This window comes from Pempheris klunzingeri, chromosome 13 (assembly GCF_042242105.1).
Source record: "Pempheris klunzingeri isolate RE-2024b chromosome 13, fPemKlu1.hap1, whole genome shotgun sequence".
NCBI lineage: Eukaryota > Metazoa > Chordata > Actinopteri > Acropomatiformes > Pempheridae > Pempheris > Pempheris klunzingeri.
The window spans coordinates 23,760,194-23,830,594 of NC_092024.1; the positions used below are offsets into that span (position 1 = coordinate 23,760,194).

A 70,401-nucleotide genomic window follows, 5' to 3' on the forward strand; every position below is an offset into this window, starting at 1 on the left:
GTGGGAAAATCTGCATGAATTACATTTAACTTTAAGGGAATTTTAACCTGCAACTAAACGAACAGAATCTCTCTTTTAGTCGACATGTTATCGACTAAAATACCAACTTTTCATCAGCTCAAGAGCAGCCTTGTGTTTGGCTTTGGAACACATGATGCTTTGATTTACCTGAAAAATTCAACACCATCATATTTAGAGTAATGAGATTTTCCCCAGACAGCCATGAGTTTGTATTTTCATTCATTTTATTGTAGTTTAATTAGATTTTACTCTGCTTTTTTTTAATGCTTTATTTATTTAATAATAAATAAAACTTAAAAATAAAAAACAGCACAATAAATGTGCCGTGAACGCCTCTTACCTTTGAATAATTGCGTCCTGCAGCCGCTCGGTAAATCCCAGTTAAAGCCTCTCTCTCCGTGGATGTCCTCCGCTCCTTGGCGCGACATCTACCGTCCGCACACCGGATCAGCGACGCTGCAGCTCGGTCAGAAGTCGGAGCGTCCCTCGGTTCCTGCAGACGGACGCACGGACAGCCTCCAGATCCTCCAGATCCTCCAGATCCTCCGGGGTGAGACGCTCGCTGCTCTCACAGCCTCCTGAAATATCTCGTTCACGGCAACAAGGGACAACACACACTCCGATCCCCGCGCGCCCCCATTGGTCCTCGCGGAGGCTGATGCTTCCTGTTGCTAGGAGACTGAGTGAGCGCGGCGGTGACGCTCCGGCAGCATCCTCATCTTCATCCTCATCCTCCAGCGCTGCAACACACACACTGTTTTTTTTTTTTTAAATGTATTTTTCTACCAACACAGCGAAAAGACTGAGGCAACTCTCAGCCTCCACAAGCTCTGAACTATGCTGTTTTGTTTTCTCTCTCATGTGAAGCTGTTCTAGTGAAGAAGTCCAGCTGAGCAGTTTTTCAGACTGATGACTTCATTTATTGGCACAACTTTTAGACATTGATACTTTTTTTTAAACCTCATTATCCTGTTTACCAGAAGAAAGCACTGTTGTTTATATTCATTTAGCTTTATTTTTGTTGCAATCATCAAATTATCTTTACTTTTTTCTCCAACTACGAAATATAGAGAGGAACTTATTTACCTTTTTGTTATAAACATACATACATACATTAGCTTCTATTGCTATTTATCATTTTTATGCTGCTCAATTTAAATCATTCTATTGTTTTTATTACTTCCTCATTTATCTTGCGCTAACTGTCCTGTGAAGCACTTTGTAACATCTGTTTTGAACTGTGCTTCATCAATGAAATGTTAAAATGTATTATTACTATCATTATTAAATAAGGTTAGTCTGTTCATAGTATATTATAATAATAAAAAACGTGTGTGCGTTTGGTTTTCATATATTAATACAAATACATTTGTATTAATATATGTATTATATAATTAATACAAATTTATATAATTTATATTATATTTTGTATTTCCATCATTATGTTTGATGGAAAGAGGAATTATTAAATATCTGACAGCGACAAATACAAGAAAATAGGAACTAAAAACTAGACAATCAAATCATATTGATACAGCTTCTAACCAACATGACGCAGACTCTCTAAAAGTATCATAGACGCCTACAGAATGATGATAATGACACCATAATCTGTTCAAGATGCAAATACAAATCACTTGTTTTTTTCGCCTTTTTCTTAAAACCCAGGAGGATTTAACTCCTTAATCTAAAGAGTTTGTTTATTCCCTCCAAGGTATCCAACATGAAGCTATTCTTACCTATTTACACTTAAATCTAGAAGGATTTAAGCTTCCTACACCGACTATTGTGTTAGAACAAATAATATAAGAAAAAAAAAACAACAAAGAAAGGAAGATTAAAAGAGAGAAAGAAGAAATACTGCCACTGTATCATGCTAAAACACCTTAAAGCTCTGTAGAAATACTATTGGAACAACTCAAGAGATTAAAGACATAATCTAAAGCAGCAACATCACTATTTCTTAGCTATTAATTGCTATTTAGATGTTAATAAATAGCAGGTAAGTGTCAAAGAACATAATAAACAGCAACATAAACGAGCTGCAAATCCCTGTTTGTGGGTTAAAAACCCAAAAAATTGAAAGCATCTGCTGCCAAAGATCAGGCTCAAACTCTCCCGCAACACAAACCAGGAAATACTTTCCCTAATCTCTAAATCCACCGTGTGGTTTCCGGTGTGAAACTGGAAATCTGCACCACCAATCACGGGGGGGACGGGCAGCGTCGTTGTGTTTGTTGTTCACCGTGGCCTCGTTCTCAGAATTAAGACGTCCGAGCAGAGCTCAGGCCGGAGAGACAAACCCAAGAAAACAGATGGCAGACAGACGTTCCCTCAGCAGGGATCTTCTGGGTTTTATTGGCAACAACAAAACTTGGTACAAAAAGTGCTTTCTGGGTGCCGCGGGGGCTCAGCATGCACGGCCCGGACCGGGGCTGCAGGACTACAGTCTCCACAGGCTGGAGGGTCTCCTCAGCCTCCACAGTGTCGGCGCCTCAGACTCATCTCAGCGTCGTCCTCTACAGGCGCCACTTTTGATGCCAAAGGGGATCAAAGACTTAATAAGGTTTTCAGAAAATTAAAAAGGGGGATTGTGCTTCAGCTGTTGTGCTTCAATCTGATTTGTTTCCTTTTGTTTTGATTATTATTTAAGAAGAAAAACAAAATAAAAGCCAATTTTCAATGTTATATTTTTTGAAAAAGCTTAATTTTCGGACTAAAGTATATATATATTTTTTTTTGTAAAAGGAAAATTCAAATACTAAAATAGACACAGACTGATTTAATCTAATTTCTGCTTGACAGGCTTTTGAAGAAATAGTCCCACAGGCTGCTAGAAGCAGGAGGCGATTAGCCTAGCATAGCATAAACACTGGCAGCAGAGGTAAACAGCTAGCCTGGCTCTGTGGAGACTTAAATAAAACACACGTACAAACACATTAAAAGCTCATTATTTAACCTGCAGTGACTCATTTGCTTACAAAGAGTGACGTCCTGTAACACAGGACACATGTTAAACGAATGAGGTGCAACATATTGATCCATGCACTTCAGAGGTATTGGTAGGTGAGTCAGGCTAGCTGTTTCCCCCTGCTTCCAGTCTGGATGCTAAGCTAGGCTAACCGCGTCCAGATTACAGCGCCATACTTCACGTACACACATGACGTTTACATCATGAGCCAATAAAAGAAGTTTGGAAAGAGGTTTCATGTTTGGCATACTAACATATTAATTTTTGGTGTGAGCCCCTGGAGACCCTGGTCCCGACCTGCCCCGTCGTCACCTGCAGTCCTACAGCAGCATCCACAGGGAGGAACAACAAGGCTTCATGCAAATGTGGAACATTTCTTCATCACGGTGGATATGTTTCATCTGGAAATGTTACAGGCACTTCATTACAACCGTATTACATGTTGCAGAACAATCTGATTGTCTCACATCTGTAATACAACATGGGATCTCAAACGGAGCATGCAGACGTGTAAATATAATAGAAATCCTGGGAAATACTTAAGAACATTAAACATTTACTATTTAAAAATATAGAATAGATATTATAGATTCTGTACAACAACTCAACATGCATAAAATAGATCAGTCTGTGCAGTAGATATAGTTCATGTCACTGTTCACACTTACATGTATGAAGCCTGTAGAATAGGAGTGCTGATATCAAACTGTCACATCTCATGACTCATCAGCCAAATGTAATATATTTATATTAAAAAAAAAAACAGTTTGTTGTGCAACCAGTTGGTTTTTAAAATGAAATTTTCTGTCTGGGGCTAATCTGTGTTTATGTTACTCACTCAAGGGATAAAATACCGTATTTACCGGACTATAAGCCGCTACTTTTTTCCCACGCTTTGAACCCTGCGGTTTATACAACGATGCGGCTAATCTATAGATTTTACTTCGCTAACGTTTCAGTGACGGTTTCAGTGCACAGGAGGAGGATGAATAAAAATATTAATGACTTTTCTGTTTTGTTCGATCAGCCGTTTTACTGCCGTGTTACAGGCACCGTTTGGAAACAATTAAGGTATGTAAATAAACATTTACAAAATCTTTCTGTGTAAATATCTCATTTCACAACATATATATCTGCGGTTTATAGTCTGGTGCGGCTAATATATGTCAAAATATTTTTTTCTTTTAAAATTTAGTGGGTGCGGCTTATATTCCGATGCGCTCTATAGTCCGGTAAATACAGTATTCTGTTTTATGGTGCAAAAAACGTTGTTAAAGTGCCCGTTCGTGTCCCCAAACCATAATTCTTTGTTGGAAATGGGCGAAATAAGCAAAGAGACTAGCTAGCTAACAGCCAAACTTCAATAACAAATACGAAATTTACATTTTGCTAAAACGGGGATTGTCACACCTTCACCTACAGCAACCTTGACAAGCTTTGAATCATTTCAGCGTTGAAAAACAATTGAATGAATACAAGAGTTGGCAAATGCTGGGAGTGATCCTGAATGCTGCAGCAATATATCATAGTTTAGGCTAACGTTAGCAGCTCTTTATTTGGTTTGGGGAGGTTTACCCTGATTACATGTGCACAATAAAGGCTGAATCTAACCTCTGTGGTGCTTGTCCAAGTAACCAAGTAAGTAATATAGCTAAATATCTCTACACTACCTTACAATTATCATACCGAGGACCTGTTAGCTTTAGCCATTTTGGCAGGTTTCAGCTTAAATGTTAAAATATACGGCAAAGTTTCCCACCAACTGGAGTTAACATTAGTTTGCTAGCTTGCTAAAGCTGACAGTTGTCATTTTAGCGTCTGAAAGTGTCTTTCTATGCCTGGAAAACAGGGTCCAATGCGTCAAAAACAACGGCAGATTTTGAGCGCTAATCTTTAGCATGCTAGGATTTTAGGCTGAGCAGAGGGTCAGTTGTTTTATCTTGGCTAAGTGCTCAAACAGAAAAAGCCAATAAGAAAACAAGCTAATGGAACAGAAGCTAAAATGGGTCTCTGTTGCTAATTTGAGGTCAAAACAACATTATTTTGTTTTTTGAGGAGTGGTTATAAAGAAAATCATATTAAACTGAAATAAAACGGACCCAACCTTTGCCGCTGCAGCACTCCCATTCTTCATCCAAGCTTCATTTATACCTGAAGTAGCCATCATCACACACCTGCAGGTTAAACTTGAGACATACAGCAGTTACAGCTTTTGTTTCCTGCTTTGAACAGATTATAAACGAGTCCATTAAACTGCGCCCTTCAACACATCATTCACGTTTGAATTAAACACCTTGTCTTTCAGTCTTTGCTGCCGGAGGCTTCATAATAAATCAGCGTGTCCTCATTGAGAGAAGTGGTTCTGATTCAATGGATCGTTTGTGTGTCTCTTGAAAAAACACTTTTATTTGTCGAACTGAGTTTAAAGTGAAGGGATGCAAACATCAGAATCACCAAAGTGAGGAACACAAAGCTGATGAAGGGTTTGGTCATGAGTCTTGTATGTTTTCTGTCGTGAATCGAACAAGGTCTAGGGTTCATCTGTATTTGTCCTTAAGCTAAGCGAACGATCAACAGCGTGTCTGCTGCTCTTGATTTACAATGTCTATTTCACAACAAATGGGATTCTATAAAAGTGAAACAAATGGTAGGTCAAGTGTTCATTTGTCTACTGGGTTCTTGAAGAATCCTCTTGAAGTACATCGTACTTGGTCTTCTTCGCTGCACACACTAGTGGGTACATCCTTTATAATGTGGCCACGCTTTAACCAAACACTTACAACCAAATGAGAACATAAAATGCTGCGTGAGGCATCGCTTTTGATGGATTTAGCGTAGCCACAAAAACCTGGTGTATGTTGGAAAGACAATGTTTTGTGTTTAATCTTCTCCTAAACTTAACCAAGTAGTTTTGGTGCCTAAACGTAACCAAACTGCACCTGAAAACTGCTAATTATAAAAACACTGTAACTAATAAGTTAACTCGTGACTCGTGGGACTAAATAAACATCTAAAAGGGTCCGAAATGGAAGTTTTCTTTCCAATAGAAGACGTGAAGAAAAGAAAATGATTTGGCCCGCAGCATCAGACAGACGGTCAGCGGCATGACGGCAAACGATATGCTGACGATGTCGTATTGTTTCCAAAGAATAAAATAAAATGTGTTAAATACTTCATGTAATTACTTAAGTAATGCTAAAAGTATTGGCTTCTCGTTGACCATTAGTCAGAGGCGGCTATGTAACATAACATCTGGTGATAAATTCTGTTGCTGAAGACGTCAAAAAGTTTAAATATTTTAACTTTTAACTGCCAATAATGTCGTCCGTTATCATTACAGCGATTCTCTGCCAGCCTGCTTTAGCCTCCTGCTCTCCTGCTGTATCGCAGAGCTGCAACTCAGAAGTTAATGTCTGAGGATTATGCAAAACATAAGGGCATTTCTTTCTGGAAAAACAAGTTTCTGTTGCTGACATTGTCACATGTAATTTGTCGGCGTTTTGGTGGCGGAGGCTGAAGTCTTTTAAAACCGCGGCACAAACAACTCTGGATGGTTGAATGCCTCAAAGGATGTGGGGGTAAAGGGTTTTTTTTCCTCTGTGTTTGGGTGAACTGACCCTTTAATTCACATGACAAACTTGAATATGAGCACGAGCCCCTCGGTTCATTTGCTGCGCTTGACTTTCCAAACATAATTACAGATCGTCGTCGCTTCATACCCATTAAATTGTGCTTGTAAAGTTGTTTTCTGAGTACGTTTTTTTCAAAACCGAGCTGCAGATTCAACATTTCCAGAGAGGTTTTGTTGTCACCTGCCCCGAACAAAACAAACGCTCAAATAAACCCATCTCTGCTCTCAGTGTGTGAACCCCACCCCCCAGAGGGTTCGGAGCTACAGTATCATCTGTCTACACAAACAAATACAATCCCCCCTCCGGGCTGAACTGGCTGCCTTATGACTCAATCATGCTCAGGCTGGAAGAGGATGAGCATTAGCGGCATTACCGTCATCGCACTGTATCTACAGCTGTAACTGCCAATTACCACAGAGAGCGTGAGGAGAAAACACACACACACACACTTCCAGGGCAATTCACTGCATGTTATTAACAGCTGCACTGAGATATTTAAAGCCTCTTTTCAGCTCAGCGTTGATGGGTGTTAGAATGAGCTTTGCCCCGTAGATCACGGAGACAGAGCCGAGGCCAAATAGCATCATTCAGCGTCGACGAGGCAGGAGGCGGCGGCGGTGGTGGTGGCGGTGGTGGTGGCGTAGGGGGGGAAGAGACGCTCTCATCCCAGCGGGGTTAAGAGTCTCCAGCTGCCGGTGTTCCTGCCTGTAGTAGCACGTGTCGGGAGAATATGAATGAGGGCTGAATATGAATGAGACGCCTTCCTGCTCCACTTGAATCATGAAATATCTTCACTCGCTGCTCTCGTGTTTGTTTCTCCACTCAAGTGTTTGATGATCACATGATGCATGACTTCACCATTAGTCAGTCCGCTAAAGTGACTTAGAGATGCTCCGATACCGTTTTTTCCCTTCGTGAAGCCGATTAAGATACCTGACGTTCTCTGGGCTGTTTGTCCCTTCTCCTCATCTACACCTGATTAGCCCCTTCGCTGCCTTTTGGGGACTTTGTCGTTGTTTTCTGTTATCTAATAAACCTCATGAATTAGGTTTTTAAAAATGGTGTTTGGGTGAAATTTGGGGTCGATGCTGGAGTATCGTTGGCCCCATAAGGCCCAGCTGGATCTGATCTACTTCCCCTTTTGTACAAAGATGTTAAGTTGGTCGACGCCACAAATTTGCTTACATCTGACTTCCAGAAACAGAAGCTGAATCTTAAATATTTCTTCTACATTACAGTACTTCTACACACATTTTTCCTCACAATTGTTTGCCAGTTCTTGCTCATGTGGGGATTCTTCTCTAAATGAAAGAGTTTGGCCTCGACCTGCTCTTCATGGAAAGTATCCTGAGATGTCGTTTGTTATAAATTGTGTTCCTAAATGTTTCTGAATCCTCAAACGTTTCCTGTATATATCATTATTATTAACACTGTGTGGATGTGATATGATTGTTATCATTATTGCCAGTAAGTCATATCTGAAAAACAACATAAATAAATCAATCTAGAAATAAATAGCAAACCAATGTGGAGAAGATTAGCACAATTAGCATAGCCACGCTAATCCCCCATCTAATAATTGCTAATACTTCTTTTTTTTTAACCTTTTGCCTGTTTTTTAACTCGACACGTCTCTTTCACTCACACTTCTCTCCTCGGTGGACATCCTGTGGGCTATTCAGCATTTTAGGCCGTATCGGAGGCACGTCTGACTCTAAACGGTGAAGACGGTGGGAAATGTTACCTGCTCACACTGATTGAATGATTATAATCCTTCGATTAATTACTGACGTTACCAGCATCATCAGAGAAAATCCACCACTCTCAGTTTGGTTGTTTTCTGGCACAAACTGTGACAAAGATCCCAAAATCTAGTTTCTGCGGAGCGTCGGAGAGAAAAAATACATACTGAGGCCACGTTTTAATGCACCGAGCACCTAAAATGCTATTGTGTGCACACAAGATACAATTCGTTTCTACATTTTGATTGACTTGTGTGCATTAAATAAATAGTCTGTCCTCAGTGGCATGAAGCAATGCTTTGAAAACAGGTTTACAGTTATTTGATGGGCGGCTGTCATGTAGACGAGCCGAGCCAGAGCCGCCAAACGTGGCCTAAATATGTGTTTATTCCTTCTGTGGCCTCTCCGGGGCTCCGTATGTTTCTGAGCAGATGTGACGATAATTTCTATATAATATTCAGGACATTGCCGCTGTTTCTTTTCTGCGTTAGTTCACAAATTAACATTCCGATGTGCAGTTTTGTTTTGGTGTTGCCGTTGATTTTCCAGCCAGTTAAAGAACAGCAAGATTTAAAAATAACAAGTCACACACAGACACACCTCTAATTTGTGTGCACTTTCTAACACAGCATTTCACTAGAAAAACAAAACCGCAGCTCCCTCGCTTCACAACAGAGCTGCTTTACCGGGAACAAACCAGGAAAAGGTGAAGGACAAATTACCAGCTCCTCTTGGAGGCTGATCAGCGCTCTACAAAGCTTTTTATTGAGGATGGGAAGAATTTCTGCGTGAAACCTTCAAATGTACAAAGATTCAACATGAGAGAGAGAAAACCTTTATCTTTATCTGCCACCTGTGAGTCCAAATTCAATGCCTTTTCATCATGTAACCTTGCTGAAGGCTTTCTTTTAATTTATTAACTTCCCCTTTCATCAATAAAAAGATTAAACTTGTGTGAGCCTCCAAAAGCAGTTAAATTTGTTCCTCGTGTCGACACAAAATAAGGGGCCAGCTTTGGACAGATGTGACAACAGTCTGAGGAAGCGAAGTCCTTGAATCCATCGCTTTTCCGAAAACCACATGCATCATCCCGTCCGCAGAACAAATCAAGGCTTTCCGTTCTGCAACACTTTCAGAATAAACTTCCTTTCACCTTTAGAGACAAAAAAAGTCCTAAATCTTGGCGGCGTTACGCCTCAAGCAGGACGTGCCAGCGGCAAACCTGCTGTCCTCGACTCTCCCTCATGTCCTGCCAGTGGAGCTGCTCCTCTTCGCCGCTGCTGTTCTGGCCCAGAGCGATCCAGCCCACCATCTCCTTGCGCTTCATGCTGCGCCGGTTGTAGATGGAGACCAGCAGCGTGACGTCCGACAGCTGGAACAGCGCCACCTGGAAGACGAAGGCCTCCTTGTAGACGGGGTTGGGCTGGCCGCGACGCACCGACGTCTTGCACCGAGAGATCTCCTGACCGACCGAGTTCAGCAGAGTCAGTCGCCCATAGGTGTCTGCGTCAGAGAGGCAGATATTGTTAACCTGTCAACCTTTGTTCTCTGTTTGATTGTCTTACTTGTTTATATACCGTATACTCTTTGTGTGCTTCTGTGGGAGGGAAAGATCATTCGTTCTAATTGGCTGGAATAAAGTTAGCAACCAAACACCACGTTCTCATGATGTGTTCACACCAAAGTCACATCAAATAAGTCATCTTGGTGTTTGAGCGGCCGTCGTGTTGGACAGGTCGCCAGTAAACTGTCATAAAAGATGCAGTCTTCACTTCAAATCGACTCTAACTCGCCTAATTCTGATCTGATTTTCATGAAAGTTGGGAAAGAAAGAGACGAAGCCCATCGTAATCACAATATTTTAGGGAAACAGAACAAGATTTGAGGTTGTGAACACCTGAAGAAGCTCTGCTGTACCATGCTAACGTTAGCTAGGTAGCTAATGAATCTTAGCTCTGTGGCGCCAAAAACTGACGTTAAATTGATGTGTGGATGTCATGACATCCATCCGTTATCTATATCGCTTATCCTTCAGGGTCGCAGGGGGGCTGGTTACATCCTGGACTGGTCACATAGAGACAGACAATCATTCACGCCGACACTCACACCTACGGGCAATAAACCTGCATGTCTTTAGACTGTGGGAGGAAGAACCGGCTGAAGCACATGTAAACTCCAGATTCATGATATTAGTCTGTTTAAGCACACATCATATTTTGAAGACATCATTCGATTTTGATATAAAAATACAACAATAGATTTTTTGTGTGCAATCTGAACGAAGATGTTTTCACTTTAAACTTCCTAAAACATTTGTTTATATCAGTGTGTTTGTGTCTCTGGGTTTGAGGCTCACTGCAGACCTGGTGGTCTGTTGATGGCCAGGTTTCTGAAGTGGCTGCCCTTGATGAGCTCCACAGACATGCGTCCCGTGGTGGCGTTGTAGGAGAGACCCACCAGCAGCTCGGGGACGCCCCCGTGGGTCAGAGACTGAGTGGACGAGGCGCTGTCGCTCTGCGACACAGCAGACAGGCTCAGCTGGGAGTCCACACTCTGACAAAACACAGAAATAAACACAGTGAGCAGCAGCAGAGACACAGAGACACAGAGATCCACACAAGGACAGAGTGCAGCGTGATCAAAACGAAGAGCAGTCACCTTGAGGTTACTGCGGGGCTCCAGAACCAGCGTCGTCTCCATCGTCCCTCCGTCCGGGTCGAGCCCGCCTAAACGCAGCACCTTCTCCCCCATCATTCGCTCGCGGGACATCCTGCCTCCGAGCGCGTAGAGCCTGAACCTGATGGCCAACATGTGCAGCTCCGACGGGTCCAGGCGCGAGAAGCGGAACGTCTCGTTGAAGTGCGGCAGGGAACCTTTCTGCACCGACGTCTTGTGGCGCTGCTTCTTGGAGGGAAGCAGGACCATGTGCACCTGCCAGGAGTCCATCCCGCTGCGGGCCTTGTCGGGGATGTCCCGGGCCGCGACCACAGACACCAGCAGCTTCTCCGTGTCGGGACGGTACTCCAGAGAGAGGATCAGGTCTCCAGATTTAGAGATGGGGGGGCGAGGGGAAGAGCTGACCGGCTGAGACGAGACCTCGTCGTGGGGAGGCTGCTCTTGCTGAGAAGGTAGGAAAAAAAACTTGTTAATTTATTTGTACTAAATAAAGTGATCAGTCATGGAGAGAAAATTAATCCTTCTTCTGTGTTTCATTTATTTGTTGGCCAGGACTTTGAGAAGTCAGTGGTCCCCATTAAAAGACAAATTGTCTTTTAATGACCAAAGGACCAGGCTGCTGTTTCCCCCTGTTTTCAATCTTTATGCTAAAATAAGCTAAACAACTGCTGGCTGAGGATTCCTACCGAAGAGACAGAGCTGTGGGAGGTGGTAAATATTCTAATAAAAAAATGAATCCAGGTGAAACTTGGATAATCTCTGAGATTAAGTGATGAGGTTGCTCCAACCTTGCAAAGTGAAGTGAGTTTTTTCCTTGTAAATTTGAGATTTTAATCCCAGAGTTTATGATTTTTTTTCTCACAAATGTAGAAATTATTTATGAGAAAGTTACAACTTGAATTTCAGAGTTTTTTATTACAATACATCATATTTTACGTTTTGATTATATTTTGTACATAAATCTGAATCTGCAAAGTAATTAAAGCTTTCCTATAAATGTAGAGGAGTAAAAAGTAGAAGTATTAGTAAGATAGTACAGTGCTGGAGTCAATGCAGCGTCACATATAGATAAATAAAGCTCACAATCACTGAATGATTCTCCAAAGCTTTTAACAAGCGTTCAGAGACAAACTGAGCAGAAATCCTGTCATAAAGGAGAAATAAACACCCCTCCTCCTCCTCCTCTTCCTCCTCTTCTTCTTCCTCTCCTCAGTGCAGCCAATCTCAGCCTCCCGAACCGTCAGCGAACACAACATCGATTGTGTCGAGTGTTGACAGAGCAGGGGCAGAGTGTCTGCGTCGACATGGCAACCGCAGGGGAGATAAGATAATGACGGGGCCGCCGCTCGAGTCTATTGAACGTGCGGGTCAGGAGGTCCGCACACGAAGTAGAAAGCACAGAGGCCGACGTTCACCTGATAAGCAACGACGAGTCTATTGGCAGGACAAGAAGTGCTAAGCATTACTTTAGTGGTGATTAAAGGACCCTTATAATGCAAAACGCCCTTTTTAATGTCTTTCTAGCATAAACACGTGTCCACAGTCTCCATCCAGCAGCTCCATCTTTCACTAAACGGCTGTGAAAACGCTCCGTTTAGATTTGGCTCACTTTATGATGTCACAAAGGGATGTATAGATCATGTGACCTCCTAACAAAAGCCCTAACAAATCATGTTAGATTCCTATAATCTTATACTTTGCTTTAAATATTTACATTATTGATATTTCAGTTCGTCTTCTTATTTTTTGTTACACATTCGAAGTGTACTGATCATCAGCTCAAGGTTTGTAGTTTGTAGTTTGTATTTCTGTATTCAGCCACATCTGTATGAGATAAATAATGTGTTTTTTAAACATTCAACCTTCGTCTAGCAGGAGCTCCAAACACCAGGATGAACCTGAAACTGAGCAGAATAACTCACCGACCTTTAGACACACACAGCGTACAATCAGATCAACTTGTTCTGGTTGTCTGAAAATGTTTTTGGGGATATTTATATATGTCGTTAGCAGAGTCCTTGACAGACCTGCTGCTGTATGATGCATCCTGGGTGATCTGATCTCAAGTGGGAAGATCAGAGTGCGTCTTTTTACACCCAAAACACTAAAATACGTGCTTCTGATTGAATCTCACCCCTTTGCAAACTAATACATACAACATACGGTTATAAAAGAAACAATTAAAGCGGCGGCTCCATTTCAAAAGTCTTATGAAAACATCACAGCATCAGTTTCCATTTAACATTATTATTGCATCTTTAATATCGAACCCAAAAATCATATTTATAATGTTAATGACTCTGAAGAAGCGCTGAGCAAAGTTTCGGTGGGCAGACAGATGTAGACGTAGCAGACGACAGCGCTGTATTTGCAGTTTTTGCAGTATTTGCTCTGGATTTTGATTATTTTTTTTGCAAAAGGATGTTTGCAATCCAAAAAACTCCAAGGATACCTCCAGTATCCAGTGTATGATATTTACGTAGTCACTTTGCAACATCATGCTAAATTAGCTTAGTGTTTGCTCTAACATCTGGTGGCGTGTTTGCAGTATTTGCTCTGGGTTTGATTATTTTTTTGCAATTTAAAAAACTCCAAGGATATTTCCAGATTATGATATTTATGTAGTCACTTTGCAGAGGTTGGATAAAACTGAAAAAGTTGTTGGCTAACAGCGTTCGCATTAGCTTTAGCATTAGCTCAGTGTTTGTTCTAATATCTGGTTACAGTAACAGTACCTGCACTTATGGCAGTACAACTCACACAGTAGTACTACTTGCCAAGGTCGTATTATTAGCCATGCAGCAGTGGCAGCGCTAGCTTTAGCATTAGCATTAGCATTAGCATTAGTATTAGCAGGGCTGTTATATAACCGTATAAATAAACTGCTACAACATAGCATCCACTCATCCAAACTCATCTGTAATTTATGAAGCATTTCGAGATGTCAGTATCACGCTGTGTCTCCATGGATGTGTGTGTGTGTGTGTGTGTGTGTGTGTGTGGGAGGTGTTTACTGCACAGATTGCTCCCAATTTCAAAGTGTGATTCTGTGACAGAGAGGTTGTTAGATTCTGCATCTTCACTCTCCTACATGCACAAACACACACCAAAAACCCCAAACACACACAGATACCTGTTAAGGAGCTGTATGCACGTATTTATGCATACTTTGTTTGCACACACACACACACAGACTCACACACACACAGTGATTATTATTCATGAGCTTCTGTTTGTTAGCCAACGCAGCGTGGAGAGCGAAGGAAATATCAACTATTTATACAAAACCTCGAGGCCTCAGTGGGCCGTGTTTGGTGTGTTTCTTCCAAAATGAACCTGAGAGGATAACATGACAGAGTGATAATCCTCTCACAGCTGAATGGCGATGATACCTCTGCCAAGCATGATGGGTAACAGCAGGGCTGCGGTCAGCTCACTGACCCCGTTAAGTAAACCCTGCCTGGCTTTTTTTTTCTCAGTTTTTGATGACTATTGCGAGCTGAGAAGTGAGAAATGTTATTTAAGTTTTTAGTTCAATGCAAATTACTTCTTAGCAGTTGTTCAGAAGTATTCAGAACCTTTACTGTGGTAAAGGTACTAATACCAGACTGTGAAAATACTCCACTAAGAGCAAAAGTCCTGCATTCAAAACGTTCCATAAAAGGATAAATTCTGTATTTTTAAATCTGGGGCCTTTGGTACAACTCAAATTATCAAAGTACATCCACTAAAAGTGCTTGTTTTGTTGGACAACATTAAGGAAAGGATCCCTACAGAGAGAGACCTGGAAGATCCTTTTAGTTTAACCACAAACACCCATTATGGCGCTCTTGTCAAACACACCAGACTCCATTGACAAAAACAGTAATTTTACCTTACAGAACACAGCAGTTGCTGGTCCACTGTTCCCTCAATCAGTTAGTTTGTTTGACAAATACTGTTTTTTTTTTAATCCACACTGACCCTTTAAACCACCAAAGTCACACAATAACACAAACAAACAAAACAATCAAAGCAGCAGTAGACCAGCAGCTCCTGTGTTCTGTGATGTAAAATCACTGTTTTTGTGAATGTAGTCTGGTGTGTGTGCAGAGAGCGATATAACGGCTGTTTGTGGTTAAACCAAGAGGATCTTCCAGGTCTCTCTCTGTAGGGATCCTTTCCATGATGCTATCACACACTTAATAACAATCTGAGCCTGTCAGTGGCTAGAACAAGCACTTTTTGTGGACCTACTTTGATTGGACGAAGAGTTTTTACCTACCAGTTCTTTAAGCTATATCTATGAGCTCTTTCAAGCAGGAACTAAAAGCATATAAAGCTGCAAGTTTATTGCAGTTTATTAAATGAAACCAACCACCATTTTCCTCCAGTGTACTTCCCATACAGCCTGTTATTATCCAGTGAATACACCAGTAATTTTGACAGTTAATGGTTTTCTGATATTAGTGAGCCTGGTCAGGACGGTTTCCTTCCACATGGCCGCGAGGGTCAACGCGACCTAAATTTTGTCCACTTCAAACAAACTAGAGGAAGATTTGTTTGCGTCCCTTTTCCCCGAGAGTCTGCACATGTTGGGTCCAAGTTTTTAATTATACATTTTTGCCATTTTTTATGTCTTTGCTCGATGAGGCAACGTGAGGAGAAAGCAACAAGAAAAACATGCAGCGAGGATTTGAATCTGAGGCACTGCTAAGACAGGGATGCTTGATAATTTAAGATAATTCGACCCATGAAGACCTCTCATTTTTTTTGGTTGATTGGATTGAAATGTGATCAGCAAAACACACAAACTCCTACAGGTTCACATTCATTACACAGATGTTTAATCTGTGAATCAGAAAAGCTTTAAATAATCAGCGCTAGGCTGCAGTACCTCTGGGCTCCAGGTGGAGGAGCTGTCCGTCGCATCATTTTTATCGAGGTCCACGGCCTTCTCCGTGCCCTCGCTGCCGTCGGCGGCCTGACGGCTAACACTGGGAGTGGGGCTGTCCCTGGCGCCGGATACCTCGAGTCCAGCAGGTTTGTCCAGGGAGAGCGCGGACGCCCTCTCGCTCTCTTCCAGCGCTGCGGAGAGCGGGTCCTGGAAACCCTGCCGGCTCGGAGCCTCCATTTCTGCAGAAGGAAGGCAACAGTGTAGGAAAGTCAGCATCAGGCCCTCTGGTGGTCGGCTTTAAATCTGTGGGCGTGAGGACAGTCGGTTTTAGGAGGTGTTTAGCACGTTTTCAAATCTGAATCAAGTTACAGATGTGTGAAGACACAAACTGAGTGAAACATTCGTCAACACTCGTCTTTTATGAAATGAAACTACAACGGACGGAGTCTCTGTCGCACTGTGGGGGCTTTTGTTAAGCCAGAGTGCTCCTCGCTTCCCTCCCAGTAACGATGTGAGAGGGATGTGAAGACGGAGGAGCAGGATACAGCTGTGCTTCCTCGCCTCCTCGTCTGCTTGAGGTGCATTTAAGGAACTAGAGGATCCTCCATGATGGCGGAGAGGGAGCGATGGGCGTTACGATTGGTTAGCGTTACGAAAGGCATCCTGTATGTCTGTCCGTCTGTCCTGATGAGTGTATTGCCAAGGACGTGCAAAGCAGAGTGCGCCCTCTTCAGATCTATTTATTGGTAATATATTACAACCATTAGAAGTGCACCCTGAGACGGGACCCCTATTAACCAAACGGCACGCTGGGTACAACTCGCTCTCCATCGCTGGCTACAACAAATTCAAGACCAGATGAAGAAAGACTGGACAAACTAGCCTTGTCCCAAATAGCTGGCTGTTAGCAGTAACTAGATATATTTAAAATAAGAAAAGGCTGGGCATAAAAGATCATGAAAGGGTTTATTTGGATGAGCGGTTCTTGGGAAAGAACATTTCAAACATTTCAAGCATCAACGATTAAACTTTCGCTATGAACGATTTTGTTCCTGGAAATAGCCTGGTCCCAAATAGCTACAGCTGTTAGCAATGACCTGGTATATTAAAAATAAGAAATAAGAAAAGGTTATTTTGGATAAGTGGTTCTTGAGGATGTAGCACTACTACATAAACACACATATGCAAACTCTGTGTTTGCGTGTTGCTAGCTAGCTACAGCCGCAGTGGGAACATTTTCTGTGTGAGGCAAATAAACCTGGTTCACACGTCCAGCGGTCAAATTCGTGAGGCTAAATTTCAGTTGGTATTCTGCTGAACACCCTGAAATGTAGAAATTAAAAATAACAGCCATAATCATAACAAATCATGGCTTCACGTCTTTGTCCATTATCACTGGACAGCAGAAATAGACATGATTGCCTCCTCTGTTTGAGTCCAGGAGGTCTAAAACAAGCTGTTTGGGAGTGTTGTGTGTTAGCACAGGTCATATTGTGTAATCCGTCAAACCTCGACCTTTTCCCGAGACAGAAACACTCGGAGAACAGGCCGTACGTCAGACCGATCAATAGCGATTATCTCCAATTCGCCATCATTAAGGTCGGCCTGACTGTTGTATCAACGGCTGCATACAGTGCTGACCATAGCAACAGAGCGAGGTGAGTCATCAGCCTGTGTGTGTGTGTTACCGTGTTACTGGGTGTCACTGCACCGCTCGCATGTTGATTAAAGATGGAAAATAAATACCGGTTGAGACAGAGTGACCCCGACCTAACAACGTCACCACCCACCGACATCCAGCTGCTCAGGAGCTCAGGAGCGGCTAGGTTTGTCTACACGGTCTCGCTGTGATGGAAGTGAATGTGATGCTAATTGCTTAGCAAGTTAGCTGTGTAACAACTGATCCAGGGCGTCTACATGGATCAGCGAGTTGAATTTAAGGCTTTTTAGGGCGTTTTAATACCAGTTTAATTAGATTTAATGCCAATTTAGCTTCAAACATAAAAATCAAAGGATCCCATATTATGCAGAATGCACTTTTTAATGTCTTTTCAACACAAATATGTGTCCTACACTACAAACAAGTGTCCTAATTAATGCTGCTGTCTGTCGGCACTCATCCAGCTGCAGCCGTCCAATCACGCTGAGCCTCCCTGAGCTCTTTACAGCCTCTAATCTGCAGTTAAAACATTATCTGGGCCCTTTTGGCTCACGGACACTGGGATGGATTAGTGGTGGATCTTGCTGGTTTCAGGTCTCTATCTTCACTGGTTCAATCTGCTCTCCCTGAGCCGCGCACACGTTCAGTCCGGCCTGCACAGAACTGATGGCAAAGAGGTCTTATTCATACCGCAGACCACATTTGGAGGTGGGAACCAACACAGACTGTGGTCAATAGCCACTGTGATGTCACCCATATTTCATTATAACCAAAACCACAATCTTTTCTTAAATCTAACTAAGACGTTTTGGTACCTAAACCTAACCAATCTGCGACTATATTTCTCAAAATTAACTTACGTGCGTGACACAACTTAAGTTATTTGCTTGCTCCGAAAACACATATGCACAAACATAAATATCGCTTTGGGAGTCATTGGCAATTAAGGTAGTGTGGTACGAGAACACTTTGCTGTTGGAGCAGAATAAACGTCACTTCTGGCTACAGAAAACCAAGATGGCGACGCCCATGAAGCCAAACTCAAGGCTTCAAAACGGCCGCAACGGGCGCCATCACGGTGGCTACGTCCACTTCTTTTATACAGTCTATAGGTCACGTTAACTGTGATATTAATTGAGATGCTAATTCTGGCTAGCGAACAACGGGATAAAAACAAAACATCCTTCCCGGGAAAAAGAGAACAGCCAACTCTTTAGAGCATCTGTTCTTACAAACAAGTGCTGAAGAAGAGACGTCATGGAGATGCACTGCTACATCAGCCCTTATTGAGAGGCTGTAATGGTTGCCAGTCATTAGGTAGTCCCTTCCTAAAGGATGTTTTGTTTTTATCCCGTTGTTTGCTAGCCAGAATTAGCATCTCAGTTAATATCACAGTTAACATGAACCATAGACTGGAGAAAAGAAGAGGACGTAGCCACTGTGACGCCGCCCACTGGTTTGCAGACTGAGTTTGGCTTTATGGGCGTCGCCATCTTGGTTCTCTGGAGCCAGAAGTGACGTTCGTACCAAGAAGACCTCCTCTGATTGGTTAGTCAGCAGGTAGCCCCGCCCTACAGCCCCCCCTCCTCCTCTTCCTGGTCTATCTTCCTCTAAATGGGACCATAATTTACTAAATGAACATCCTGTTGTGCTGAAGAAGACTGTAAACTAGAGACTGAGGCCATAAACTCATCGGGAAAATGTTCACTGAGCTGATAAATCCGGAGAGAAGTCAGCTCATTTTCTCATTGACTTCCATCCAATGTGTCAGTGGAGTCGCCCCCTGCAGGTTTAAGGCTCTTCAGCATCGGCTTAATTTTTACGTCCACGTCTTGTAACCAGTGTGTGCCGATGGTCACTGCAGGAATGATAATAATAGTCACCTTCACAGTCTGACGGCTCCGTGCTGCCCTCTTCCTGGTCCGACAGTCGGGTGAATTTGTGGCGTCGGCCCAAAGCCAGCTGAGTCTGCTGGGACTGCTGCTCGCCGCTCTTGGTCACTGTGGTGCGAAAACTCTGCGAGCGCGACACCGAGATCTCAAACTGCTTCAGGACCTGGTCTTCGCTGTCAGAGGAGCTGCTGCCGTCGTCTTCATCGTCACCGTAGCTGCTCACTGGAGGGAGATGAACACAGGGAGACAAGGGGAGTGATGAAGAGGAGAATCTGGGGGACAAAGCAGGAGAGGAGAGGAGAGGAGAGGAGAGGAGAGGAGGAAACAAGGAAGGAAGGACAAGAGAGGAGAGCAGAGGAGGAAAGAAGAAAGGAGAAGGGAGGAGAGGAGGAAACAAGGAGGTGAAGAGAGGAGAGGAAAGGAGAGGAAAGGAGAGGAGGAAACAAGGAAGGAGAAGGGAGGAGAGGAGAGGAGTAAACAAAGAAGAAAGGACAAGAGAGGAGGCAAGGAGAGAAGGAAACAAGGAATGAAGGACAAGAGAGGAGAGGAGGAAACAAGGAGGTGAAGAGAGGAGAGGAAAGGAGAGGAGGAAACAAGGAAGAAAGGACAAGAGAGGAGAGGAGAGGAGGAAACAAGGAAGAGAGGACAGGAGAAGAAAGTAGGAAACAAGGAGGTGAGGAAAGGAGATCCAGGTTGAAAGAAATGTCCTGAATTTAGTGGATCCTGTTTTCATACTGGACACAGAAGAAGAAGCAGAAGAAGAAGAACTATTCACACAACAGGGACGCGCAGCTTTAATTAAATTTCAGAATAAAAGCCCAACAACGATTCAACAGTTAGAAAAATGATCGTTTCACACATACTGCATTTAATACACATTATGTATACTGTTTGTATAAATGGAGGCTTCATATTTTTATATACAGTATGTATGAATATATACACATATATATATGTATAGTACTGTGTGAAAGATTTAGACAGGTGTGAAGAAACGCTGTAAAGTAAGAATGCATTATGTAAATCGATCGAAATAAACAATTAATATCGTATTTGCAGCATTTCTTCACACCTGCCTAAAACTTTTTCACTGTATTGTATTTATATATAGATTGTTTTCATATATACTAAATATTAAAATAAAAAGCCTCCATATATACAAACCGTACAAGTATATAACAGTATAAACAATTAAATATCATATTTTTGAAGGGAGTTTTACTTTACAGCATTTTCCTCACACCTGCCTAAAGCCTTTGTACAGTACTGTATATATATATATATATATATATATATATATTTATGTATGTATAAGCAGCTGCCTGAGGAGTCATGAGCTCACTGGTAAAAAGTATTTTACACAGCCGCTCCTTTAAGAGGCGTAAAAGCTCAGGAAGTGAGTGAAAAGCATAAATCCACGCTCTCTGTGTCTGCGTTAGCGTTGGCGCGCTGGGCGGGTCGCTCTCTTCACATCATAATTGGATAGCAACAGCTGAGCGAGTGAAGTGGCGGCGGAGCGATCGGCCCCTCAGGTCACCGTCTCTACCTGAGCGATCGCCATGGTTACATACAGAGCAGGAAGCCGTTCTCTGAGTGGGCGAGAGAGACGTCTGATTGGCCTGTTAACTTCTGAAGCTATTCCCAGCCGGAAGCTCTCAGAGTGGAGTAATGCGTCTCAATGAATACATGCACACTCACACTCTAACATCTGAATGCTGAAGAATTACATGGACCTGACTTCAGCATCAGAATCAGGGCTTCTGCCAAAACAAGGAGCGAATTAGGGCCCCTTTAAGATAAGATAAGATAGATAACTTTACTCATACACAATTGCAGAAAGGTTAGTAATTAAGTAAAAATCAAAACAAGAATACAAAGTACAAACTGTAAAGCGTCTAAGTGGATGCAAAGAAATAGTGCCTAACAAATTGAGATAAAAATAAGTACGAAATGTGAGCTAAGTAACAAGAAGTGGATAAATAAATATAGAATAAAAGGTTTTTATTTAGTTTAGTTTAGTTTAGAGAGGAAACTCTGACTTTCCAAGACTAAAGTCACACAATTTATGAGAAAAAAACTTCTTGTTTGAGGTTAAAGTGGAAAATTTAGACAAAACTCACAAATGTGCCATTAGAGGTAGAGTAAAGATGTGGTTCCTTGATAAAAAAATAAACTTTTTTTTACACATTTTTTCTCATAAATTTATGACAATATGTCAGAGAATATCCACATTTTTTTTTCTCATACATTTCTGAACATTTTTCCCATATTACCACTGCAATCTGAGAGAATATCCCAGTTATTTACCACTTAAATTAAAAAAATTCACACTTTTTCCTCATAATAATCACCTCAGTCCCTTTTTTTTTACACCCAAAGACACAAGAAACGTAGCAAGAGACAAAAAAACAAACTACAACAGCAGGTAAAGAATCTTAAGTCTAAAATAGTGTTTCAATGAAGAGGACGTGTCCAAAACACTGACCAAGCTGTGTGCAAATAAGGTATAAGGAATAATAAACGATAAAGGTCGGTCCTATTTACCATAAATACTCCACACACTTCTGCTGATTCTTTAATTAAAAATCTAAGTACACTTTAAATATATCTGTGATATCAGTGAGTACCGAGTCCTATCCGACAGCGACTCTGAGTAAACTTTACAGAATGTCATGTCCAGTGTGTAAAGACACACCTTTAAGTATTATTGTTCAAAAGAAACACGCATATTCAGCGTAGTGACGCACTGAAAGTGTCATAATACACAATACCTTCAATAAAAAGCACTAAAGCAAACAGATGGATGGATTAAATATTAATTCATCGATCTCCAACTTCTTAATCTCATAAAATACCTCTTTTAAACCCTTCAGGTAATCCCAGGAACGAAGCACTGTGTAGCTAAAACAACAACATTTAGCTCATTTCCTGAAAAATTAAGAGTGTAAATTAATGTTTTATCACTTCTTGTCACATTTTTGTGAGAAGAAACCTAAACTATTTAACCAGTCGTAAAGTTTCCAGGTGAAAACTACACTTTCACATGTTTTGGTTGAAGGCATGTACAGTGAGAGCGCCTACCTCGTCCTGTGAGAGCTCCAGAGGATTTTTTTTTTTAGCTGTGAATGTTGATGTGAGCAGGATGTGTCGTTTGTTCAGGAAACCAACTGGAAATACCTGAGACTCCACCTGCTGCAGGTGAGGAATCAACAGTGTTTGCTCCCAGACTCCACCTGAACTCAGCCGCCCTGCTGGTGGGAACGAGACCTTTTCATTTTGATCCGGTTATTATGAAGCCCATTTCTGCCCATTAGAAATCATTATATTGAGAAACTTATCAAAACAATTACAGACTTAGTATCTCAAGTCATTATGGAGATATTAAGTCATTAATATGAAATACTGAGTCACTATTTTGACATATTGAGTCATTATATTGAGTCATTATATTGAGATATTAAGTCATTAATATGAAATACTGAGTCATTATTTTGACATATTAAGTCATTAATATGAAATACTGAGTCATTATTTTGAGATATTAAGTCATTATATTGAGATATTAAGTCATTATTTTGAGATATTAAGTCATTATATTGAGATATTGAGTCATTATTTTGAGATATTAAGTCATTATATTGAGATATTAAGTCATTATTTTGAGATATTAAGTCATTATATTGAGATATTAAGTCATTATATTGAGATATTAAGTCATTATATTGAGATACTGAGTCATTATATTGAGATATTAAGTCATTATATTGAGATATTGAGTCATTATTTTAAGATATCAAGTCATTATTTTGAGAAAGTTTCTCATTATTTTGAGATAAAGTCATTATTTTGGGATATTATGTTATTTTGAGATATTAAATCACTATTCTAAGAAAGTTTCTCGTCATGATGACTATTGTGATGAAAATTAGAACGCACCTGAATGTTCTTCAGCCAACACAAAGACCACCTGAGTTTGATTCCAGCCAAAACAAAAAAAACAGAGTTCAAACTTGATCTCTGAGTTAAAATGACTCACAGGTGCTCAGACAACATCCAGTTAGTGAGCAGGATTTACCCTCTTCTGCCCACATGGAGGAAGTATCGCTGTCAAACTGATGTTGTTTCTGTGTGTAGCTCAACACTGAAGTGAGACTCCACTCCAGAGGCTCCAGGTTTTTAAACATTAAGGATGGTAAGATTCACAAATTTGCATCGTTGCTTTTTACATCAGTAAAATAAGTAAAAAAAAAAAGGAGTCTGCCCTACTTCTCTGGCATAATTTATGTTCAAATATCTATTTTTAGTTTATGATCTGCATTGGTAGTGACTTCATATCTATCTTTAATGTGATGGATCATTGGCACTGCATCAATATGTGTTTTTCGTTAATGAAAATGTTCCAAACGTTTGTTTTGCAGTCGCCGCTTCATTTCATCTTTTTAATTTACCTGTTGATATTCGCTCATGCAACAAAACCGGTTTTCCCCCCTCGAGAGGAAAACCAACACTGCACACAGTGAACCTGGGGCAGGCTGAGACAGCTGGTAATTCAACATGCAAAAACAGCGGTATGGCCCTTTAACTTGACATTTTGTTGGTCTTAAGTAACCTTTGCTCTGGGTGTTTGCTGTGTTTGACAAGTGGGAGGAAAGAAAAAGTTTCACCGGCTGACAGAGAGAGAGAGAAGAGATATAACACAAAGCGAGTGTCCTTTTCTCTTCTTGTATCTCTGCACTTCTTTGTTAAACTTTCCTTCAAGGTTTTATAACGTTAATATTTTTATTTTAAGCCGCTGCAGAGCTTTGTGGCAGTATGTGGCTGACTCACTGCAGCTCGCTCTCTCACACAGTTCATACACACTCGCCCACAGAAAACCACTGTACAAACACAAACTCACCCACGTCCTCTCTTTGTTACTGAAGGGCTTAATTGGAGTCATAATGCATCCAGGAGCCACTCTCTTTCTCTCCCTGTCCCACTGAGATGTTCCAGGTTATATAATAGGTGAACCTTGACTAGAAAGCGACAGCGCTCACTTGTAATAAACTTGAAATACAAAAAGGTTTCAGTTTTGCTAGTTGCCACGTAGATGCTCTCATATTTAGCTCAACATTTCGCGAGGTAGTCTTGTTGCCTTTTGTGAGAGGGACGCAAAGGTCGACATGTTCATACGTTAAAGGAAAATCTGGCTCATTTCCCATGAATGTGGCTCACTGGCCTCCATTGTAGAGAAATAAAGACTCGTGTAACATAATGTACATCAGGAAGAGCTGCAAATAAACATGTTTTTCACATGAACGGACCAAAAGTAAACGCAGTCGGTCGTTCCTACGTGAGGGATTACATGTGTGTAATAAACACTAGCATCATCTGGTTATTCTCCTTGATCCATTATGTTGGGAAATTATGATAGAAGTTCTACAAACATACAAGAAAAACAGTGTAGTGGAGCGTTACTCAGCGTTTGCTAATAGTTCTCTAGCATGAACACACACCAGATGGAAAGCTGGAGGATGTAGATCTTTATACAGTCGGCCATAACAGCTAATAATTACAATAATGATGCCATTGGGCCCTCAGACTTTTATTGTGAAAGAGGAATTACTCAAAATTTGATCAATTCAGTTGCACGAAGAGCTAAACAGGAAGTTAAGCTAGTACTGCCTTCAATTCTGTGTCCAGGTCTTATCCTACATCCATGGTTACTTGTTTCTGTGTTTACTTCCTGTCAGATTTAAATTAACCCTTACAGGTCGACAATCACGCCCGCGTCCTCACGTAAAAACTCCATCAACTGGAGCGCTGCCGTCAACTTCACTCGAAAGTGCGGACTTGAAACTTTGATTTGATGTCAATTTCACCTTTTATATGTCGCATTTGCACTATTTTGAATTCTGGGAATGCAAGTTTGTGATGCAGCTCTTTGTCTGACTGTGTCCATAACCTGTTTTGAAGAGGGTAATAGCTAGAAGCCACACCGGCTGTTTGTTGTAAATATTTGTAGATACTTTGGATTTAAACTCAATTTTACCTTTAAATGTTCATATTTGCATCTGGTGTTTACATTTTCAATATTCAAAATGCTTCGTTGAGCATGTTTGTGTTTTTTATTGTTATAAATAATATCATTTTTTATTTTAAATCGGATTTTATGGTTTCAGGTCATTTAGGTGAATTTGTGCTGAAAAAACGGCCAAAACAGGCAACTAAGGGTTAAAAAACTAAAGTGAATAAATTATTTGGAAAGCAAAGCAAACTTATCCGCCTACTTTCAAGGTTTAGCTGTTCTGTAACAAACACCTTCAACCTTTCTCCCTCACAGTCAGGTAAATGCTAACAGGTGCCATCTTTCTTGTCTCCGCCTTCTTGTCGATCACTCACCGAGCCCCTGGCGGACGCCCTGTCGCCCCTTCTTCCGGCGGCCATGTTGCTCCAGACAGGGCAGCCCTCCGACGCGTGAGAAACACAGCTTCTTGTTGATGAAGAGGAAGAGGACGGCCAGTGCCACGATGAAGACGCCCACCGCTGACAGGAAGCCGATGGCCTCTGGGGTGACTGGCAGGAGGAGGGAGAGGGAGAGGGGACACACAATGACACACTGATCAGACCACACAAACAGACAGTCTGGATACATGCACACACACACACACACACACACACACACACACAGTACGCATGGTACATGTGATACACACAGACAGAATGAGCGATACTTTAGTATTTGAGTTTCCCTCAGTGCCTTGCTCAAGAGCTCAAGAGCTCAAGAGCTCAAGAGCAGAGTCAGTGTAAAAAGACAAGAGAAGTGCTTTGCTCCAGAGCGCCTGATGGGTACTTTTATCTTCATTATCGCTCCCCAAGATTTAGTTTTTCCTTTAGTCCGACACTTTTTCTGTGACATAGGAAAATAACTGGAATTACCAGCCCCCTCAAACGACCCCTCGCCAAGTCCCCGCTCTCCTTTCAGGGTGAAAACAATCGCACCACAATTGAATCCCACATCCCTGATCATCCCTGATCCTGATAGAAGCATCCACAACGAATATAGTACAGTTAAATAAAATAAAATACACAGTAAGGAAATATAGTTCTGACAGTTTTTTTGTGTGTATCATGTATTCTAGTGTTTTACTTTTTTATATGCTGCTGTTACCATACAATTTCCCAGTCTGGGATCAATAAAGCACATCTATCTATCCATCTATCTATAGACAGTTGGCGAGCCAACATTAGCTGCTCAGCAGGTGGGAGGAGAATGACTGAACAAAGCCGACTTCCTTCACGGTCCCATGTTTTCACCTCATTACCAGAGATGTTACATGACTGACAAGAAAAAACTGGGAGCACTGACTGGTGGGTTATTAGCCCGTCCAACTCGATGTGACTGTTTAATTCACTGAAGGATAGTCTGAGCCTGCCAGCCACCTGGAGAGGGGGGGAGGGACACACCTGTGGTAAACTGTGGCAGGTACGCATTTACTGTAACCACTGACATTTTAGAGTTTGTGACTCAAGACAGCTAACTGACTAGAAATGCACAGATGTCTTTCACATTTTCACATTTCAAAATAAATCTAATTCATTCAGTGACTCACGATGTGGTCACCTGGAGAAGCTTGGAGTAAAAATGGAGCAATCCTCCATCCTAGTGAAAGGGAAGAGGTGATTTAGGATCGATTTGCATTTGATGTTGGAGTTTAATTACAATGTTTTTGCAGAAAAATAACTGAGATTTGAAAAACTTGCTGCAAACTGGGTCTGAAAAAGATGAGTAAAATACAAGACAGGAGGACGGAGAGAAAGTAGAAGCAGAAAATAGCCTGAACGAGAGGCTGCAAATGGTCAAATATCAAAGAAGTCCAGTCAAAAAGCAGAGAGGAGAAAGAGGAAAGATAAACATCTGGAACAAAAGAGAGAGAAAGGAGGCGAGGGGGGAGAGTAAACATAAACAGAGAGGAAAGAGAAGAGAGAAATAAGAGGAAGGAGAGAGAAAAAGAAGAGAGGGGTAAGGTGATACGAGGCGTACTACTCTGCTCTCAATGAGGCGGCCGAGGCTCAATACAGATGAATAGAAATGCATAACGGGGGGTTTGCCGTCTCCCGTTTCCACGGTAACGTTTCAGAGAGCAGAACTGAATCAATGGGAGCAAACGGAGACGAGTACACATCCTGCTGAGAGCCGATGCCAAAGAAACGACTCAACAGCGTAGGTGTGTGTATGTGAGGATGTAATACTATTATGTTTTATTTATTTCATACACCACCTTTTGTTTTTTTCTTTTGTTTTTTTCCCACTCTGATGTCTCACTCTTGTCATTTTTAGGAATTGAATCTCCCACGCTGTACAGATGTACCTTATTAATCTGCGCCAAAAACATCCACACACATCGCTAAGCAACACTGCTTGTGTGTGTGTGTGTGTGTGTGTGTGTGTGTGTGTGTGGTGGCAAAATAATGAGCAACACCAGCAGCTGGTTCCTGCGTTCCTGTTCCTGTGTTGTCTTTGCATCTGTAATATTTTAATCCGGCCATCCACACACAAAAGGCACCAGCAATTGTATCAGCGTCTTCTAAAAGTCTAAAAGCTGCCGACGTTTCTCCACCGACATGAATAATACAGATGTATAATACAGATGTAGAAAAGCTCTTGGGTGGCTCTTATCTGCTCCTATTTGGTTAAACAGGTGGAGGAACATCTCTGCTTCTACAGGAAGCTCCAAATATCCCTATATATTTAGGGAACTTCCGCCTGGAAAGTCTAGCATTGAACAAGTGTTAAAGGATAACTTAGGTATTTTTAAACCTGGGTCCTATTTGTACACATTTTGGGTTTGAAATGACTGATGCATACAAAAGCTGGTCCAGTAGAACATGCTGCAATGGCTGTAATATAATCCTTTGGGGCAACTGCTTCCAGTCAAAGTAGGTCCACTAAAAGTGCTTGTTTGATCCACTGACTCAGATTGTTATTCTAAGTGTGTGACAGCATTATGGAAAGGATCCCTACAGAGAGAGACCTGGAAGATCCTTTTGGTTTAACCACAAACAGTCGTTATATCGCTCTCTGCACACACACACCAGACTCCATTCACAAAAACAGGAATTTTACCATGCAGGACACAGGAGTTGGTGGTCAACTGTTGCCTTGATTAGTGAGTTTATTTATGTTATTGTGTGCTACACAAATATCGTGTTGAATCCAAACTAACTCTTTAACACACCCAAAGTCACACAATAACGCAAATAAACTAACTAATTAATCCAAAAGTAAACCAGCAACTCCTGTGTTTTATGAGGTAAAATGGCTGTTTTTGTCAATGGAGTCTGGTGGAGGCTCAGATTGTTATTCTAAGTGTCTGACAGCATAATGGAAAGGATCCCTACAGAGAGAGACCTGGAAGATCTTTTTGGTTTAACCACAAACAGCTGTTATGTCGCGCTGTTCAAAGCCACCAGATTCCAGAGACAAAAACAGTGTTTTTAAACTGCAAAACACAGGAGTTGTTGGTCTATCGCTGCCACCATCTGTTGATTTATTTGTGTTGTTTGCTAAAGAAAGAATGTGTTGAATCTGAATGAATCCTTTAAAAAACTAAAGTCACGCAATAACACAAATAAAGTAAAAAATTGAGTTCATGTTGCTGCAAGGTAAAATCACTGTTTTTGTGAATGTAGTCTGGTGTGTGTGCAGAGAGCGATATAACGGCTGTTTGTGGTTAAACCAAAAGGATCTTCCAGGTCTCTCTCTGTAGGGATCCTTTCCATAATGCTGTCACACACTGAGAATAACACTCTGACCATGTCAGTGGCTAAAACAAGCACTTTTAGTGGACCTACTTTGACTATTTCAGTGCAGGATTACAGATATTTAAGCCTGTTTTCACAGCTCTGATCTGCTGGACTGATGCAAAACCCTTTTTGAACATACCAGTAATTCCAAACCTAAAATATTCAAAAATAGGACTCAGGTTTCAAAACACAGAAGTTAGTGTTTAGCACTCCAAAGTTCGCCACAGACTCTCACCATCATGGCCACAAACTGTTTATCAATCTGTGTTTAGGAGGGGAGCAACAAGAGCCTCAAACCCACACATCCAGGCTAAAAACAGCTTTCAATGGGAAACATGTTCAGTTTTCTCTGATGTTTCATCCTATTAACACAAACAGAAGACTCTGACAGGATAATTCTGCAGACAGATGACCCACTTTCTTCATGTTCAGCTGCTGTTCACTCCCACAGAGAAAGACGGAGAGAGAGAGTGAGAGAGATGTCTGGAAGTGCTAACACATGACAGATGCATCATGGGAACACTTCTGCACTGGTTATAACCCCCTTTAAGTTTCACTTTAAAAAAACATCACCACCACCACCTCCTCTTTCCTCACCTACACCTACACAGTGATTGATGACAGGGGAGACGCTCCTGTCTCAGCAGACCAGGAAGAGCCGATTATCTGCGTTTGGTTGATGCTCTTTTGATCAAATGATTAGAGGGTTTGTTGGTTATTGGGTGGCTTGTGATGGTCCCCAGAGGATGCTCATTTTCTTCAATTTCTTCCTATGCTAAAGGTTGTTTTTGCGAGATTTTTTCCCACCTCCAAATTGCCAAAGTCTAAAGGACAGAGGGCGTTAAATGCTGCACAGATTGTAAAACTCCTGGAGGCAAATTTGTGATAACAAACTCTGATAAATCCGCTGTCCACCTCCTGCCCAGCAGCAAACAAGCAGACAGACACAGTTAGAAACCAGCTGGTGAACATAGCGAAGTGTTTAGCTGCTAAAGAGCCAGATAATGTTCTCAGGAGTGGGTGGAGACCAAAGACGGAGCTAAAAGACGTGCACGTAACACACGACGCGCACCACAACTTGGTGATAATATGTCAATGGAGTGTTTACAGCTTGTTTTATTGCCCTCAGATGACAAAAAAAACAATTAATGCTGCTTTCATGCTACATGCTAAACTAGTAATATGCTAACAAGTCAACGTGCTTCGAGTTAAATAACAAACACTGTCTGTTTTACCCTTTACCAGGTCCTAGATACAGATTGGATGGACACTTTTACTGTTACGTTACTGTAAATGTTTTCTTTTGGTTCCTTCTCGACATCCCAGTTTGGTGTCTTTTTCTCTTATTTCATACATTTTAATAACCAAACAATGGAAGAGACAATAATTTCACCAAGGGAAAAAGGTTCAGTAACTAGATTTAAAAAAAAAAAAAAGGATTTGACTGAATTTAGAGCATGAGAAATAAAATAAATCACCTGAAAGACAAACATTTCTTCAACGTCTGAACTGTATCTGCTGCTATGATGTTTCAGGACCAAGATCTGATTGAAAAAAGGTTTTTAAAAAACCTGTGAAACCGACTTTAATTAATTTACAACAAATAAACACCCTGCTGAAATGAACCCAGCGCGATAGTAAATGTTTGGACGGTGTGTTCGGGTGCGGCTGTAAAGTGGAGTTCCCCTCTCAGCTGCTCTGACAGCCAGACACTGAGCTCAGTGTTGGAGACTCAGAGCCTCCTACTGTCTGCATCCAGATGGACAGGAAGAAACCCCGGGTTAAAGTCTGGCCCCACACCTGCTGCACACACACACACACACACACACACACACACACACACACACACACACACACACACACACACACACACACACACACACACACACACACACACACACACACACACACACACACACACACACACACACCCCTGTTTTCTTGACTCTCTCCAACACAACACACACATATTACACTCTACTCTGATAGTAAATGTCCATCTCAAGTTCCCAGAGCACAAGATGACGTCTTCAAAGAGCTTTTTTCCGGCTAAATCCAAAAGATTTTAAATTTACGACGTCACATTTCCAGCTCCAGCTCTTATCTAGCTCCACATTTATGAAGCTGGACATATTTTAGCATTTTTGCTTGATAAATAACTACCGATTATAAATATTGTTGTTTTCTTTAGTTTAACTCTTTTGTTCTGTGAGCTAAAATCCCTGTTTTAGTGAATGTAGTCTGGTGTGTGTGCTGTTTGTGGTTAAACCAAAAGGATCTTCCAGGTCTCTCTCTGTAAGGATCCTTTCCATGATGCTGTCACACACTTAGAATAACACTCTGAGCCTGTCAGTGGATCAAACAAGCTCTTTTAGTGGACCTACTGTGATCAGGTGCAGTTGTCCCAAAGGATCACATTACAGCCATTGTAGCCTGCCTGCTGAGACGATCTACTTTTTGCTAAAAGAAGGGGGGTCCAGGTTTAAAAATACCAAAGTTATCCTTTAACATTTACAAAAAATAGGTTTTAGGATGAAGGAAGAATTCTGCAAATGCATCTCAGACACACTTACAATAAAGACAATAATAAACAACTCCAATAAAGAGCAGACAGAGACGATAACACTCGCCTAAAGTCTGACGTATTATCATGTGAAGGACCTTTTCTAACGTGACCTATAACCCATAACAAGGTAACTTATATAGTCAGACATGCTCACAACAACAACTAACAACTGTTTAATCCATTTCTTACAATTCTGCTCTTGTGCTTTTGGTTCTGGAAAGCCAAAAATAAATAAATAAAACACCAAGTATGTCTCTTTACTAGCACGCATGCCACATAAACATTGTTAAGAAGAAAGAGCCAACATGTCCACAGAAGCCACTCTTGCAGTAAAATCATCTGTACACTTAACAAAACAGCTAAATATATGTTAGATTAGATGAATCAAAAATAAGAATTTCATTGTTGCACAAGCAGGTGATCAGCTGGAGATGTGTAAAAAAAAAAAAAAAAGAAAAGAGGCCAAACAAAGAGTGTTGATGAAACAGTTTGCTGAATGTGCTGAACGCATTAAAAAGGAAAACTAGAATGAATAAAAAAGTACAAACAAGGATTTAAAGGGGGAGCGATGTGACCCACAAGTCAATGAGAGGCTTCAAATGACGCTAATGAGATGGAGAAATCGAACCATAACAATTTCACAACTGCTAATCTGTGACAGGCCGCCGTAGTGAAAGGTTGTTTGTGTGCGAATGCTAAATCCTTATCCCCTGATTACTATGCAGCTGCTGACTTTTCCACCCCGGCTTTGAAGTGCGTAGCTCCAGAGGAGAAAAGAGAGCACTTTGATGTGAGCGTTAGATAAGGATGGTAAAAAAAAAATATTAAAAAAAAAAGTAGTAGAAGAAGAAGACGCAGCAGCAGCAGCAGCAGTGGTGGTGGCGGTGAAGTCCACGCTGTTACCGCTCATTAACGACACACACGACCAGATCCTAAAGAGGACGAACACTCTGCTTTGTACTTTTTCAGCAAAGAATAAAAGGAGCCCCTGCTGTATCTCTCAGTTCGTTGTAAGGTCACTGATTAATGTGAGTAATTAGTTTCAGGACTGTAGGCCTCTGTGTGTGTGTGTGTGTGTGTGTGTGTGTGTGTGTGTGGTGGCACGTTGCCTGCAGATTATCACTATAACCCACAGCTGAATGCTCTGTCCTCAGTCTCAGCATAATGAATTCAGACGCTCGGTGGATCCAGGAGGATTATTCCTCAGTGGTACTAGAGTCTGGATGTGACTGAGACCACATCCATGCTAATTCTGAAACTTGTTTTTTCTCCTCCTCTCTGTTTTTTTTGTCCTTCCCATCCTCGCTGAACCAGCCGTTTCTTCACTCCCACAGGGGGAAATAAATAAATCTGAAAAGGCTTCTGTGCTGAAAAACAAAGCTTTTCCAAAAACAGTGACGTGCGCCTGTTCAGACGGGGGGTTGGATGCTCAGAAGTCAACTGCTTCTTCTTCTGCTTCTTCTGACGGGTTTATCCAATAAATCTGGAGCCTCATTTATGAAACTAATTTTGAACTTACATGATTACACAGGTAATCATGTATGAGTGGGGGTTGTTATTTATAAAACCTCACTCTGGACGAGGAAATGATCTTGTCCTTAAGTCTGGACTTGATTTAATTGATTTTCCTGCTGGTTCCTGCAGCAGTTAGCATGTTGTAGTTAAAAAAGTTTGCTGCTCCCATTTGGTCCATGGCTGCTCCTGACTAAACCTTCGTTTGTGCTGGCTTTATGTAGGAGGAAACACAAATACAGCAGAGCCAACTGGGGCTAAAGCTAATGCTAACCTGCTACATACAAGCCCCCAGGAGGTGCAGCAGGTTTGATTCCAGTTTGACATAGTGGCCAAATCACAACAATGGCGTCCGTCACGTGATGCCATTGGGCCTAAAAAGACTTTTTTCCGTAGACTTGCACTGTAAAAGAGACGTCTGTAGATCAGCGGAGAGTCAAACCCCTGAAAAATGACTCGTTTCACCTTCAGAATTTGATGCATTCAGTCTGATAACATTTGGGAATGCAGAAGATGTTTTATACTTTTATACCCAGGAAGTTGTTATTCTCTTTGTGTTGTTTTGTGACATTGGTGCTGATTAAAAAAACACGCAGTAACACAGACAGAGTTAAAATGACTATTTTTGTCAATGGAGTCTGGCTCCTTCCACTTTGCATCTCCATTTGATCATCACATCAGACGAATGAACACCCTGAACATGTTACGTCCACTGACCCCGCTGCACTCAACTCACGACACCGAGCTGCTGTTGTTGTTGTTATCGGGACGGGAGGTCGAATCAAGCCAGAAACATTAGCACATCGTGTTTTCAGTCCAACTCAAACCCACTGACTGCAAGACAAACACTCACACACACACACACACACACACACACACCTGAAAAAATCATAGTTTCCCTGGAAACAGCCCAATGGCTCTATTAAGGTATAATGAGTATGCCTTTTCCCACCCACATGTAAGAAGGTCTCATGTTACCATGGCGCTGTATGGCTGTTCGTCCTGATTGGCCGGGAGGATGAGAGCGTCTCAGGGTTGAGATGAAGAGATGATGAATAAGAAGAAAAGAACACAACTCGGAGTGGGTTTCACTCAAATTATAAAGATGGGAATCAAAAACTGACATTTACTGTCTGTCAAAACGCACACAGGTGTTAATATTTAGCATTAATGTAACCTAAACATTACTTATATATATATATCCATTACCGATAACTGACAAATGTAATCTTTCTATTATATTTTATCTTTATTAACTGTTACTGTCATCTTTTAATATGAAGGTTATCGTTCAGCTGTAAAATATCCTGACTCATTACATAGTTTTGTCCATTTGAGGAGTAATTTCATAAATAAACATTATATTTCAGCCACAAATGATCCCTTTGGACATTTCGCTGAATTAATCTGTCTTGCTGTGACTAAAACAGTAATAATAAAGTGTTTTATTGTGTATTATTTATTTGATATATAGTTAATCTTCCCTGTCAAGCAGTTCTTTTAGAGTTTAGGCGTGTTTTTTCCTCACTCAGATGTGACTGGAAGTGAACTCAAGCTGCAGCTTTAAGGCTTCAAATCGCTGATAATGATTTTCTGACATGAGAGGACTATTAGGAGTTATAAATCAAACTAATAACACCATGCGTCCATCGGAGGAGAGAAGCAGAGCAGAAAACAAAGCTTTGCAGGACTGATGTCGAGGCGCCACCTGCTGGTTTAAGGCTGCATTTCAGGCTGTGCAACACGGGAGCGTTTCTCACTGAAGGTTTCAGGACAACAGCTCAAACAAATCTGTTTCTACACAGAAGAGAAGAAGAGAGGTCGCTGAGGGAGAGATACGTGGTAAATAGGAGGAAAGTGTGATCAAGCTTCAAATCTTAAAATACTCCACAACATCCAGATTTTAAGTATAGGTTCTATCTGAACCTCTATTTCCCCATTTTTAAAGTCTTTTTCTCAATCTGTCATCTCCTCATCCTGGAATCTTTTTTTTTTGTGTTCTCTCTGGCACTTTTTCTGACTTCGCCTTAAGGTTTTCATCGACTCGATGGCCAGAAGATCCCCCACATGGGCACTAAAAATCTCCCAAAGAAGAGAATTACAAACCTTACAAAAGAATATTGGTCTGGTCAATACAGAAAATGTCCGACTCTTCAGCTTCTACGTCGTCTGCTCCTTCTTCTAATAATCATAAAAGTACACTATTCTTGCACGTTTATCGACTATTCGACGGCCAGGTGATCACGACGGGGGCGCCAAAATCAGAAGGGACCTTAAACTGGAAACAACCTGAAGAACAAAATTACTCAAGTTACGAAAAAATAGTCTGGTTTTAAATAAGAGGCATAAAATTCCCTGATTTTCCAGATATCCCATGACCACTGGTCGCCCTGACTTTAACTCTGAGGAGCATAATTAAGCTATTTAATCTTATTTTTTATTTTAATTTGAACCCACGGAGGTTCACATTTGCTACGCTATGAATGGAGCTATTCCCTGTGCGGTCTCCTCTAATCTCAAATATCGGAGCGACAAAACTTTCAAAGTAAAGACGCTATCTGAAGTTTTATAGATCACGCGATAGACGACGTATTGAAACAGCAAGCTTCACAGTCTGAGCGACACTTCGATCAATACCAGGAAGAAAAAAACTCTTCCTGAGTGACAGCAGGTGAAATAAACAAGAGATGAGAAGCTGAATTTTGCAGAATTTCAAAGTTTTCAGGAATAAGAAAGTAAAACTCAGAGCTCACAGCCTCCTTTTGTCGACCCGCTGTCTGCTGCTGCTGACCCAGGCTCAGCAGTTCCTCCCTCGCTGGACATCTCTTCTTCTTCTTCTTCTTCTTCTTCTCTACTCTTTCCTCTGTGCTCTCCTGCACTCTCTCCTTCATCCCTCTGTTCTCTGCATCCTCTCAGTGAAACGTGATTGTCCAGTCTGGGCCGTGTCTGCGTCCTGTTCTGTGTGAGCCGTCAGTCAGCACAGCTTTCCTGCCTCCCACTGGGCGAGGCGGACATCCCGTTCTGAAATTCCTCCGAGACACAACAACGCGTAGGAACGGGGAGAAGGCGACCCGCCAGCGTGTGAACAGAAAAGGACAGAACTGCTGAAATGAATCATTTGTTTATTTAAAACAAATCATTTGTAGGTCAGTGTCTCACCAACTGCTCTAACTTTGGTGTTTTTAGATTTTATTTATAAATGTTTTAGGATCAAAATGACTCGTAGGTACAAAAAGCTTTTGGAAATGATCATAGTCTGTAGGATCACGTTTGTGGCTGCTGGCTGAGGGGATCTACTGGGATCAATTCCAACACTTTTGTCCCAGTCTGTCATTTCCAAAATAGGTAAATATGGGGACCAAATTTAAGAATATCAGCGTTATCCTTTAACTTGTGCACAGTCCATTTACTCGATTGTTCTGGAGCTTCTGAGCGATGGAGATGGAGTTTGCTCACTTTTCATGTGCTGTTGTTCAAACTCTCCATTATTGTCAACTCTGCCGATGAAGACCATGTGATACTGTTGACAGCTCTGCACAAACATGTGTCAGACAGTCCTTCAAATTACGTTACCTAGTGCACCACTTCTTTTCTTACGCTTGAAGGTTAATTGTTGATCGTGGAAATAACAATTTGAGAAAGAAAAAAAGTCTTTGGCAGCTAAAAACAAGTAAGACATTCAGATACAAATGTTCTAACCGTGACCAGTGGTTACGTCTGCAGAAAATCAGGAACGGTTCCGATTTGCAGGCATCATTAGCAACGTCATGGAGTGTAGGTGTTACCAGGAAAACTTCACAGTCTCAAACCCGATAGAAAATGATCATACATCCCACTGTATGTAGCTTTTTTAGCCTCTTTCAGCCCATAGTTTGGGTTTTCTGTCACATCTATCGTAAGTTACACCAGAAAAAACTGATTTTTGTGGCCATTTGGGGGCAGCGCAAACAACTGGTGGACACAACATTGACATATCATCACCTTTTAGGTTGATATGTTGAACTTGCAATCAAACAGTTGCATATTTCTGCATCCAACAGTTGCAGAGCAGCATGATCATTAATGTGGAGTCATCAGTCCAACGTTTGCTGTCTTTTAGCTCTGTTTTTGGTCTCCACCATCCCATGAGGGAAATATCTGCCTCTTTAGCTGCTAAAAATGGGTGAGACTGAACCAAAACATTAAAGTCGTGGGCCGGACAGATAAACAGTGAGCTCAAACTCTCTATAAAGCTCTGTGAAGCCGAGGGGAGCTGCAGATTCAGCTGATAATTATTGATTAAGTGATTCCAGCAGCTGCAGCTGTTTTTCTCAAACAAGCTCTGATAAACCCACTGTACACCACCTGCTCAGCAGCCAACAGCAGCCACGCACAGTTACACACCAGCTGGTGAACACTAGCGGAGTATTTAGCAGCTAAAGAGGCAGATAAGTCCCTCAGGAGGTGGAGGAGACCAAAAACAGAGCTAAAAGGACACTCCATATGCCTGATAATGTTGCTGTGTGCCTGCTGGATGTGTAAATGCTAACAGATTAGCTTTAAAAGGTGATTATATGCAATTCTAACAAATCAAATTTGAATATCCGTCCCTGTGAGAAACCTTTAAGTGGCTCCAATCAGCCTGCAGAGCAAAGTGAAAGTGAGGTGAGGCTCAAATAAACAGGAACAAACACGGATTTCATGGCAGTTTCCATTTCCTGATTCAGCTAATCACACACACACACACACACACACACACACACACACACACACACACACACACACACACACACACACACACAGCAGCATTAAATATTACCCATGAGTCCTGATCGAGAGCGCTGTCCTCTCTCAGCCCGACAGCCGGCAGTCTGGGCCCACAGCGGGGAGGAGAGCGCTATGAATTAGACATCCAACCAGTCTGTAAGTAGGCCACAATAACCAGAAGCAGCACACACACACACACACACACACACACACACGGCTGACTGCTTCCTACTGTTTAATGGAGCGCACGCAGGACGTCTTTGATGCCGCTTTGCATCTTTTCTCAACATCCCAAGAGGGGAGCAGGTTAGACTGTTTTATAGATAATAACATGAAGCTCTAACATCCTTCTTTGTTTTTGACTTTTGGTATTTACTCTCATCCCCGACTTCTCAGGGTTTCTAATTATTTTTGAGGCCTAAAACCTTCGTCCTAGCAGGGGTTGAGGTACATCTCAGCAAATCTTTAGCATCGAAGATTTTCACTGCTGGCCAGTGACAAAGCATCCTGCAGATTATTATATTAGCTGTGCTGCACCACTCAACTGTGTTCAACCCTCCTCTGTATAAAACCAACACACAAACGAGTCAAAAGAAGAACTACAGTAGTTTGCCAACTAACCCTCCAACTAGAAACTACATTTCACACATTACTGCTGAGGCCAGTTGATCTCCACTGTTATCATCACGTTATTTTTTCCAACTCGGACACTAGAAATGTAAAATTTCCCCAACTGTTCATATTGTGAGACGTTACAAACGTTGCAGCTTTGGATTTTCACTCTTGTTTTCATTATGTTTTAGCGTAGATTGTCACACTTGTTCCATATTCGAATATATAATATAATTTTAACATTAGAGCTGAAGCAATTAATCAGTTAATCAGTTGCTTAAATATACAGGATATCAATAAATCATTAAAATAATCTTTCAAGGGAAGAAGCCAAAACATTTTCTGATTGTATTTTCTTTTGTAATTTTGTAGTCAGTCATTATTTTATGTCATTTTTCAAACGTAACAGTCAATAATTCAAATAATCAGGAGTTGCAGCTGGACTCTAACTCCACTGAGGAGCTGATAAAGACACCTGCCCCTCACTACTCTGTTTATACACCTGTCCTCTAGCATTCTTTTAGTTCTCCGTCAGATTAGCATTTCTACCTTCCTGCTGCTGCGATCTTCACCCTTCAGACTCGTTTACCTGCCTGTTGCTGGACTTTGCTCTGCCTCCTGAGCACTAAACCCGTCTGCAGAGGCCGCCATGCTGACAAGCACGAGGAAGCAGTCAAACTTTTGGGTTGTTTTTTGTTTCAGAAATTAAGAATAATGAACGAGAAAAAACCTACAGACAACATAATTACAGTTAATTGTCATACTAGAGTGGCAGAGGAGGAACTTGTATTCTTTGCTCAAGGCAAATTAGCAATAAAAGTCAATGCAAATTTTACTTAAAGGGCCATTCCACTAATCTTACACCTGGCGTCCCACTTAACATGTGAAAACTGTTGTTTAAGATCCTCTGTGGACGCTTTTAACAGGAAGTTACCCGTCTTGTGAAGTGGAGGTGTGGAGTTTGAAAAGTGTGGGTGCTTACCAGGCAAGGAGGCTGGATTGCATCATGGGAAATGTAGGCTTTACCCATAATAAAAGGATAGAAAGTTAGCATAGCTCAGACTTTGCACCATCAACTTTAACCAGAGGACTGTTTTGTCTTTTTTTTACGGATTTCTACATGTCCCAATAGGAAAAGCACAGGTGGAAATAATAAAATGAATGATTGCACCTGGGACAGGTGTGCCCAGCCTAAACAAACCTGTTTATCTCTGTTTTATCTCTCCCTGCAGGCAGCCTGCTGGATATATGATGCCTTTATAACCTCCTTGGTTCTTATATATTAACCCTCTTCATGCAAAACCTCCACTACTGATCCTGTGTCACAGTAACCATTATGATGAGTTGCAAAAACAAGTTAAACCCGGATGGCAGCATGTTATAATCTGGTACAGGAGATACAAAAATAGGTTTCCATGAAATGGCCATGATGAGGCAACTGTCAACTCCCCAGTGAGAACCACAAATCCTGCATATTTCTTAGCCTGGGCACCGATAAAGGCCCTGAAATATCAATAATGTGGCTAAAATGCAGAAAGGCAACAGTATTGGATGAAATGAGAGTGAATTGGCCTACACATCCTGCCGCTTACAGGCAGCCAACCCCCCCAAAAAGAGAAACCAGGGGAAGAGCCTGAACGCAGCATCCATCCCCAGCACTGACTTACGGGGGAAAAAACAGCATTAGATGCGGCCACACGGTGAAGGAAGACGGTCGTACTTACTGTCCGAGGCCATGGCTGCGGCTGGTTCCCTCAGTGTGACCGCGGAACCGAGTGAGTGGTCGGCGGAGCGGAGGCAGCAGCGTCCCCGCCGCTCCTCATCCTCCAGACCCGCAAAATCTGCATCCACACAGCGGTGAACGAGGGCGCCTTCAGGGACTGCAGGACACATCCACACTCAATCGGTTTTATACTCCTCTCTTTTTCTGAATTTCGTTATTTGGTTGCATCTTCAAATTATAACGATTATGCTCGATGTTAATTTAGACATGTGTGCACTACAATCTCGACATTATTTGCCCACATTTACCCGGTTTATAAAAGTATACGTGAGCTTTTGCCTTTCACGCACTCAGCCTATTGTCCTTGAACGCGTCCTGCATCCATTTCTACTGTGCTAAAAAAAAAAAAGCAGTAAAAACGCAATATAGTTAATTTTTAAATCAGATTTTTCCTCTGCAACTTGTTGATATTTATCTTAAAATAGAAATAAATCATGCAAACGTGTATTTTCAAAGAGAACTGCTAAAAACGAAAGAGCCGAAGCGATAGAGCCAAATCCAATTTAAGCTAGCTTTAGCAAGTGGAATGCTACAGCTAGTCTTGGCTAATAAATCTAATTTTACTTATTTCCCCCCTAAAATTAGCTGTAAAGTATATTTATTCTGATGAACCAATATCTTAGTAATTTATCCCACACAGGCAAGTAAGTTATTTTAGCTAAATCCAGTCATGGATAACTAAAACGGCTAAACTAGTCGGCTATAGGCTAGTAAGCTAGGCTAGTTATGTAGCTGACCTAGCTTAGCAGAGCGTTAGCATGCTCTAGTAAAAATAATCAAATCTCATGTTTATGTGCATAAAACTGTACATTAATACATTATATTACCTTCAATATAGATTTTTATCTAGGTCTATGTCAATGTTTTGGTGTAAAAATAAAAATAAACTTTATGTGTATTAATAATTTTAAGAAAATCTGGGGAAAAAACGCACACGGCCATTAAAACATGACACTTCTACTAATTATTTCATCAACATTAAATGTCAAACAAGAAGAGGCAGCAAAAATAACAACCATCAAAAGTGGGTTTTGTATAAAACAGTGGAATTTTTTTAAATATTCAAACACCAGAAACAAAAATGAAGGCCGAGCTGCAGTACGGCACTTTTTGCACAGCAGAAATCTCCAAAGAAAACTGTGGATTTCTTTACATTTTAGTTTCCCAAACAGACAGAACAGTTTGCATGTCCAAGCTTCACAAATACGAGACTCAACTCATTAGAAAAATAAATTAAAATGTTTTAAAAGCCTTAAAACATTCACATTTTCTGTAGCATAGAATTGGCAGCACAAACATTAATAAAAAACAAGGTTACAGAACATTATTTAGGACGACAGAAGCTAAATCAACATTTTAAAACAAACTTCTTCATCACCACTTGTATTTTTTGTACACTCTTGGTTTTCCTGAATAGAGGAAAAAGAAAACAACATTAGAAACTGACACAAGCAAGGAAATCAATGAGTGAACATTAGTTTTTTCATTTACAGTGAAAATATGGTTGAAATTAAGAGAAAACGCTTTTTTGAGCTTGGAAAAATTCACTGTAATAATTGTTTTATGGTCAGAAAATGACATGACTCTACAGGCTTAGTAAATCTGTTTTGAAACCTCTGGTATTTTTAAACCTGGATCCTATTTTTACACATTTTTGGTAGGTATAAAAGTGGTGGAATTGGTCCAGTAAATTGCCTCAGCCTGCAGCCATGAAACTAACTGTACTAGCTGCAACGTAAATCCTCTACGCTAACCTTATAAAAGGTTTAACCAGAAACAGCTGTTGTATAATTTTTTTCCAAAGCTACCAGACTCCATTGACAAAAACAGCAATTTTACTTAGTGGATCTCGGGAGAAGATGGTCTACCGCTGCTTTGACTGGTTAGTTAGTTTGCATTATTATGTGCTATACAAATATTGTCCTGGATCCAAACTAACACTGTAGAACAGCAAAGTCACTCAATAGCATAAACCTATTAATTTATAGAGGCAGCAGTAGATCGGCTACTCTTGTGTTCTGCAAGGTAAAATCATTGATTTTGTGAATGGAGTCTGGTGTGTGTGCAGAGAGCGATATAACGGCTGTTTGTGGTTAAACCAAAAGGATCTTCCAGGTCTCTCTCTGTAGGGATCCTTTCCATAATGCTGTCACACACTTAGAATAACAATCTGAGCCTGTCAGTGGATCAAACAAGCTCTTTTAGTGGACCTACTGTGATCAGGTGCAGTTGTCCCAAAGGATCACGTTGCAGCCATTGCAGCCCGTTTAGTGGCTGCTGGCTGAGGTGATCTACTGGACCAGTTCCAGAACTACCAAATAGTCATTTTTAACCAAAAATATGCACAATTGGGGCCCAGATTTAAAAACAGTGGAGTTGTCCTTTACGATGTGTAGCTGCCGGCTGCGTACCTTCAGGAACAAAGTCCAATGTGGTGAGACGATTGATCCGAGTGGTCACTGATGCTTCTTTCCATATTTCACCTGACAAAAAGGAGGAAGTTTCAGTGAGCGAAGACAATTTCACAAAACAAAGAAGTAATAATAACAAACAATAACAAATAATACATTTCCTGATATCTCACCTGTTGTACCTTTAGATTAAATGAAGGTGGTGGGAGGGATTTACCTGAGATGCGGACATTCGCATTGGTTCTGGCTTTGAGTGACGGCTTGCTTATTCTGGCGTAACCTGTCGAGTCCGAGGGTCCGGCCACGCTACTCGTTAAGTTCACCTCCACCTGACGATGACGCCGTGACCTGGAGGCCTGAGAGATGAAGATATACGTAGATTCTTAAAGGAATAGTTCGGCTTTTTTGTGGAGGGGTCGAATGAGGTACTGATCCATAGTCAGTGTATTAACCATATTTTCACTGCTTTACTTTGCATCAGTCCCCTTTTGATGGGGAACTGCAACCATACTCTCTCTCCTTTCAAAGCCACCAGACTCCATTCACAAAAACATTAATTTTACCTCACAGAATACGGGAGTTGCTGGTCTACCGCTGCCTCGATCAGTATCACTAACGAAGTAGTCTGGATCCAAACTGACCATTTAAAGCACCAAACTCACACAATAACACAAACAAACAAAGCAATTGAGGCAGCAGTAGACCAGCAACTCCTGTTTTCTGTGAGGTTAAATTACTGTTTTTGTCAATGGAGTCTGGTGGCTTTGAAGAGAGTGAAGAGAGAAGGCAGTTTAACTAAGTCTAAGTTAAAGTAAGCAGAGAAAATATTCTAAATGTAGTGCACGCTAACACAGATATAGATTTTTGAAGGTGGGCCTTTATTTTTTGGCTAAAATGCCTTTTTCTGCTGCCCACATCCACAGCAGTTCTCTGCCAGGACTTGTTATCCAATCTAGGGGTGTGCTGACCCCCATCTGCTGTAGGAAATACACTGACTGTGGATCAGCACCTCATACAACCCCAGTGAAAAGAATCTGAACAATGCCCTTAATTCATTTGTTACATATTTAGATAAAATGTTTGACGTGAAACACAAACCTCCGCCGCCTCCCCGAATGCCTTCGCCTTGATGGAGGCGAGTTGCTCGGCTCTCTTGGAGCACTGAGGACACAAACAGACAGTCGGTCAGCAGCGCCGCTCTCTGGACAAACTTATTACTACAACTTCACAGGGGAAAGATGAAGGACGTCACTTCAGTTTGAGGGTTTAACGACCTGCTCAGACCTCAGCAAAGGGTAACTTAGTGTAACTCCAGAGGAAGAGGAAGAAAGGAAAGGAATCATTATATCAGGATGGATGTCGCCAGGTTTATCATGCAGAGTAAAACACACAGAAAAAGGAAAAAGAACTGGGAAATGGTCATTCTATAGATAGAGAAAGAAAGAAATACTGAAAATATTGGAAAATTGACTTACTATGAGAAACATAACATGTTTGAATTAAAGAAATGATGACAGAGAACTTTCATAAACTTATTCCAATAAAGAAGAAGCCAGAAAAATAAAAGTTATTTTAACCTCCTTCCTGATTTACAAAGTAGATCTGAAGTATTCAGACTAACCCAGAAGTCTCACCGGGCTCGTCTACGTTCGGGCTGCAGACGTTTCGCTTGGATGCTCAAATTTAGCTGATTTTCATGCTTCTAACATGAGCTAATGCTTCTTATTCTGTGTTTCTTGGATGCATTTACAACTTTGTTGTGCTGTCAGAGTCAAAAACCCTCTGACCAGCTGACGTCTGGCCTGGTGCTGCTGGAATATACCATTGAAAGTCTACACGGGGGGGCTTTTATTTTGAAAACTGAGTGGATTCTCTTTGCGTTTTATCTGTCTGACTTCCTGCCGCCTCTGAGCTGTTTGACCAGGCACGAATCTTGAGTGGGTTTAAAGCGTTGACCTGAGTGGACGCCATCAGCTCTCGATGGGTTTTAGCCGTAAACTCACCTCCTGCTGAGATGACGTTCCCTCACCGCTGTCTTCCTCTTCATCAGTCCCATCCTGACAAGAGGAGAAATAGATGGAAAAGCATTAAAACAACCACACGACCTTTTGTGCTTTACAAACCAGGAGAAGCAGCTTCTTTATTGCTGTGGATTTTCAGAGGGGAAGTTTTTAAAAGTCTCACCTTCCTTTGCTGCCACTTGTAGAAATCCACCACAGAGCTGCGCAGCTGAGGGACGAAGTCTTTATGGATCAGGCTGACGGACGCCGCCGTCGCCTCCTCGGACGCCGGGAAGACTCCGGCCTTCAGCTTCCCGTAGAGCTCGTGAATGTTGGACAGTTCCTGCCAGAGGACGAAGAGCTTAATGCCTCGAAACAAAACAGCTGTCAGAGCGTCGGCGTCGAGTCTCTGCTCACCTCCAGCAGCTCCATGTTGATCAGCTCCTGCGGACGAGACGCTCGCTGCATGAAGTCCTCACACAGCGGCGACCGCTCCACCTTCCTCTTCTTCTTGAAGGAGAGCTGGCAGCAGCAGCAGGAGGAGGAAGAGGAGGAGGAATTAGCAGGTGCTGTGTATTGAACTGTAAAAAGGTTTCCTCTCTCCCTTTTCACTTGTCCGTTTCCCAACATCGACTGCTGATTTTGTCTTAATTATCGATTTCAGTCCAGTTTTTTTGGTTTGTTTGACAGATTATAAAACAGGTTGAATCATGGCTGTTTCAGGGAGTTCAGATTTGGTGAAACTGTACTGTGTTCGGGATGTTGTTGTCCTGCCTGAGACGTTCTGGAAGATCAGCTGTTCAATCAGGGCGACTGAAGGCAGATCTGGCTGCAGTCGATCAGATTAAATGTGTAATTTGTCTTTTTTATTAATTGTCTACTTACTTTTTATGCTGTTGTTGCTTCTGTCTGGCGAGCTGACGACAAATTTCCACCGTGATGGTCTATTGCATTGTAATTCTATTGTATTCTATAAAGAGAGTATGAAGTGTGTGTGTGTGTGTGTGTGTGTGTGTGTGTGTGTGTGTGTGTGTGTGTGTGTGTGAGGTCGGCGGCTCACCAGAGTGGGCATAGCCGTGAAGTTGAACGCTTTGAGGAACATCAGCTGTCGGAGGATGTAAATGACGTCGAGGTGCTGAGCGTCCTCAGCGTCCTTCTTGAACTTCTCCACGTCCTCCCAGTCCTTCAGCGCCAGGCGGATCTGCACGAGGACAACTTCATCATCACCACCATCACCATCATCATCACCATCATCATCATCATCATCATCATCATTTGGGAACCTGGCTCAGTGATCCAGATCAGAAGCAGGAAGTCTTGGTGTCATTTTGGAAACGGATTTCAGCCGTTTTAGTTTCTGTTGTCATGAAATCTTCACTCCGTCACCACAAAGGCTGGTAGAAGAACAAATAGGTCCTCCTTCATGTTTATTGTTGACATGTTACATGTTCTCCTGTGTGTCTGTTTCTATGTGAGCACGTGTGTTCACATACTTGGCAAATGAAGCTGATTCTGATTAAATAAATTGGATTTCAGATATGATGAGATGAGAAATGACTTTATTAATCCTAAAGAAAACGACAGGATAAACTTTGACCTGATAACCACTCCTGAAAATTACATGAAATAGATCATTTTGATGCTTATTATTAAGAATGATTGTATCAGTTCTTGGTAAAATGGATGTCTATAATAATGCACTAAGATCAATGTCACAATTAGTTCATAGTTCAGTTATTAAAGTGGTGAAAACGTCCTCGTACAGTTACTTTTCTTCACTATTCCCATTATTAGTGTATGAAAGGTGCTCCAGACATGAGAGATAAACCCGCGTGGCGAGCGGCTGACCTGCTCGGGGGGGGCGGCGGTCTGACAGCGGTAGAGGCTGTAGAGCAGGTAAAGTCCTCCCACTCTGATCTGGAAGCTGAACGGAGGCAGGAGGAAGCCGTAGCTGGTGTCCAGGATCAGACGGCTGAACGCTCGCTTCTCCCGTGTCCGAGTGCCGCTGAAGAACCAAAACCTCACAGTTAATAATTCAGACACAGACTGACTTTTCATCACTGATGGAAATATGAAGACGCTTGTTTGGATCCCAAATTAAACAGGAGCTCTTTTTTTTTTTACTGCCTCATAATTATGTTTAACTTCTCAAATATGTGCTACTGAGTCATAATTACAACATTCAGGCAAATATAACCTGATTTTTAATAAGGGGAGAAAAAGGTTTAGTGATTATACATTTATAAAGGAAATCACAAATCAATAAAATATACATTTGTAATGTGCTAAAATAAGCAATTACGATATTCAATTGTTAGAAAATATGACTAATTTACTATTTGCTTTTTATGTTTTGTTGTGAATGTAATGTTTTGGGATATTTATACAATTTTTTTACATTTTAACAGACCAAATTAGTAATCGATCAATCATAATTAATTAGTACAGGCAGACAATAAAACGACTGAATCCATGTAATATTAATATTCTCTGTTTATACTTCTAATTAATCTAATTTACAAAACAATCTTCCCACTGAAACAAAACTGTTCTCAAACTTAAAAAAAGATTGAATTATGCTCATTAAATTACAAAAGCTCTCCTTCTCTATTTCTACATTTAATCTAATTAGTAATTTAACATTTTTATGTCATTTCCTGGATGTTTTATCAGGTTTTTTTCCCTCCTCACCACAATGTAAACACCATTTAAGAAATACAGATGACAGGTGAAGATATATGATGTAATAAAGTGGATTTAACAAAGATGAACACGTGTGTGTATGTATGTAGATGTATTTTAAATTTGAGTTAAATAAAGATTAAACACATTAAAGTTTGCAGTCACTTTATTCTGTGACATGACCGATATATAAGTGACGGATACATTAGCATACAGAGGAATTTAAAAGGTGAAACCTACTAGAAGATGTGTGAGAAATTCATTTCCCTCCATATCTTTGAGAAAACCTCGAAACGGACCGATTCTGTTCTCTGGAAGCGGCTCAGCAGCTCCTCGCAGTCCGATTTCACCAGTTTCCGACATGAATCCATGTCAGACGGTCAAAATAAACCTGGTGGGGTTTTAATGTGTCGTCAAATGTTAAAACTGACTCATTTTGTGGAGGAAAACGTGTAAAACAAAGAAGATTTTCATGATGTAAACACACGGATCCACAACGACGGGCGACGGTTTACTACGTCATCAGTGCTCGACGTCCACTCCAGAGCTGGTGATGCATTCAAGGACCGTCGCGATAACCATCCTAACCAAATACTAAATTTTATATCCATGTTATATATTTATATTATTTTTTCCAGATATTTGCGACAAATTTTCACATGATATCAATAAAAACAAGACTAAAAACATCTATTTCTTGTTTTGTGATGAAGTATTTACCTAAAATAAGATGAGAAATAACTTAATCCTTATTTAATGCTAAAGAAAATTACACTTTATCGCTTGGGTTTATATATTATTGTGTTTATATTATATATCAAATTATACAAAACATATAACTGGTGTGACTGTTGTTAAGTATAATATTAGAATTGTACAAATTCTTGGAAAAATTGCTAACTATTAATTATTAATTGTATCATGCGTCATGAACAACATATTTTCTACTTTACTTAAGTATTTTAATTTTATCCTGCTTTTACTCCGTAACATTTTACAAACATCTTCAGCTACAGTAACAGATTAATTAATTTACAGATTAAGATTTTACAAACAAAAAGTAGTGCGGAAACAAGGGATATAACAAATATTAAAAAAATAAATACAAATAAGAGTAATATAAAATATATAAATGTGTGTATTGAACAGGAGGAAAACAAATGATTGATTATAAAGAAATAACAGATACTGAATTAGCTAAAAGCATCTTTTCTTCTCCCCTTTCTTATTGTCTGTATAATCTCTCGGCCCACATCCGGTCCATTAGGAGGCGGTAAAGCACCTTTTAACTGGTCTCTAAACAAGCAGACGAAGAGGTTCAGGATTATCCGAGTTCGGTGGGCGTACTTGAACGCACCATTGGGATATCCGTGAGTGACGTAATACGGAAGTAAACAACCCTCGGCCGACTGACGTGGATCCCGGACTGCCAGTCTGACAAGCCGGATCATCTTGAACCGGATTCGCCGCTTCAGAGAGACATTTGTCGCGCCAGTCGCTGTCTTGTTTCTAAATCCAGTAAATGGGCTCTGCTGGAGTCGTCTGTCGCTAACTAACGGCCCTCGTTGAACCCTCGGCTCTGAAGCAAAATGGCGGCGGCGGAGGAGGCCAGCAGACCGTTCGCCGGACTGTCGGACGTCTCCATCTCGGAGGACATCCCGGTGGAGGGGGACATCTCCGTGCCCGTCTCCGGCTCCACCCGGCGCGGGGACGACGAGTTCTCCACGCTGGACGAGCCGGTGAAGGAGACCATCCTGCGGGACCTGCGGGCGGTGGGGAACAAGTTCGTCCACGTCCTGTACCCGAAGCGGAGCTCGGCCCTGCTGCGGGACTGGGACCTGTGGGGGCCGCTGCTGCTCTGCGTGACCCTGGCGCTGCTGCTGCAGGGCGGCGCGGCGGACAGCGACGACCAGGGAGGCCCGCAGTTCGCTGAGGTACCGGTTTTTAGTGTTTATAACATATTTCAGACCAAACAGTGGACTCAAAACACGCAGTTCAGGAGTCCTGTAGACCCTCAGGGCCCCAGACTCTGAGTGGAGATCATCTCATCTGATCATTGCACCACTAATATCCACTGATTTTAAGTTTAAATTCTGTATTTGTCTGGATTTTTTAAGTTTCAGGCTCCCTCCATCAAGGCTGAAACCATATGTGTACAGTAGAATATGAAGATATAAGACATAATATAGGAATAAGACATATTTATAATATATAATACTGAGGTAGGCAGTGGTGATTAAAAATGACTTAATTAGCTAACTAATTAGTTGTTTTGGTCCATAAAATGTCAGAACTTGGTGAAAATATTGATCACTGTTTTTCATCTCATCCTCAGACCTGTTGTTTTTTTTTTTAAAGATGTTCAGTTTATAGTCAAAATACTCAAATCAGGAGCTGGAATCAGAGAATTTGGACATTTTTTCTTTAAAGAAATGATTTATATTAATTTAATACTGGACAAGTTATCGATTAATAGATTAATTGTTGCAGCTCTGTGCAGGTAGCTCAAAATCTTCAGGTTGACTCTTTATCTTCCGATTTATTTGTCCAATAACTTGGACACACATGTTATTACTCACTGCCTGTGCATGAAATATATCTACCATGATGTAGTCTTCACCAGGCTTTTGGACTGCTAGCATAAATGCTAATATTACCATTAAAGTGAATGGGAATGCTAACCGTGAAAACACCCTGTATCATCTTAGAAACATAAATACTTCAGGATATAAATCTTTATAAGCTACAGATGACAAGTACTTTAACTACTCGCAGTAGTCAGATAAACAAATTTTGACGGCTGGAGGATCAGACTTCTTATTTAGCACAAGAACAAACAAGAGGTCGTGAATCCTCGTCAGCCACCGTAGGTTCTCCTGCACACGTGTAGGAATTAAAGGTTTGGTTACAATCTGCAGTCTCACCTCTGGATGCCACTAAATCCTACAAACTGCACCTTTAAACGAATTGATTATCAATAACGGCGTCTCCTCTGACTCCCCACTTACGTTCCAGGTCTTCGTCATAATCTGGTTCGGCTCCATCATCATCACCCTCAACTCCAAGCTGCTGGGCGGCACCATCTCCTTCTTCCAGAGCCTGTGCGTGTTGGGTTACTGCATCATGCCTCTGACGGCGGCCATGGCGGTGTGCCGGATCGTCCTGGTCGGCGGCTCGGGGACGGTCAGCTTCGCCGTGCGGCTGGTGGTGGTGACGGCGTCCTTCGGCTGGTCCACCTTCGCCTCCACGGCCTTCCTCGCCGACAGCCAGCCGCCCAACCGCAAGGCGCTGGTGGTGTATCCGGTGTTCCTCTTCTACTTCGTGATCGGGTGGATGATCCTGACGTTCTCGCCGTCGCAGTAGAGGAGCCGTGGTGGGGGACGAGGGAGGTTTTTCGTGGAGTGAAAGAACTCGAACAAACACCGGAATCTGCCTTTAAACGAGGAAGAATGACTACTGAAGCGACTGTGAGTGTTTCTGGGCCTCTGATGAAGTATTAAGACTCACAAGACGCCAAAATAATTCCAAAATAACTCTTTCAGGCGAAGCCGCGGCTCGAGGTCAGATTCAGAGAAGCCTGCTGGACGCTGTGCCGCAGATGGAGAGTTAAATAGCTGATGAGTACGTTCATGTTTTTTCCAGTTTGTCTCCCAGGTGTGTTTGCAAACTGTGTAAAAATAAAGTCCATACGCTCGTGTATAGAAATGCTCGATGAATGTTTGAACTAGCAGGGCTACGATTATTATTTCTTCTCTCCTCCTGGTCTCTCTGGGTGTGTAACATCGCCGACATTCCTCATTCGTTAGCATTTAGCATTTAGCATTTTTATTCGTAGACCTGACGGGAAATGAGAGGAGAAGTAATGATGTACGACAAACGTCTCCAGTCAGACTTGAACCAGGGACGTCACGGTTTAGGGTCGGGTAATTAAAGGAGTAGTCCGATTTTTTTTGAAGTGGGGTTGTATGAGGTACTCATCCATCGTTAGTGTTTTGCCTACAGTAGATGGTGGTCGCAGGTAAAGCTAAGGATGTACTGCTGTGGACTGGAGGAGCAAAAAACATATTTTAGCCATCAGTGTCACTTTAATTGTACACAGTATTTAGAATATTTCCACCGGCAGACGGGGAACTGTAGCCGATCAGTACTCTCTACCAAGCTACCAGACTCCATTGACAAAAACCTTAATTTTGCCTGACAGACCACAGGAGGTGCTGGTCTACCGCTGCCCCACTTGGTTAGTTTGTTTGTGTTATTGTGTGAATTTCTGGTGGTTTTAAAAGGTTAATTTAGATCCCACCTAATGTGGTAGAACACCAAAGTCAAAGCAACAAGTACAGCAAGTCCCGTATTCTGCAACGTAAAATTACTGGTTTTGTCAATGGAGTCTGGTGGTCTTATAGAAAGCATACACATAAACTGATTTTTTTCCCCCATTGGTGGCTAAATTTTATTTTTCTGCTGTCCCATCCACAGCAGCACCTCACTTCTTACTGTAGGTGATACACTGACTACGGACAACTGCCTCATACAACCCCACTTGAAGAAATCCCAACTACCCCAAGGCAACCGGAGCATCACCAATTACTGTTGAATCGACAGTGCAGGGAGTCAGAGAGAAAAGGCTCTTTTATTATGCTGAACCAAAATGGTTATTTCACCCTTTTGAAGCAATAGTTCCACATTTAGGGAAATATTTTCTTCCTCGCTGAGAGTTCAATGAGAATATTTGAGACTTTCATGTCTGTGTGATAAATATGAAGCAGCTAGCTAGCCTGCTAGCTAGCCACCGCTAAAGCTCACTGATTAGCACGTCATGTAATACTACAAATCTATAATAAGAATAATCCCATTTCAAAGAGGGTTGTGCACAACAATATTTCTTCTCAGCTCTCGGCAAAGAAAGAGAATTTCCCAAAATGCCAAACTGTCTCTTTATCAGCTGGATATGCAGTAAAACGGTGTGAATGTTCACTCACAGGCAGAAAGGAGCGTTTATGTCACACAGATCTGCTCAGCTACAAGATTTGGATCTGAAAATGAGAAAAACATGTTTTTGGATCACAAATACAGACTCCTGACTCGACGTTTCTTGGCTTCAGGTGTCATAATGGCTGCTCGCATTGCTGCTATCAGTGATTCAAGGCGAGACACTACAAGAAAACACAACTGACACAACTTTACTGAACTTTGTCTGTACGCATCTTCAGATTTCTCTTTAAATTCATATCTTTAAAGGCCGTTGTCTCTAAATGAGGTTCCTCTTTCATTCTTTAAGGACCACTTTTAGATTCCACTTCTCTTCTTCTTTCTAAATTCTGAAGGTTTTTCCACAGGGGGTTTGTTCATGTATCATCCAGAGCCTGATTTATAGAACATTTTATTTGTTATCCAGCGTTCCCTTTGTGAAAACCTTTGCTTCTAATATATCAACAGATCATATCTGCTCCGGAAATGTATGAAAATGAGTTTACTTTCAATTAGATAATACTCATTTGCATATTTAAACAATAGACTGTATATAAATCTGTACACACTCTGTTAGACAGTCTATGATTTAAATATATAATTTCAGTCTTGATGTCAGTAATCGACCTGGGAAGTTTCATGGTGACATTCACCTTTCAGTGTCTCGTTGCTAATTGAACGATGACGTGAGCACAAACAAGTGATTCAGTCTGATTTATCAGGTTTGTTGTTGTTTCCTCCTCTTTTAACAAAGTGTTTCATCAGCAGCCTTCTTTTTTTTTTGTCTCTGCTCGTTCTCTGAGGTCGGCGTCACCGTTTGACACGAGAGAGGAAACAGCAGATCACTAACTTCTAGTGTTTAGAAGAGAAAGTGTCGCAGCACATAGACTGGACCAGTTTTTCTTGTTCTGGGAAAATGTCCTGTGAACTGGTTTGGGAGTGTTTGTCCTGCGCTGTAGCAGCAAGAGAAGGAGAGAAGAACGTGTGTTTAGAGTAGTAGGGTTCATCATCATCTCTGTCTTTACCTCCACGTTAAACCTACAGCTGATTATTCACGTGCTGCCATGGAAACGTGAGTGACTTTCTGCTTCCTGCATAAAGACGCACATGCATGCTGGGAAACGTAGGAAAAGCAGATGCTTGTTGTGGAAAATGTCATCAAACTATTCGATGATTTTGTTCAAACAACAAAGTGATGACGATGCAGATGACTCCGCCTCTCCTGCTCCTGACGACCTTTGACCCCTGCTCTGTAGCCAGAAAACCTGTTCCCCCAAATCACCAGGGATATCTGTGTTGATTTATTTTAATTTATATGTATTAATTTACATCAAGAAATGAAAAAAAATAAAATACGTTTGATCAGCTGTGATTGGATGTTTATATTTATACAGTCTAACTTCTCTGCCCACCTACACTAACCCATGAATCCTTTTTTTTTAAAAACATAATTAAGATTTTTTTCAACTTCTTTATCACCCAAAATGTGGTTTTAGCATCTTAGAGCACAAAGATCATCTACAAACTACAGACTACAAAGAAAACACAGAATAACTGTAACATTAAGTAACATTAAATACAGTTTTAAGTGTAGGTCTTGAATGCAGCATTATGGTATGGAAGCCCAATTAATAGGAAACCTCATCAAAATAATGAAATAGTATCTCAGTACAGTAACTTAAGATACTAAGTCCTTACTTTGAGATACTAAAACATCATTTTGAGACTTACTGGATCTTTTTTCCCATGACATTGATGGAAATGAGCTTCTTTAGCATGGAGACATAGAAGGTGACACTTGATTTGCACAGTAAAACCTTTTGCATGCACACACAACACTGCAGAATATAACAGGGTTCATTAAAGACACACACTAAACCTGCCGGTCTGCATTCTGCGCTGTTGAAAGACACGACTGTACAGAGAAAGTAGGTACGAACGTCAGCTGAGTCCTAATCAGATCAAATAAAGTGGCAGCACTGTTTCCATGTTTCAGACTAGTAACTGCTTTCAAGGAATCTATTAAATGATATAACAAGTAATGCAACAAAAAAAAACAGGATTTTCATGTGAAATGTGTAATTTATGTACGTGGAATTTGCCTGAAAGCACCGATCTTATAGTTTTGAGGGTAAAGATTACAACGAAACAAGCACTTTTCCCAAATTTTGCACCAATTCAGCACAAATATTACAGTAATTATCTTACCCGTCAGGACATAATTACATTTTCTATCTATTTTTGTTGACGCGAGCTTCAGTTCCTCTCTGTAGTGTGACCACTGTTTTAGAGAATTATATTTTTTAAGAAATAACAGGAAAAAAATTGAATAAAAACAATAGTACAATACAATAAATATTCAAAAACAAACAAATACACTTTGATTAATAACAAATCAAGTTATTTAATTCATCTGGTATGAAACTCATCACATAAATAAAAAAATATTATTATATAAAAATATTTGTATTAGCATAAGTACTATTAAATTAATCGTTTAATTCTTTTCTTTTTCATAAAGTCTTCTTCATGGTGGAGTTTTTTAATCTGCCGCAAATTCCATCCGAAGAAGAAGAACGACAACAAATTACGTCATCACAGCGCGACGGTCTCCCCGCAGGTGCAGCGACGCGTGTAGATGTTTTAAAGGCTGCATGTTAAGATAAAAACCGATTAAATGGCAGCGAGGAATCAACAACTAAAGGCTGATTCCACTTTAAAACCTCAGAGCGGAGTTTAGCGCAGCTTTACCCCGGACTACAGCTGTCGTCTGAGCCGCTTTCCGCCCTCCGGAGGCCGATGGTTGACTGATGGAGGAGCTGCGGCAGCTTCCTCTAGAAGTTTGGGTGTACGTGTTCAGCTACCTGACGACGGAGGAGAAGCACACGGTGCGCACCTGCTGCAGGTACCTGAGGAAGCTCATCGACCACCCGTCCCTGTGGAGGGACCACACGGTGGTGCTGACCGACCTGCGCCGCTACACCTACGGCTTCTGGGACACCCTGCGCCACCGCAAGCTCACCCGGGTGGCGGTGCGGCACCTGCGGCGCAAAGAGTGGCGGCGGCTCGTCAAGTTCCTGCCCTCCCTCACCGCCATCGTGTTCGTGGACGGAGGGCGGCTGTACAAGGAGAAGTACCTGGACATCCTGTCGCGGTTCCCGGATCTGAGGGACTTCGGGGTGCGGAACGCCACCTGGGACGAGGCGATGCTGGGGCTGAGTCTGGGGGAGCAGCTGCGGGAGCGGCTGACGCACCTGAGCGTGTGCAACGTGCGGCTGCCGTGCACGGTGGAGTTCATCAACACCGTGTCACGCATGGTGAACCTGCGGCACCTGCTGTTCCACCAGCAGGGGGAGGGCTACGGGCTGGACACCGTGAGGCCGGTGCCCCGCGGGGTCTTCCACAGCCTGCTGCTGAGCCTGGGGAAGCTGAAGCACCTGTCCTGGGGGATGAGGGGGGAGCCGCCGGAGCCGCTGCCCGACGACTACCTCAGCCCCCCGGACCCGGAGCATCCAGGTCAGCCGGCTACCTGCCCCCTTTACCGGAGGAGGGGGGGGGACAATGTTGTGGTTTCTCTTTGTCTGCACATTTTACCCACAAATCACATGACCACTCTGTATAAATGATGATAAATTCAACTTTAGGCTACTGTGGAACAAGTAGTGTTATTAATTAACTAATAATCAGATAATTATGAGACTTACTTACTAATCAGACTGAAGTGTGATGGTGGAGGAGGATAAACAGCAGCCTGACACAACCTGGCAACCGAAAAGTTCATCACCCAGACCTGAAATGATGAATTGTTCAGTCTGTAAACTTTCTTCTTCCTCCTCCTCCTCCTCCTCCTCCTCCTCCTCCTCCTCCTCCTCCTCCTCCTCCTCCTCCTCCCTGTAGGAGCGGCCCGGTACGGCGGCCCTGCCCTGACCAGTCTGGAGCTGGTGGATTACCCAGAAACCATCCTGCCAGAGAACGCGCTGAGGAGCCTGACCTCGCTCCGGTCGCTGACGGTCCGCTACAGGTACATCAGAGAGGGCATCGAGTGCCGCCTCACCTCCTGGCTGAGTCCCCTCCAGCAGCTGGAGACTCTCACCATCATCGGTGAGTCCACCCGTCTCTCCTGATGGTGTTTTTGGTAGATTTGGTGTACATTGTTCAGATTAGAGGACCAGTCCCAGTGCTGTATTGTGACTTTGGTGTTTTAACACGTCACTTCGGATCCCAACTAACCTTCTGAAAACACCAAAGTCACACAATAACACAAACTAACTGACCGACTGAGGCAGCAGTTTGATCAGCAACTCCTGTGTTCTGCAAGGTAAAATTACTGATTTTGTCAATGGAGTCTGGTGTGATATAACAGCTGCTTGTGGTAAAACCACAACCAAACAGAAAACTTTGATTGGTTAGTTTGTTTGTGTTATTGTGACTTTGGTGTTTTAAAGAGTTAGATCAGATCCAAACTAACCCTTAAAAACACCAAAGTCACACAAAGTCCAGTGTTCTGATCAGCAGCTCCTGTGTTCTGTGAGGTAAAATCACTGTTTTTGTCAATGGAGTCTGGTGTGTTTGCAGAGAGCGATATAACGGCTGTTTGTGGTTAAACAAAAACGACCTCACAGGTCTCACTCTGTACGGATCCTTGTCAGAGACAATCTGAGCCTGTCAGAGACAAATAAAGTAAAAAGGTTTGTTTCCTGTCCTCCCAGGCGGTAACTCTCTCGCCGTCTATACGACCACCATCCCGTCCAGCGTGACCCGGCTGACCCTGCGTGTGGCCATAACTCTGAAGGACATGGACTCCATCGCGCCCAAAGTCCCGGCGCTCGAGCACCTCGACATCGAGCAGAACCGCTCCAGCGGTAGCCTCTGCAGGCGGATCCCCATGTTGTTCCCTCAGCTCAGGACGCTCCGGATACGGTGAGCCACACGGGACGTTATTCCAGCTCACGGAGGCTGCTACCCAAAATCCTTTGCGTTTTGGGTTTGTCTCACGTCTGATCAACCACAGTGCAGTTCTTCTTATTTCAATGATTAACTGATTTATTTTGCGTCCTGTGCTGTGCTGCAAATCTTGGTTGTACATGAAAAGTGAATATTCGATGATGTTTGTGATGTTTAAACTACCATCTAGAAGCAATATATAAAATATGAGGTCACTGGTTTTAGTTTTTAAAATGATTATAATGAATATTTATATATTATAAGTTTTGTAGGTTTGTCAAAAAAGACATTTGAAAACATCACCATGGCCTCAAGGAACTTGTATAGTATATTTAGATATAGTATATAGTGTATATATGGAGTATTTTTCACTATTTTCTAACATTTTATACATCAAATAAGTAAGTTAATTGAAAAAAATAAGCAGGAACAGATTACTTTTCCAAAAAAATAGTAATTAAATTCCTTCTCACTTAGAAAAAAAATACAATATCAGAGAATACAGAGTTTAAACGCTCTGTATAAGAAGTCCTTCAGTTGTATTTAGGCTCCAGCCTTTGCTGAAAAGAAGCAGAGGTTTTAAAGTGATCGTGCCTCCACAGACAGTGACAGTCTTCCCCCTCCTCCTCCTCTTTGTCCCTGAGGTTTTTCCGCAGAGAACCGGAGAAAGACCTGCTGAGCCTCCACCGGCTGCGACACCTGGTGCAGCTGGAGCTGCTGGTGGAGCGCTCCTTCATCCTCAGGGATTACTTGAACGGTCACCCGTGGCCCAGCCCCTGCGTGCAGGAGCTGATCAACCAGCTCCGGGAGCTGTCGGAGAACAGGATCACCGTCATCACCACGATGCGCCAGAGGAACCCTCTGCGGGAGTGTGACTGCGTGTGGGAGGGCGACTGAAGAGGACGCCATCGGGGAAACAACAGGCACAGTTGGTTTTTATTCCTCCTGAAGCGAGAAGGCGGCAGAGTCGGAAGCAGGAGAGGTATTAAAAAAACATGAACAACGTCAGGTGGCTGCTGCGGTTTAAGATAACAGACTTCTCCCTCCGACAACAACAGTATTAAGTCACAAATCTTATAAACACGAGTTACTGGACGATGACGTGAAGATTAGAGCGACTCCCAGATTCCAGGGTGCACGAGAGATGTGAGTTTTACCAGGAGGGAGAAACAGAGAACTAATCCAGTGATAGATGAGCATCAGTTAAAAGCATGAAACCCACAGAGGGTATAAGTCTGGTTTAAAGAAGCACTGAGGGTGAGACCGCTCGCACGGGAAACTCTGTGAAATGCCCTTTATCCTCCCTCTGATTTAAGGGCTTTTATTGTGAAGCATCTGCAGGAAGTGTTTTGAGTTTGACAGTAACATCCGTCGAGAAAAACGGTTAGAAAACAAATAAATGGAGGGAAGTTTATTGAATAGAGGGATTAAAACGTGCACAGATTTTGAGTGGCAGCATTTAAAATCGTAAAAGAGCCGCCTGCTTTTCGTTAAAACTTGCCGATTATGATTACAATGCTCAGAATATATATAAAATCTTATTTAATAAAGTTAAATAATTTATTAACTTTGTTGCAAACAGAAAAATGTTGTTTATCCAAATAATTCCAGTCCGTTCTAGGACTACAGCTAACGTCTATTTTTATAGTTACTTCTTTAAATCTACAAATTATTGATTTGAAAACATAGATTTTTTTTTTTTAGCTTGTTTTGTTTCACCAACACTCCAAAACATTTAATGAAATATATTTATTTATTTATTTAAGATTTGAGAAGCTGGAACGAAGAAAGTGTTTGACAGACTGAGGCTCAAACAATTAATTTTCCGATTCTAATTCATAATTTTTTCTCCAAACTGTTTATGAAACTTAACCAGTGACAGTTTTGTGGTTAGGAAATATAAAGAGATGTTTACCTACAATGAAAACGTTGTTTTCAGGCACGTCGGCCGTGTGAGCTTTGAATTTTGTAGAATTTTATTTCCTTTTGTCTTCCCCACCACAAAAAGAGAGAGAGAGCTTCTCCCAGCAGCAGCTTTAAACCTGAAGAAGTGCAGCAGCCATGAAATTTGATTTGTGTTTGTATTTTTCTTAATTTAAACGTTTAAAGGTCAGAAAGTGAAACCGGGCTGCTGTCTGAATGCTGACTGAAATAAAATGAAATATCAAAATAAGATCATTTGACTGAATGAGTGTTTTCTTTGTCACTTTACTTCCTGCTCTTGATATAATCAGTTTGTTTTCATGCAGATGTTTTGGTGAATTAGATCTCTGCTAATCAAGATGATGCGTTCATCTGGGTTTATTTGGTGATTAAAGTTTGAATATTAATATGAATCTGTGAAGGAATTAATAACTAAAGCTGTCAGATAAATGTAGTGGAGTGATTTGCCAATAACTGAACTGATTAGTAGAAGTAAATAACAAATTATCAATAACTTCATGAATGAAAAATACTGAGAAATACTTATTTAATATTGAGATTTTTCCTCCCAACTGTACAGAATGATACAATATGAACAAAAGGAATAAACTAGTGCACAAACATTTTCTTTTTAAACACAGCAGCAGTGAACTAAATTATATTTGACGTTAATGTCACTTAAAGTTCGAGCGTGTACATTTTTCTTCTTGTCAGCAAATCTCATGTTACGTTAAAAACATAATTCTGGGTTTTTAAAAGGCAAACGTGGATGAGAAAACAAGAAACCTGAACTGAGAGCGATCGTTCTTCTTTAGACCTTCTTTTTTTAGCTCCTCCTTCAGAGGAACCTTCACTGATGTAAATGTTCTTCAGCAAAGAGGATGAAACAAAGATCTCTGAGGACAACAGGGAAGCTGCGACAGAGTAATGTTAACGTTGCTAAACCAACCACGAGCCGGCTCTGTGATTTCAGCGTCTCTATTGGCGGTGTGCATGCAAACAGAAAAAAAAAAGGGTGCTTGAAGGTTTGTAGTTCTCCAGGAGGCTCTGCTGATTGTTTCATGTCGGTTCAGCTCTGAAGCAGAAATATACCTAAAAAATAACGCTATGACTTTTGGTTGTTGCTGCCTCCTTTGTGAAAACTGTTGCTTTCTTTAAGGTTCTTCAAATGCGAAAACAGGAACAAACAAAAGGAATTTTCAGCTCCTGAGTTTAGTTCCACAGTTCCTGTACACTTGTGAAGTTTCCTACTTATCAAAAAGGCAATTTTGAAGATTTACCATTAAATTAGATTTGTTATCCATCAATAAAAGTCCTTGCTTACAAACTGGTGGTCAAATCAACACCCCCAGGGTTCCCAGAGAGGGTTAGCAGAAGAGTTTTGTCCAGTGATGGTAAACGGTTACTGTGAGCCAACAAACCAATAAGAGACTGATGACTACAGCCGGAGAAACTTCAAGAAGAAATGCAAATCTAAAGAGAAAGAAAGAAATTTGATGTTCAGAAGAACGAAAACTGAGTGTTAGGTTTATCTGCAGGAGATCGAGAACCTTCAGACATCTTGACAAGGAGTTTTAGAAGTTGTAGTGAAAACAGGAGTCCAGGACGTGTTCTCAAGACAAGACTGGACTCAGGTCGTCCGATCCGGATTTAGGAGGACCTCAGAACTCCAACAGGAGCGTCAGTGGCTCCACAGAGTTCAGGACGATCTCCTGTTTCTGTCCGTAGACTCCCTGCTCCACCTTCACGCCTGCCTTCGTGCACTTCACTGAGCCGGACATGAGCTCGCTGCAGGCGGACACCAGGTTTGAGAAGAGCTGGGCGCCCCACCACGGCTCACATCCCCCCTTGTACTGAATCCTTCTCTTGGTCACCGGCTCCCCGAGCAGGGACTCCTGCGGGATCAATAAAACGCTTCCGGGAAGGTCGAGAACGCAAACCGAGTGCCCGGAGTCTTTACGGAAAAGTTTGGTGGTCATCAGACTGCTTGCTGTTGATGAGACCACAGCAAAAGACAGAAGAGGCTGAATCCTTGACGACAAGACACCCAAATATCTCAGATACAAACAACTTCCTGTAACCGGATTATAACATTTGGAGAAAGTGAAGGCTTCGGCGTAAAAAGACACCTTACCCATCTCGTCAGTGACATCCTCTGTGGCTCCGTGGAAGAAGCACACATACACAACCAGCCCCTCCTGGATCTGAGGACAGAGAAGCACGGTGAACAACGAGGAGGCAGCGATACAGCAGCAGCTCTCATGTTCTGTCAGGTAAAATCCCTGTTTTTGTGAATGTAGTCTGGTGTGTGTGCAGAGAGCGATGTAACGGCTGTTTGTGGTTAAACCAAAAGGATCTTCCAGGTCTCTCTCTGTAGGGATCCTTTCCATGATGCTGTCACACACTCAATAACACTCTGAGCCTCCACCAGACTCCATTGACAAAAACACTAATTTTACCTCACAGAACACAGGTGTTGCTGGTCGACTGCTGGATTAATTAATTAGCATCTTTGTCATATTGTCTGACTTTGGTGTTTTTTTAAAGAGTTCATTCAGATTCAACTCACTATTTGTGTAACACACGATGACACAAACAAACTAACTGACCAAGGCAACAGTAGACCAGCAGCTCCTGTGTTCTGTGAGCTAAAATTCCTGTTTTTGTGAATGTAGTCTGGTGTGTGTGCAGAGAGCGATATAACGGCTGTTTGTGGATGTATGTACCCTATGTATAAATGTATATATGTACCCTGGTCACCTCTATTTCAATGCTGCACGGTTAATTTTGTTTCATTTGTTTTCTCTTGTGTTTTCAGCAGGATATCTGCATGTAGTGTGTTGCTCTGTCTGTTATTTGACTCTTTGTTCTATTGTGAAGCCATTTGTGACGCCTGCTTTCAAAAGGCTCCATATAAATGAACTGAAAAAACCTGAGGGTCTTTGTTAACAATTCCTGTATTCATCTCTATCTAATCACGGTGAAATAAAGATAAAGTGTTGAGAAATGTCAGGGAAGTGACCCTTAGTTTTAGAAGAAGGTCACAGAAGGTAATTGAATTCATCCTCTGAAGACGATGAATGCATGAACCACATTTCATGAAAATCAGTTGTTGGAATATTTGAGCCAAAAGATAAAACAACTTTTGATATCGCAGCTCATCCCAAGCTGATATTTCAGATAAATGAAGAAAATAAACAGACACACACCTCTGCCCACTGAGCGTCGGCCCCGTCCACAGCTGGTTTGGTCTTAACTTTGGCGTTGCTGCACTGCTGGACGATCGTCCGGGCCTGTGGCCTCCTGGGGCTCCGAACGGGAGCAGAGCTGCTCACACGCACACACACAGCTGTCAGATACACCTGCAGTAACTCCACCACGACCAAGACACACTCATTAGCTAGTAAAGCTGTAAAGGAAGGTCAGAAGGGGGGTCTGCGGTATTTCGTGTCGTACCTGTCGTCCTCTGGAGGGGGCTTGGCCGTCCGTGTTGGGGCAGAGCCGGTGATGGTGAAGACGGGCCAGGGTTTGGTGCTGGGGGCCACCACAGGCTCCAGGCCGCCGCTGGAGCTCCTCTTAGCCGAAGAACCCGCCTCCAGGTCTCCCTTCCTCTTCTCCGGGAGCCTGACGCAGCCGTGAGTCGACATGTGGGTCTGGGCCTTGAGTCCTCCTCTGCTTCGGCTTGGAGGTTGAACTTGCGTGCTTGCGGTTTGTGGAAGGTCTGGTGGTCCATGTTCCTCTGGGACTCTGACATAACGATGAGTCCTGGCGCTGCCCTGAGAGCCTCTTGTTTCCTTCTGGTCCTGAGGTTGCGTTCGCTCCTCCAGCTGAGGTTTCACCTGAACCTGGACGCTGCTTTGGTCCTCAGGCTGAACGTTTGGACTGTTGGTCGCCCTCTTGACAGACCAGAGTCTTGCAACCAACGGGGCGTTGGGGGTCCTTGGCTGGAGGATTATGGGAGTCTTGGGCTGGAAGTTGATGGGAGTTCTTAGATGAAGGAGGATGGGAATTCTGGGCTGAGGGTTGATGGGAGTTACAGGCTGAGGAGACAAAGGTTTTTCCTAAGATTGAGGGGAGAAACAGAAGGTTAAATAATCTGAACTCAGTTTCTCAGAGCAGGATGTGATCTTTCCCAACAATGGAAGAGTATTCAGAGATAGCTTATCATTTGTTATAATCGTGACTTTCACAAAATCATTTAGTGGCGGGGTCTGCCGTTCCCACACTGGCCTTCGCGTCAAGGATTCACAGGAAACAACAGCTACTGTTACGGTTTCTTACTTGATTCTGATCGGTCAGTCTTATTGGTCTCTTATTTTCTGTATCAACAGAATCTTCAGATTCAATTTGTGCATCACCTTGTTGGCCGCTTCGCTGTATATTATCTGTATATATAGGCTATCAGCCTCACTGTTTGTTGCTTCACATTAAAAGCATGCAACCGGCAAAACATGTGGTGGCTTTTATTGTGAAGGAGCCACAGGAAACACAATGCACTTTATACAGTTTGGAAAAACTTGTAGTGTTTATTATCTACTGTTTCTTTACCTCAAATCCACTATATTTCAGAGGGAAATATTTAGTACTTTCACTTCATTTTACTTTTTAAAAAAACCATATGATGTATATAAGTATGTGAGATAAACAGAACACTACACCCTTCCATAATAATATAACTTTGCCATTCTGCATAATTAGCAGTTATTAATTAATTAGCTTTGATCGAACATTAAAAACTCCCTCATTTGGCAGCATTTTTAATTTACAGCAGCATGTAAATTTCCCCGTCGTGGTACTAATGAAGGATTATCTTTTCTTTTCTTATTGTATTAAATCAAAATCAAAATTTTGAATTTGTTTGGCTGCACTGTAAAGTTGATCTTTTGTTGTATTTCCTAAAAAGCACTTAAAGAGTAGTAGTACAATAATAACCAGGGGGGGGGGTCCAAATTAATCAGGACTGAAATTTCAAGGGTTACAACTTTACTGACTAGATTATATTTCATTGTAAACAAGTATGAGGAGTTGAATCTGTAATCTGGAAACAGAATTACAGATTACATGTGCTCCCACCACTGTGTCCTCCGAGTTTGTTGCTGGCGGCGTCTCTTCATCACCAACATTCCCACTGCCGTCATCATCGCTGTAACCGTCCTCGTCCTTCCCACTGCCAAGGTACAGACAGAGACTCACTTCTACAGCTTATTGTGTTATAGCTGCTCACACTGTTAACGCTGCCGGTACACACACCTGTCCAAGTCGTCACGTATCTGCGGTGATGTCAGCGCCTCCAGATGTGACTCTGATCCTCCCGGTTCTGTCTCCGTTCTCTTCCTCTTCTTCTTGCTGCACTGCGAGCAGCTGTTGATCCACAGGATCACGTCAGATTTCATGGTTTTCCAGAAGTACCTGTGTCACGACATCATGAGCTCATTATCAATACAACCGGGAGTGATCCCAGCATTAAGTTTGCTTGTTTGTGTCTTAATCATACAATATCAGGTGTTCATCGTAAACAGACTCAAGAGATAACTTATTTTTAAACCTGGACCCTGTTTTGGGTTTCAAAATGTGCTCTAGTAGATCATCTCAGCCAGCAGCCACAAACGGGGTACAATGGCTCTATTGTGATGCTTTGGATCAGCTCAAACCAAAGTAGGTCCACTAAAAGAGCTTGTTTGATCCACTGACAGGCTCAGTGTTATTCTAAGTGTGTGACAGCATCATGGAAAGGATCCCTACAGAGAGAGACCTGGAAGATCCTTTTGGTTTAACCACAAACAGCACACACACCAGACTACATTCACTAAAACAGTAATTTTACCTGCATCTACCACTTCCTCGATCGGTTACTTTGTTTGTGTTACTATGTGTTGCAAAAATATTTTGTTGGATCTGAACTAACCCTTCAAAACACCAGTCATAATAACACAACCAAACTTACTGATGAAGGCAGCAGTAGATCAGCAACTCCTGTGTCCTGTGAGGTTAAATGAGGTAAAATCCCTGTTTTAGTGAATGTAGTCTGGTGTGTGTGCTGTTTGTGGTTAAACCAAAAGGATCTTCCAGGTCTCTCTCTGTAGGGATCCTTTCCATGATGCTGTCACACACTTAGAATAACACTCTGAGCCTGTCAGTGGATCAAACAAGCTCTTTTAGTGGACCTACTGTGATCAGGTGCAGTTGTCCCAAAGGATCTGAGGTGATCTACTGGACCAGTTTCAACACTTTTACTACCTACCACTCATTTTAAACCCAGAATAAGTAAAAAAAAAAATATGGCCCAGGTTTAAAAATACAGAAGTTATCCTTTAAAATCACATCAAATCTCTGTTGATGACATATAATCGTAAAATATGATGTATTCGAGTCTGTATCAACCACCTGCATCAGTGTTCATGGAGGTTTCTATCTGTCTGAGTTCTTGCAAGATTAAAAAAAGTTTCATCCAGCTTTGGCGAAGGTGATCCCCTCTCACCTTTCGTTGAGCAATCTGAGGCACTTGTTGACATCGAGGTGGTTCAGCTCGTTGTGATAATCCATCAGGGCCTTTTCAACTTGCTGCCTGCTCCTCAGAACCAAGCGCACCCGGTCTCCTCTAACCATGTGCAGCTCGTCATCTGGGAAACCGATAGTGAAGCGTTACAGGAGTCAGGTGCAACACAGATGTTTGTCTGAATGGTGACATCTCTAAGAAAACTCCTTCTCCATACTTAATGATAACACAGACACAGAGTTATGATATAAAGTTACATAAAGCACTCGCTCTCTACCTTTCTTTGGCTGTGACTCCTTTATTCAAACCCCTCGTTACAGGCTGTCTGTGAGTCGTGACAAGTTTAATTGATTGTCTCTGGCTGTTTAATTTGAATAACTGTGAAATGAAGAGGTTGAACTACAAGACGAAATATTAGAAAAATAACTAAAATGGAGGAAAAGCATCATTTTGTGCAGCAGAGTTAAGGTTTTTCTTATTTTAGCAAAAGAGCGACTACAGATTATTTATTTATTGACTGATTGATTATTCATTTACTCTATAATATGTCAATCTCATCTCTTCCCAGAGCTCAAACTGATGCCTCCAAATGTTTTGTTTTTTCAATCAAGTGTCCAAAACCTTAAGATATTCAAGTTATAATGACAAAAAACAGAGAAACGCACTTAATCCTCATATTTAAGGAGCTGGAACCAGAAATGCTTTGCAGTAAATAAAACTAATCTAATTCAAAATGCTGCTTTGCACAAACCTTTGATGCCAAACTTCTTGCAGAACCTCCTGAAGGTGTTCTTCTCCACGTAGCTCAGTCCAGGGGGATAAACACGCTTGCGCAGGTAGAGCTCCACGGCATCGTACTTGGCAAAAAAGGCCTGCTCACACAGGGACGGATCATTAGAATACACTGTAGTGATGGACTGACGACTCCCTTTAGCCATTAATCGTTTACCCCACCTACAGCCTACCTCCTCCCCCACAGCAGGCTGGGTCGGACCTCTGGATGGAGTCTGTGGAAGACAGACACAACTCAAGCTTTTAAAAACAGAAACAGTGCAGGAGCTGTTTCATCTACTTAATTCAGTAATCGGGGATCTTATCTGTATATTCGATAGGAAGCAGCTCGTGTGGCTTACTGCTGAGTCGCCGTGGACCAGGAGCGTGGGCACTGCTCCTGGGTGGAGGGCCACCTTCTCCCCGCCGCGGTCGAAGCAGTCCTCGGTGAAATGGGTCGAACAAACGGACGACCGCAGCCGAGGATGCCAGTTAGAGCGGCCGACGGCCTTCAGCCACTGAGCCAGCAGGGCCACGTTGTGCAGAGGAAACCTGAGGGTGAGGACGTTAGACAGAGTGACAGAATTAACCAGGAGAAAACCAAGTTATAGGTTTTCTTTTGTCTTCTTCTAAAGACTGAAAATGATTCATTTGGTGGCTCTTGGAAGAGACTAGTGGTGGCAGTCATGGTTAGTTTGTTTCTGACGTATGTAACTAGCTAGATGGATGCTTTAGTAATGCCAATATAAACTATGGCATTGATAAATAAATTATAATTTAACTGAATGATAAATTTAGTAGAGTAAATTACAAACACTTCAAACTTTCCCTGATCAAAGAGATTAGATTAAGAGATCAGAAAAGACGGCTCAACTATTGAAAATAAACTTCTTCTCTCAAAAAAATGAGATTGTTCGGCTACCTAAGCTAGTGTTAAAGCACTAATTCAACTAAAAACAGGTGAGATCTTAGTAAAGATTAAATATTTGTAATAGCATTCCAGGTGAATTTATTAAAACAATAAACAGTCGGATTAGAGTTTTATATATATATTTTCTAAGGCGTGTTTTTCCCGATGATTTAAAGGATTTGAGAGGGCGGGTTTGTGTCTTCAAAAATAAAGATAAGCTTTAGATTTAGACTGATTCTGATGATCAACATGAAAATCAGTGCTGTGCAATTGTAAAATATAAGTTGTGCTGTGACTAAAGAAAAGGCTTAGCATCGGAGCTGGTGCTAAAGATTTATCTGAATCACAAAAACACAATGAATGATGATGAGAAATCCTTACACTCAAACTTATACTTGTGCTTTAAGGCCGGGCAGGTTTGCTGTGGCTGATGAGTGCAAGATTGTCTGTGATGGCTAGTTTTTCATTTTCTTCCTGCACAAACTGACCTGTATTCAAATTTTAGCGGAGGAAAAGTGGACTTTTATACTTTTTCTTCACCTTACAAGGAAAAAAGAAAAGGATCAAATATGGTGTCTGGCTACAGAAACTCATGGGCTCGTCAGCTGTCGAACCATAGCGTCCGCTCCTGTCCGCTCATCCTGCAGGGTGACTAGAAGGTGCTCGTACTTGTGGAAGGTGAGGCCCAGCCCTCTCTCCACCGGCCCGCAGCAGTTGGTGCAGTTGTAGACGCTGCAGCGGAGCCACTTCCTCTTGGTCCTGCTGAGGCAGGTGTGGCAGCTGGAGATCCAGCGGGCCAGGTCCCGGGTCATGCTGGCCCAGTAGAAGTGCTTGGAGATCTCTCGCTGGCAGATCCCCTGGCCGTGGTGCCCCTGGTTGTCGTGGAACTGCTCCAGGATCGAGTTCACCTGGAATCAAAAGGTTGGTTCAGCTGTCACTGGAGCTTTGTTAGCCTTTATGTGATTTACCTGTACTGAGACTTAGACAGGACCTGAACACAGACGATTACAAACCGGTCACAGCAGGAAATAATCTCTAAATTACTGAAATACTGGCTTTAATTCTGTTGGAGCCACCTTTACTTAAATTGACGTGTTATTGTTTGATTAACTGCATGTGTGAGGGAGTTTATTAGTTTAGTTATTTGACCAATTTACCTTAATGACGGTTTGAGCTAAAGTCTGCTGCCCTTTTTAATCAGCACTGTGGCAGCGTGAGGACAAGAAATGGCACCACCTGGGATTATATCGGTCAAAAAGAATGGAGAAACAGGAGCGAAATGGGTGAGATGAGGAGGAGGTCTAGTGTTTTTCACCGCAAGCTCGTTTTGTTTTTGTTTTACTCATTAAAATTTAAGTTAATTGTTATTATTCCAGTGGTGAGCTGGAAAGAAATACACAAAAAAGTTGACTTGAACTTAAATTCTGGTCCGTCCTCATCGTAGCTGCACTTTAAACCTTTTAGACTGTCCTCAGATTATTGTGATTATTTCAAAACTTTGTGAACACATTTCGCTGCTGCTGAACATTCACAGAAAGCTGTGAAAGACAAAGACAGTTTGATGGTAGTTTTGGTCCAAACCAGCGAGCAGCAAACTTTAAGCTGCTGTAGCTACGCAGCACTTAATCAGGACTAATCTGAACTTAATAAAAACACTATAGAAGTAACTTGTGCAAACCTCCTGTCGGCTGCGCGGCACTCTGAGAGGAAGAGAGGCTCGTGTGTACATCAGCACGCCATCTGAGACAGAAGAGAGATGTTTCTAAAGAGGTATTTCAGCTTAATTAGATACAATAATCTGCTCATTGAGGATTAAAAGGAGTAAAATAAAATGGGTGAAGCTCAGTTTCCACTCACCTATTAGGCCAAAGCGCTTGGCCATCCTTTTTAAAGAACCTCTGCTTTTTTTGCTCTGCATGGGTAAGACCCTGTGGCTCAGGTAGCTGCAGAACACAAAATAAAAGCACGCTCGATTAAATATAAAGATGATGTTAACATGAGGCTGATATTGGTCAGGTGATCGCGTGTCTACCTGGCAATCTGGTTGTAAGCCTTGAAGCCCGGCTCGATGATCGCCTTCCTCCTCTTGTTGTCCGTCACTGTCTGGACCTCCCGGGATTCTGGGTTGGGAGCAGGGAGGCAGTACTGGTGTTCCTGCAGCTCCACGGGTGTTTCAGAGCGATCAAAGGCCGGTTCGGAGGCGTCTGTGGGTTCTGCAGCAGCAGCAGCCGTGGACAGGAGGTCTTCCAGGGTGTTGGAGCTGAGGAAGTCCTCGTCTGAAGGGACAGGAACCTGAAGACCAAGGAGGTTTACCTGATCAGGTCACAGCAGCCAACTCAGGCCCAAATGATTATTTTTATTCCAGATTAATCTGATCTGGTCTGTAAAACATCTGAGAACAGTGGAAAATGTCCGTCACAATATCCTAGAGCTCATCAAATATCTTGGTTTGTCCAAAAAATAGTTAAAAACCCCAAATTATTCAATTTATTTTTATGCAAAATGAAGAAAAGCAGCAAATTTAGACATTTGAGAACCTGGAATAATCAAATTTATGGTATTTTTGCTTAAATAATAAGTCGATGATCAAACTAGTAGCAGACTAATCATTGCAGCTGCCGATCAGACACCGTGCTGACTGAATAACGCCTCGCTGTGTCACCTCGTCCTCCTGCGCCCTCACGGGGATAATGGTGGGTACGGCGTCTCGTGATAGCGTCAGCTGACCCTCCTCGCTCAGAGCGAAGCAGGACGGCTCAAAGTGTCTCGAGCAGAGGCGGGAGGTGGTGCGGAGCGAGCCTTCGTCCCGCTGAGCCACCGC

The 70,401-nt window shown here is 42.0% G+C and overlaps 6 protein-coding genes across 7 annotated transcripts in view; 2 read left to right on the forward strand and 4 right to left on the reverse strand.

Annotated features, from left to right (window-relative positions):
• Positions 1-9,108: 9,108 nt before the first annotated feature.
• Positions 9,109-26,104, reverse strand: syt16 (synaptotagmin XVI). The gene is made up of 6 exons (XM_070842461.1): positions 25,852-26,104; positions 19,462-19,692; positions 15,919-16,157; positions 11,025-11,486; positions 10,730-10,919; positions 9,109-9,869 (listed from the first exon to the last, which is right to left on the reverse strand). The coding sequence occupies exons 1-6, from the start codon at positions 26,102-26,104 to the stop codon at positions 9,556-9,558; spliced, it is 1,689 nt and encodes a 562-aa protein (XP_070698562.1). The 3' UTR covers positions 9,109-9,555.
• A 15,396-nt stretch (positions 26,105-41,500) lies between these two features.
• On the reverse strand, positions 41,501-48,064 carry snapc1b (small nuclear RNA activating complex, polypeptide 1b). The gene is made up of 10 exons (XM_070842676.1): positions 47,809-48,064; positions 46,735-46,891; positions 45,947-46,087; positions 45,304-45,408; positions 45,071-45,229; positions 44,890-44,943; positions 43,985-44,047; positions 43,104-43,242; positions 42,887-42,958; positions 41,501-41,884 (listed from the first exon to the last, which is right to left on the reverse strand). Exons 1-10 carry the CDS (start codon positions 47,937-47,939, stop codon positions 41,850-41,852), a joined length of 1,056 nt encoding a protein of 351 aa, XP_070698777.1. The 5' UTR covers positions 47,940-48,064; the 3' UTR covers positions 41,501-41,849.
• Positions 48,065-48,977: 913 nt separating this feature from the next.
• Positions 48,978-51,267, forward strand: yipf6 (Yip1 domain family, member 6). 2 transcript variants are annotated; one of them, XR_011585301.1, is made up of 3 exons: positions 48,978-49,502; positions 50,584-51,035; positions 51,111-51,267. XR_011585301.1 is itself a non-coding variant. In XM_070842579.1 (2 exons), the coding sequence occupies exons 1-2, from the start codon at positions 49,158-49,160 to the stop codon at positions 50,929-50,931; spliced, it is 693 nt and encodes a 230-aa protein (XP_070698680.1). In that variant the 5' UTR covers positions 48,978-49,157; the 3' UTR covers positions 50,932-51,267. The 2 variants fall into 2 exon arrangements, 1 of the variants encoding a protein (XP_070698680.1); XM_070842579.1 differs by having other exon boundaries at positions 50,584-51,267.
• Positions 51,268-55,294: 4,027 nt separating this feature from the next.
• On the forward strand, positions 55,295-59,653 carry LOC139212165 (uncharacterized). Its single transcript, XM_070842642.1, has 4 exons — positions 55,295-56,052; positions 56,434-56,637; positions 57,246-57,456; positions 58,125-59,653. The coding sequence occupies exons 1-4, from the start codon at positions 55,347-55,349 to the stop codon at positions 58,375-58,377; spliced, it is 1,374 nt and encodes a 457-aa protein (XP_070698743.1). The 5' UTR covers positions 55,295-55,346; the 3' UTR covers positions 58,378-59,653.
• Positions 59,654-60,932: 1,279 nt separating this feature from the next.
• LOC139212383 (uncharacterized) lies at positions 60,933-67,075 on the reverse strand. Its single transcript, XM_070842923.1, has 10 exons — positions 67,033-67,075; positions 66,865-66,906; positions 66,651-66,771; positions 65,882-66,023; positions 64,654-64,812; positions 64,477-64,570; positions 62,860-63,464; positions 62,613-62,730; positions 61,538-61,607; positions 60,933-61,393 (listed from the first exon to the last, which is right to left on the reverse strand). Exons 4-10 carry the CDS (start codon positions 66,007-66,009, stop codon positions 61,065-61,067), a joined length of 1,503 nt encoding a protein of 500 aa, XP_070699024.1. The 5' UTR covers positions 66,010-66,023; positions 66,651-66,771; positions 66,865-66,906; positions 67,033-67,075; the 3' UTR covers positions 60,933-61,064.
• LOC139212023 (uncharacterized) overlaps positions 66,628-70,401 on the reverse strand; it is a 6,091-nt gene continuing 2,317 nt past the window's right edge. The window contains exons 4-11 of the mRNA XM_070842463.1: positions 70,243-70,401; positions 69,613-69,872; positions 69,438-69,523; positions 69,259-69,320; positions 68,250-68,488; positions 67,033-67,222; positions 66,865-66,906; positions 66,628-66,771 (exon numbers count right to left, since the gene is read on the reverse strand). The exon at positions 70,243-70,401 is cut by the window's right edge and continues 37 nt beyond it. Coding sequence (XP_070698564.1) covers positions 66,628-66,771; positions 66,865-66,906; positions 67,033-67,222; positions 68,250-68,488; positions 69,259-69,320; positions 69,438-69,523; positions 69,613-69,872; positions 70,243-70,401 — 1,182 coding nt within the window. The remainder of the gene's footprint in view (positions 66,772-66,864; positions 66,907-67,032; positions 67,223-68,249; positions 68,489-69,258; positions 69,321-69,437; positions 69,524-69,612; positions 69,873-70,242) is intronic.

Coding starts and splice junctions, on each gene's coding strand:
- syt16 (XM_070842461.1), bottom strand. CDS start 26,104: ATGTATCCAGACTGTCTGTTTGTGTGGTCTGATCAGTGTGTCATTGTG. Junction 16,158..19,461: donor GGAGCCGTCAGACTGTGAAG/GTGACTATTATT, acceptor TTCCTTCTGCAG/AAATGGAGGCTCCGAGCCGG. Junction 10,920..11,024: donor AGCCCCGCAGTAACCTCAAG/GTGACTGCTCTT, acceptor GTGTTTTGTCAG/AGTGTGGACTCCCAGCTGAG.
- snapc1b (XM_070842676.1), bottom strand. CDS start 47,939: ATGGATTCATGTCGGAAACTGGTGAAATCGGACTGCGAGGAGCTGCTG. Junction 46,088..46,734: donor CCGCCGCCCCCCCCGAGCAG/GTCAGCCGCTCG, acceptor GTCCTCGTGCAG/ATCCGCCTGGCGCTGAAGGA. Junction 41,885..42,886: donor ATTGGACTTTGTTCCTGAAG/GTACGCAGCCGG, acceptor TCCTCTATTCAG/GAAAACCAAGAGTGTACAAA.
- yipf6 (XM_070842579.1), top strand. CDS start 49,158: ATGGCGGCGGCGGAGGAGGCCAGCAGACCGTTCGCCGGACTGTCGGAC. Junction 49,503..50,583: donor GAGGCCCGCAGTTCGCTGAG/GTACCGGTTTTT, acceptor CTTACGTTCCAG/GTCTTCGTCATAATCTGGTT.
- LOC139212165 (XM_070842642.1), top strand. CDS start 55,347: ATGGAGGAGCTGCGGCAGCTTCCTCTAGAAGTTTGGGTGTACGTGTTC. Junction 56,638..57,245: donor GGAGACTCTCACCATCATCG/GTGAGTCCACCC, acceptor CTGTCCTCCCAG/GCGGTAACTCTCTCGCCGTC. Junction 57,457..58,124: donor CTCAGGACGCTCCGGATACG/GTGAGCCACACG, acceptor TTTGTCCCTGAG/GTTTTTCCGCAGAGAACCGG.
- LOC139212383 (XM_070842923.1), bottom strand. CDS start 66,009: ATGGTTAGAGGAGACCGGGTGCGCTTGGTTCTGAGGAGCAGGCAGCAA. Junction 63,465..64,476: donor CAAACTCGGAGGACACAGTG/GTGGGAGCACAT, acceptor CCTCAATCTTAG/GAAAAACCTTTGTCTCCTCA. Junction 61,608..62,612: donor CCGACGCTCAGTGGGCAGAG/GTGTGTGTCTGT, acceptor CTCTGTCCTCAG/ATCCAGGAGGGGCTGGTTGT.